The 71,928-nt window shown below is 43.2% G+C and overlaps 2 protein-coding genes and 1 pseudogene across 3 annotated transcripts; all 3 read right to left on the bottom strand.

The window, feature by feature from the left end:
• Positions 1-102, bottom strand: part of LOC125396314 (large ribosomal subunit protein eL36 pseudogene) — a 290-nt pseudogene extending 188 nt beyond the window's left edge.
• A 15,775-nt stretch (positions 103-15,877) lies between these two features.
• On the bottom strand, positions 15,878-27,326 carry LOC125395730 (17-beta-hydroxysteroid dehydrogenase 13). The gene is made up of 7 exons (XM_048427373.3): positions 26,999-27,326; positions 24,180-24,287; positions 22,016-22,147; positions 20,208-20,314; positions 19,686-19,823; positions 17,991-18,107; positions 15,878-16,294 (listed from the first exon to the last, which is right to left on the bottom strand). The coding sequence occupies exons 1-7, from the start codon at positions 27,206-27,208 to the stop codon at positions 16,204-16,206; spliced, it is 903 nt and encodes a 300-aa protein (XP_048283330.3). The 5' UTR covers positions 27,209-27,326; the 3' UTR covers positions 15,878-16,203.
• A 2,938-nt stretch (positions 27,327-30,264) lies between these two features.
• LOC125395740 (estradiol 17-beta-dehydrogenase 11) lies at positions 30,265-62,314 on the bottom strand. Of its 2 annotated transcripts, XM_087908820.1 has the most exons (8): positions 61,980-62,314; positions 58,964-59,071; positions 49,508-49,639; positions 48,242-48,348; positions 44,094-44,225; positions 43,646-43,656; positions 33,909-34,020; positions 30,265-31,038 (listed from the first exon to the last, which is right to left on the bottom strand). In XM_087908820.1, exons 1-8 carry the CDS (start codon positions 62,187-62,189, stop codon positions 30,954-30,956), a joined length of 897 nt encoding a protein of 298 aa, XP_087764946.1. In that variant the 5' UTR covers positions 62,190-62,314; the 3' UTR covers positions 30,265-30,953. The 2 variants fall into 2 exon arrangements, 1 of the variants encoding a protein (XP_087764946.1); XR_015738526.1 differs by lacking the exon at positions 43,646-43,656 and having other exon boundaries at positions 33,909-34,025; positions 44,087-44,225.
• Positions 62,315-71,928: the final 9,614 nt, after the last annotated feature.

Raw genomic sequence — 71,928 nt, 5'->3', positions numbered from 1 at the left:
GCACGAACTTGGTGTGCTTTGTGAGGCGCCCGAGCTGTGCCTTGGTTGGCTCACGTTCTTCATCACCTTCTGGCCCACGGCCATGGGGTAGTACAGGACCATGGCTGCTCCTCTCCAATGGCAGCCACGACAGGAAGCTTGTAGATCTATCTTTAGGCACAGACTTATGCTCATCCTCCATTTTTAATCAGCAAAAACATTACAGCGTGACATTGTTCACGGATGTTTGTTTACACTGCATGAAGATGTGTCTACGTGTTGCCTTGCCTGCCCAAGGCAAGTGATTGGTTTAATAAAGAGCTGAACAGTTAACAGCTAGGCAGGAGGGGATAGGTAGGACTTCTGGGAGAGAGAGGAACTCTGGGAAGAAGAGAGGTGGGATTTTCTAGTTTAACACGGAGGGAGTTGGGTGTACAGAATGGAGAAGAGGTAAAGAGCCACGTAGCAGACCATAGATTAGTAGAAATGGGTTAATTTAAGTAATAAGAGCTAGTTGCGAACAAGCCTAAGCTAAGGCCCAGCTTTCATGACTAATAATAAACCTCCATGCCATTATTTGGGGGTTGATGGTCCAAAGAAAGGCCAATGGGAAAGACCTGCTACATAATATTGTCTCATATTTGAGAAGATAAAAGGTCATGTCAGGCTATGGGTAGTCTTATGTTTGCAAAATTAATGATAAGTGCATATTTGATTTTCCTAGATAGTGTTGTTTGTCACTGAGACCTTTCACAGCTCCCTTTAAGAAACTACACCCCATTGACTCTTGAATCCCCTTTCCCAAATTTAAAAGCACTTAATGGTTTTTGAGGGAGAGAGAGGCATTTTCTTCAGTCTGTTGTAGTGACTGAAAGTTGTACATGCTCCTGAAAATAACACCTCACGGGGCTGGAGAGATGGCTCAGTGGTTAAAAGCACTGCCTGCTTTTCCAGAGGTCCTGAGTTCAATTCCCAGCAACCACATGGTGGCTCACAACCATCTGTAATGAGATCTGGCGCCCTCTTCTGGAGTGCAGGCATACAAGGAGGCAGAATGTTGTATACATAATAAATAAATCTTTAAAAAAGAATAAATAACACCTCACTTTTACTCCTCTAAGCAACCCTGATTAAATGCATCAGGTCTCTCTCTCATATGTGCATGCATGAGCATGCATGAACGCATGCACATGCACGCAGGCACATGCATGCACACACGCGCGCGCACACACACACACACACACACACACACACACACACGGCATGAGAGGAGAAAGGGTATCAGCTGGGAAGAGGAAGGGGATAGCTCAGTGTGGAAAGGGGTCAGAGGAGGATCATGAGCAGGATATATGATCAAAATACATTACACATGACAGTAAAATGTCACAGCAAAGCCTATTATTATATGTAATTAATACAGGCTAATAGAAAACAATTTCCCCACCCGTGCTGCCCACCTCTCACCCTATATTCTTTAGCACCTTCAAATACGACGCATGATCTTTGGTTATTATTGTCTTTCTCTTTGTAGAATGCAAAGTCTATAAGAACAAGGTCTTTGTTTTGTTCTCTGAGTTTTATGGAGTCTAGATAGGAGACTGTGTGTCATACAGTAGGCATTGGGTAAGTATTTGCTGCATGCTGAACGAATAGAATCCCCGAGGAACAGAATCAAAGTAAGGGCCTTCCCTTTATGTCACAGGCTTAGTTTTATTGCTGGGGTGTTTCTAATTAGGATTTTGGTTTCATTTAAAATGATGTATAACAATTATGGAATCTGTACCTGGTTTTGAGAGTGTGTTTTGATTCCAGAACAGAATTGCGGTCTCATGGGTTCTTAGAAACCTGTGTTCACTTTACAGGAAAAGCAAAGATGTGCTCCATCTCAGGGGCAGTCACGAAGAACCTTGCTAGAGCCTGGTGTGGCTGTGTGCCTACTGCAATCCTGGCTCATAGGAGGTCGAGGAACGGGGCCTGGGAACACGGGAGGATGGGGGGGGGTTGAGCTAAATAGACAGACAATGTGTCAAACACACACACACACACACACACACACACACAAACTTTGTGAGAAGCTAAACACACCTAGTTATATAATAGAGAAACTGTACTTTCACAATGTAAAATAAAACTCCATTAAATTCTAAATTTGTTTATCCTGTATGAAGTTCACTGACTTAGGTTTTCTTCCCTTAATTTTAAATTTCTCTAGTTAAAGTTTAAAGAAAAATTTCCAGAATATTCTAAAGTTATTTGTTATTCTTTACAGGTCTCATGAACAGATAGTGTAAGTTCCCTCAGAGAACCCGGACTTCATGTTCTTAAGCTACTTATCATCTTTCAAGATGTTCAAAATGTCCAAGCAATTGCAGAATTTCAGGATCCCCTAAACATCTCTGCCTTGGTTCTACTTTTGTTACTCTAATGCTTTATCCACTGCAAGTTGCTTTCTGGAGGAGACAGGTTTAGTTGGAAGTGAAGGTCCAAGATCCTCACCTGGCAATAGTTTTCTCCCAAGGCAAGCCCTAGGGCAGGGCAGGGCAGGGCAGGGGAGGGGAGGGCAGGGCAGGGGAGGGAAGGGCAGGGCAAGGCAGGGCAGGGCAGGGCAGGGCAAGGCAGGGCAGGGCAGGGTAGGTAGGGGAGGGCAGGGCAAGGCAGTAGAGGGGAGGGCAGGGCAGGGCAAGGCAGGGCAGGGCAGGGTAGGGGAGGGCAGGGCAAGGCAGGAGAGGGGAGGGCAGGGCAGGGCAGGGCAAGACAGGGCAGGGGAGGGCAGGGCAGGGGAGGGTAGGGGAGGGCAGGGGAGGGCAAGGTAGGGTAGGGTAGGGCAGGGTAGGGCACAGCAGGGTAGGGCAGGGCAGGGCAGGGCAGGGCAGGGCAAGGCAGGGCAGAGTAGGGAAGAGCAGGGCAAGGCAGGGCAGGGGAGGGCAGGGCAAGGCAGGGCAGGGGAGGGGAGGGCAGGGCAAGGCAGGGCAGGGGAGGGGAGGGCAGGGCAAGGCAGAGCAGGGCAGAGCAGGGCATCACAGAGTGAGCAACAAGGAAGGCACATATCTTTAGGAGACTTTTTCTCTCCTTCACCCAGTTGCTGTGGGATTGAATAATTGTTTATGAAAAAGATGTGATGTTTTTGTTTATGCTGCATTTGTTTAACTATATAAAGTTGTGTTGCTATTTCACTTTGGCTGCCTAAGGCACCTGATTGGTCTAATAAAGGTCTAATAAAGACCCGATTGGTCTAATAAACAGTCAATAGCTAGGCAAAAGAGGGATAGGCAGGGCTGGTGGGCAGAGAGGAAAGGGGAGCTGGCTAGCCTGCCAGTGGCCATCCAGCTGGGGGTCAGTCGGCCAGACATGGAGGAGGCAGGAGAGCAGGATGGACGGCACATGGGTGAGGTAAATGAGCCCCGGGGAAGCACGAAAATTAATAGAAATAGCTTAAGTTTTTAAAAAGCTAGTTAGAAACAAGCCTAAGATGAAGTTGATTCATAGTTAATACTAAATCTCCATGTCACGGTTTGGGAGCTGGCTGTCCAAGAAAGCCCGCTATTCCCAACCACAGGGCCTCCACCCTCACTAGTAGTCATTTCCTGAAGGTCAAGTCTCTCAACACCACAACTGTTTAAAACTGCTACCCTCTTCATATAATTGCCAGATGACTTTGGAGATCAACTTCAGACAAACAAACCATATACAAATCATAACCATTTATATTGCTGTGAGAAGGGGCAAAAGCATACATTAGGGATTTCCAAAGTTACAGATACTGTTTCTATCACTGCCACCACCACCACCACCACCACCACCACCATCACCACCATCACCATCATCGAGACAGGATTTCACTATGCAGTGCCGGCTATCCTTGGAACTCACTATGTAGACCAGGCTGGCCTCATCCTCATAGAGATCGACTTTTCTTCACTTCCCAGGTGCAGGAATGCTGCGGGAAGGTTTACAGCTAGTAACTACCTGCCTACTGGGGCGAGGCCTCATAGACTATTTACCTGGATGTGGAAGCACCTCTGGCTCCTTCTCTCCCGCTTGGTTCCTGCTTGGCTAGTTGGATTGTTTTTGGATATCATCTCCATCCGCTGTTCAAGCAGAGAACCCTGGTTTTGTAACTTTTCCCCCTAAATAAATAACGGTCTAATCTCTTAATTCTGAGCCTGTGTGAGATTTCTTTTAAGCGCCCGATTTCCCAGCCCATCACAGGAATCAAAGATGTACACCACACCTGGCCCTGTTTATCATACCTTAACTAGCATACACAGCCATTGAAGTCAGACTTCTAACTTTCTAACCTTGTAGGCCTGTATTTCTATATGGTATGGCAGCCAGGCTCTAAAGCCATAGGCCACACCTGAAGTGGTCACGTGCCCTTCTAGACAGGTAGCTTTTGCTACCTAACAAAAGGTCAGGACGTTGTTCTGCTCCTTCTCTGAAATTTGGAGGATGCCTGAATAGAGATGCTAATTCAAGCCTCTGTGATTGAGCCAGCATACAGACCAGGAAGACAGAGGAGATATAGGCAGATATGGATGTGACTAAAAGCCATTCACCTGGTTACCTAGGAAACAGAATGCTAATGTATTTCCCCCTCAGTTTATGTTTTGATATATAAGGCTGTTTGGAGAATAAAGCGAGAGGAATTCAGCACGTGAACCCAGGATTTCATGAGGGATCACGGAGAATCTACCTCTAGATAAAGCCATGTGAGTTGTGTGTTAATCCCTGTGCCTCCACGCAGGTCTAGAGATGGAAAAATAATTTATGTTGGGGCTAGCACCGGACCGCAATATGTCCTCTTCTTGAACAGATTCTCTGAGTTTTCTCTTCTGGAAAACTAGGAATTATAAAAGCTCATATTCAAAGGCGTCAGTAAGGGAAGCTTTGTTTATGAATGCCGTACACTATCAACCACACAGCATGCTTAATACATAGTGTCTTTCATTGTTTATCTAGAAACACGATAAAATGCATGCTATATATGTACAATGGGATATTACTGAACTCTAATAAGTAGGAAAGATCTGTCATCTGCAGAAATGTGAATGAAATTGGAGGATGTTATGTCAAATAATATAAGCCAGGCCCAGGAAGGTTAAAAAAACCATATTCCTGCTCATTGTGGAGCAAAAAATATTTAATTACACAGAAGTAATTAGTAAAGTAGGTCAGTAGAATTGTTCACTAGTGGAGGTACAGAGAAAAGATCAAGATAGTTAGAGAAGGGAAGTAGTTTTAATATTTAATATTTAAATGCACAGCAGGCTGACGATAGTCTAAGAACAATCAATTAGGCATTTCGAACAACTTGGGAAGTGATTGAAAGCTCTCAAAATACAGAAATGATGACTGATGAGCTAGAAATGCTACCTGTCCCAACCTGATAATTATACATGTGTGCACAGATCCCCTAATAACATTGAGCCTCAAAAGGAGCACAGACACAATGTGTCCATTAGAAAATTAAAAAGAAACCCACAAAGCTTTACCTGCAGAGAAATACGTTATGCATCTGGTGAATGACAGTAAAAACCAATGATTTCTGTCCCCAGTCTTCCAGCTTTCTTTCTTTCTTTCTTTCTTTCTTTCTTTCTTTCTTTCTTTCTTTCTTTCTTTCTTTCTTTCTTCTTATATCTCGGAATCTTTTCTGGTAGACCAAACTATAAAGCACATGGCAAACATTTTAAAAAATGTTGTTTACTAGGGCTTGAGAGATGGGTTAGTGGTCAGGAGTGCTTGCTGCTCTTGCAGAGACCCCGAGTCCAGTTCCCAGCACCCACGTCAGGCATCTAACAACTGCCTGCAACTCCAGTTCCGCAGGATCTGATGCCCCCTTCTGGCCTCTGCGTTCATTTGCTGCCTCCTCCCCATGAGAAAAATATATTTTTTAAAATGTTGCTCATTAAACCTAAACCAGCAAGATATCTGACCTCGGGGTTTAGTCATCAAAGTCTAATGCTGAAGGCTTGTGGATGGATTCATTTCATGGAGTGCTTGCCCAAAGTCCTGGGCTCAGTCTTCAGCACTGGATCAACTGGTCATGGCTGGTGCACACTTGTAATTCTAGCACTCAGGAGGTAGAGGCAGGAGGATCAGAAGTTCAAGGTCATCCTTAATTATGTAAAGAGTTGAGGGTGAGACCCTTTCCCCACACCTCAACCTAACGTTGAGCTAGGTATGGTGGTAAATATCAACTTGGGTGACTTAAAACCAACATAAATAATGAACATGGCTCTCTAACATTAACAACGCCAGTAATAGACCAGTGAGTCTGTGGGGTTTTCTTCTGTAGAGCTGGGGCTCCAATCCAGTGTCTCATTCTTGCAAGGCAAGTCCTGTGCCTCTGAATAGCATCCCAGCCCGTGGGTGGTAGCTTTTGACCAACATCATTAAACAACATTTATCAAGTACCTAGTATGCGACAAGCCCTGTCGTAGGCATTGAGAACAGTGATAGTTGGGACAGAGAACATGCTCCAAAGCCGGCTAACGCTACGGCATGGATGGCACTGGTACTCTCTGGTCCGTTTGTTGGTGTAAGCAAAGGCGTGCACCTTTATTTGCTCCGGTTCTGTCATGCTTTATGCTGAGACTCATATACTTGACATTGTATGTGCTTGGCATTAGAAACAGAACAAAGTTTCTGTTTTTCAAAGAGACATCATTAACTGTTGTTCTCTGTGCCAAAGCACTTTTGTTCCCTTCTTTTAGCCACCCAAGGAGACAATTGGTCACAGTCTCAACAGATGCTGGCTTCAGGGAGTGGGCAGCAAGCCGTGGGCAGCCCATGCCATTAATTTTCAGCAAGATCTCTCTCTGTGCTTTTTATTATATGAATTAGCGACTTGGCAAAGCGGCCCAGGACTTTTAAACAAGCAGGGGGTTCACTGTTTTCTCAATTTGCAGCTTGTGACTGCTCTTTTGTTTTTGTTTAATTTTGCCACTCATTAAACACTTGAACCTGGCATGAGCTGGAACCCTCAGTTACGCTGCGTGTTTAGAGAGTGACGCAGAAGGCAGACGGTGGCTGTGGAGTTGAGGGCAAAGCGTACTTTGGTTTTGTTTACGGCTGGCCTGTGGTGGGCTGCGATTGTTGTTTTATGGCACAGACAAACATCCTGCTCTAGGAATGAACTCTGAGAGGACAGGGCTGGCGATTCAAGCTGCCACGCAAGATGAAGTTGGAGGGCATGTGAGCAGCATGACAGAGGTGTCTGAGGTGTGGCATGAGACTGCAGGCGGAGCACTGAGGAACGTTCTACCCCAGCAATCAGAAAGATTTTCTCCTGCTCCCTGAATTAACTTCAAGCTTCTCAACTCTACCAAGGACAAAGATGGTCCCTTTGATCTCTCGTCTAATCAGTAGTATCTCGTTCATAAAATCCAGCCTGTTCTAACCTAATGCTTCATCCCCAAACTCATACTCGCTCTTTCTCCCGGTGTCTCTCTGGGCCTCTGTCTCTCTCTCTGTGTCTCTGTCTCCATCTCTCTCTGTCTCTCTTTCTCTCTCCTGTGCTAGAGACAGAACATGGGGCTTCCCAAATGCCAGCCCCCCACTCCACCACTGAGCTATACCCCAGTACCCAGTATAAACCTCACTGCTTTCTACTTCCAGGGCAACAAGACCATGGTCTTGAAGAAATTCATGTGAGCAGCTCTTTTATTTCTCAGCCCAGCGCCTACAAAAGTAAAGGCATGCTCCGGGACTTTAAAAAACCTATTTCTTAGTATTAAAAAAATAATCATAAGCACAGGGCCTGGAAGCGTGCTGAGGAAAAATTGAGAATTAAGAAGAATTGAGAAGAATGGATGAATAAAAGCTTTTAAGGTTAGCGTCACGGTACAGTCAAACCACCCTCTGGAAAGCAGGTTCCTATCATTTTCTTTAACAAAGGGACCCCAAGATAACTTAGTGGGAAAGGGCAGTACTGCTTTGGCAGAGGACTCAAGTTTGGTTCCCAGCACTCAGGGCATTGGCTTCACAACTGCCTGTGACTCCAGCTCTGGGAGAGCCAATACCACTCTTGTCAGCGCCAAGGGCACCTGTCTGTGCTCATTTGCCCATCCTACCACCCCCCGGCCCAAGCACATGGAGACATAGTTAAGAACAAAAAGTAAGTATTGTGCCCAGATTACGACCCCCAGAGAGAGACCACCAGAGAGGCCCAGACTGTAATAAATAAAGTTTAATCAGCATAATACAAACGTGTTTGGAACTCATCTCCATCCCCGCTACAACAAGGTAGAGAGGAGCTGTATCTCCCCTGTGGGGTAAGCTTTTAAAAGGCATAACTACAAAGAGAATCTTTGAAGATGCTTTGGCACGGGTACAAGGACTTTTGCTCCCTCCCACTCTGTTAAGTCAGCTTTTTCCTTGTTCTTAGAACAAGGCCAGTGTTCTTGAGTTAGGCCATCTTTATCAGCCTGTACCAGGTGGCTGGCTGGGCTGAGCTAAGCGATCTTGTGCTTGGAATCTCCTGGGTGGGAGAAGGGAAAGCCACTGTCTTCCTGGGAAAACATTCTGCTAGGAAATTTCTTCTTGCCCCTTTGAGAATAAGGGGTGAGGGCCCCACAGTAAGTTCTTAAAAACATGTTTCGTTATGGCTGGAGAGATGGCTCAGTGGTTAAGAGCACTCTACCCCTCCAATAAACCCACGTTCAGTTCTCAGCCTTGCATGGCAGCTTTCTGTCTGTAACTCTAGTCCCAGGGGATCTGGTGGCCTCTGCTGACCTCTGTGGGTACCAGACACGCTCATGGCTCACAGACACATATGCAGACCAAACACATATGCACATAAAATAAATAAAAAAATTTCAATGTGTTGTCCTCTTTTTTAATCATTGCTGACTTTTAAGCCATGGCTGGCTGAATCAGCAACTGCAGCTCTACCACAGTTATTAGGTAGCAAGAGCCTGAGGGAGTTCTGTTAAGACACTGACTCTTTTAAAGCTACAAGGGAACTTATTTAAATCTCTGCCTCTCTAAAGAACTCAAGATTCAAAGGTTGAGGTGGAATCCTGTTCCTCAGAGAGGCTGAAGAGCAAGTAGCTCACACCCTCTACACAAGTCTCTCAAAAAGCCCACCTGTTTTTCCTTTCCCCTTCTTATGAACCCTTCTCCACCTGGCTCCTCCCTACAACTTCCTGTCAGCTAATTGCTGACTCGTCCTCCTGACTGCTGGTGAATTTTATTTAGTCAAACACTTTGCATCATTAAACAAACGCTGCAGAGCATAAACAAAAGTAACACGCCTTAAAATAATAATCTTCAACAAAATGTTATATACATTCTCAATAAGAAGGTAAAATTCGTGTGAAAAGATCATTACCAAACAAGTTCTTCCAGAATAAGAATAGATCTAAAATTTTAAAAAACATACTTGCTCTTTTTGGTTCCATTTGAGGTGGCCAAGAAAAAACTTAACGGGCAATCATATTCCCTCATAAAGCCAGATCAGCTGGTTAGAACCACTGGGACCCAAAGGGTAAAACACTTGAATCCTCCTACGAGAAGACAGGAGAACCGCAGGGTTGAGGCTAGCCTGGACTACACAGAAAGATTTGTCTTCAAACAAAACCAAACCAAAAATTTCAAATAAACAAAACAACAAAGAAGCAAACCAAGCCACTAAAATCCCCTAATGAGAGAACACAAGGGGTCATCAGCTAAACCCGGAAACAGCTCAAGCCCTATGACCTGGGTTTGACCCCAGGAGCTCTCAGGAAAATGGGAGGAGACAATTAAAATATAAATATATAATTTCCTTACCTCCGACCCCTCCCATGACCTCCTTCAAATTCATGGCCTCTTTTTCTTTAATTGTTATTATTACATACCACACACAAACACACAAACACAGATACATACAGACACAGACACACACACACCACATACAGACACATACACACAGACATACACACACCATACACACACCACACACACACACACATGCCCACTTTTCCGCTTAGTTTTGCTTATATGTAACTGATTTCAGGACTGGCCTCTTGGCCTTGGGTAATTGTTCATGCAGCTAACTTGCATCCTGTGTAAACATCTGCTTACTCTATTCTGTTCTCTGCTGAAGTCTTCTAATTTTTCCCCAGGACATAATTTCTAAGCAGCTGTCATTTTTGAGGACTTGTGAGAGAACCGTGAGATGTGTACTTTTTAGTCTTTCAATTTAACAAGAATTTCTCACTGTACTTTAGGGAGCCATTTAAAGGACTTAGGACTGGATATCATCTTTGTAATGACTTACACACATCATGGAAAATACGCCTCAACTACTGCAAGTACACAGAGGTACAATTTCCATTCAATGATCAAATACACCTCAGAAAACTGTTGCCGTGTTATGCCCACATCATGGGACCCCCAAACAAGACCACCACAGAACCGGTATCCAATGCAAATGCACTGGGTTTATTGATTACAAGTTAGCTAACTTGGACCATAATGCAACACATCACCACAGCGGGTGAGGGAGAACGGCCCTGAACTCTCAGGGTATGGGTTTCCACAGGGAAAAACTGCAAGCAGGGTGGCACAAGCCTTGACATTTCAGGATTGGGCAAAAGTATACAACTTTTGAATTCATTGGTTGGGTATAGAGGAATTTCAACACAGTCAAAACAGCGCTTAATCAGGTACCTACAAGGACGTCTGAAGCAAGCAGATGTTTGGACGCCCTGGAGGGTCACTCTGACCAGGGCTGGCACAGTTTCTTGGGAATGTTTATGACTTTGCTGGGTTGCGTTCACACCCCCGCCCCCAGTTAGGTCCTGTCTAAAATGGAGTTCTTTCTCAAAATGGAGTTTGTTCTGCTCCTTCAGCAGCAGACAAAACATTTGCTGCAAATGCCCTGAGTTCTCTTAAACAACACCAGAGACACTACACAGGATTTAGATCATTTAAAAACATTTGCAAAAATCTTCCAACCAAGGTAATGATTATCTGTTAATCTGTATTTTAATTATATATTACACTTTAATTATACATATAATTATATAATATAGTAGCAGCCCTCAGAATCAAATGTCTCTCTAAAGTCAAAAAATTCAAAGAAAACACAATAATATACATAATCCATGCTCTCTGTGTATTTTCTATCTGTATGTGGCTTATTTTTAGTAGTCTATTACTTTTTTATCTTTAGTCCTATAATCTATAACTGTCTGTACTCTTTTATGTTACTTTTATTGTCTCTTTAAAGACTTCACTACTTTTTGTAACGGTTTCTACATTTTTCCTCTCTCTCCCCAGCTGACATACATTTTTAAACACACTGTGTCTCATTTAGAGGTCTTTTATGTCTGAATCTGTCCTATTGTGTACCTGAAATCCTTTTTTGACAGGACCGCTTCTTAAACGGCTGAGTGGTGAGGCTAGGACTAAGGCTGCTTTGCCTGTTGGCCTTGCCCAGTCCAGCATGGTGGAGGTAGTTCACCGCCAGCTCTACCAGCCATGCTCACCACCCAGCTCCAGGGACACAGCAGGTCTATGTCACCATTAAGCAGCTAGTAGTGTGCTGGGCACAAACCCCATTTAAGTGCTCTGTAACTGCTGTGCCAGCATGAGCCAGGAAGCCATCTCTTAAAGGAGCTGAATAGTTTTTGCTGCTAACACTGAGTCAGGAAGCCTTCTCTGAAAGGAATTGTGACTCTGTTTGCCTCTAGCAAACAAAGTTCACCAGGGAAAATGCTGCTACCAAGAAGTCATGCTTAACTTTGCTCTTTTGTGTCTAGAATTTCTTCCAAAGGTCTCTCAGGTTTTATGTGGATGTGGTCACACCACGTTGGTGTCTTCTGTAAACAGAGACTGTTCATTCATCTCCTGGTCACCCAGTCTCAAATAATCACACAGAGATTATTTTAATTACAACACTGTTTGGCCTATTATCTCAGGCTTCTTATTAACTTACTCTTACATCTTAAAGTAACCCATTTCTATTAATCTGTGTATTGTCACGAGACTGTGGCTTACCGGGTAAGGTTCTGTTCTGGTGTTTTCCTTCTTTGGCAGCTACGTGGCATCCCCTTGACTCTGCCTACTCTCTCTATCTCTGTTTGGATTTCCCACCTGGCTTTACTCTGCTAAGCCCTTGGCCAAAACAGCTTTATTCATTATCGAATAAAAGCAGCATGTATACAGAAGGACATCCGACATCATTATTTTTAATTAACGTGTGTGTGTGTGTGTGTGTGTGTAATGATGCTCACGTGCCAAGATGTGGGTTTGATGACCAGAGAACAGTTTGCTGAGTTCCATCTCTCCTTCCATTATGTGGCTTCTGGAGGTTGCACTTGGGTTGTCAGGCTCAGTAGCAGGTGTCTGCTCACTGAGCCAACTCACAAGCCAGAGAAAGTATTTTTTATCTGAAAGGATACAACTGTCTCATGTGCTTTATGCTTAAAAAATAAAAATATGCTTTTATTTTTTCCTTTTTTATTGCTTTTATTGAACTATATATTTTTCTCTACTCCTCTTCCTTCCTCCTCCCTCCCCTTCTACCCTCTCCCATGATCCCCACACACCCAATTTACTCAGGAGCTCTTGTCTTTGTCTACTTCCCATGTAGATTAGATCCGTGTATGTCTCTCTTAGGGTTCTCTTTGTTGTCTAGGTTCTCTGGGGTTGTAAATTGTGGGCTGGTTTTTCTTTGCTTTATATCTAAAAGTCACTTATGAGTGAGTACTTATATTTGTCTTTCTGCATCTGGGTTACCTCACTCAATATGATGTTTTCTAGAGCCATCAATTTGCTTGCAAATTTCAAGATGTCATTATTTTTTCTTAAGTATTGTATACTTTGGGAAGAAGGAGATGAAGTGAAATTCACTTGGTGTTTATTCAGAGTAAAGCATGCTATCATGATGACATTATATACAAATATTCTATTGCTGTTAAAAATACTTATCACATACTTGCTGGCTTAAAACCTCAGTACCATTAGCTCATTTAAAAATGTGGGCATTTGCCTGAGTAATATATGGGTACCCCATGAGTTCCAGGTGTCTGAGAAGGCCAAAAGAGCCTGTCAAATGCCCTGAAATTGGAGTTACAGACTTTTGTGAGCTGCTATGTGGGTGCTGAGAACTGAATTCAGGTTCTCTGGAAGATCAAGATGCGCTTTTAACTGGTGAGTCATCTCCCCTAGCTTATAGTTTTCTAGAGTAAGTGCAGACACCAGGACTCTTGCTCAGCATTGCAGGGAGGAAACCAAAGTGTCAGCAGGTTGGAGAGTGTTGTTATTGGGCGCCCGATTCTCTTTCGGCTCTGGATTACTGAAGATGCACGATTCAAGCCACATGTGTGCGTCCACACATCCACTCCCAGTATGGTTCAAGCCACATGTGTGTATGCACACATCACTTCCACTAATTGTGTTCTGAACACAGTGTTATTTTTGATCTATAGCATCCAAGAGTTACAAAAGTGGCATCAGACATTAACAGGCTCCCTACTACTGGTACCTTTAAGAATAATGTCACAGTTCCCTGGGTATGGCTCTACCCATCTTTTCTGAAAGTTTTCAAGGTAATTGTTTCTCTATAACAAAAGGTTATTTGATTGCTCTAGTGATGTTACATTCTCCCTAGACTATGTTAAGGTGAGAGAGGAGGTGACATTTGTCTCCTCCACAAACAGAACTGTCCATTTTGCTCTACCTATTAACCCCTTCTCTGGAGATGGCATATGGAAGGCAGGAAGCAGTTAACATGAAAGAGAGCAGATATATAAACCTAGTATAGCGGCACACATCTGTAACGGCAGCACTAAGGAAGTAGAGGCTGTATGATCAGAAGTTTGAGGTCATCACTGGGTACAAGAGAGTTCAGGGCCAGTCTGGGCTACTTGAGATCTCATCACAAAAGAAAGAAACATACACACACACACAATACATACACACACACTGTGACAGAGAGACAGACAGACAACAGAGACAGACAGACAGAGATCAGTTATTCTAGGAGCACGATTAAAGTCCAGAGAGTTCAAGAAAGGACAATGGGAAGATACCGATTCTATGTTGTGCTATAAAATTCTCAATAATAATTTAATATGACCCCAAATCAAATCCATCATTCATGATGCACTCTGGATAAGTGATTAATCTGTGCTTATCATCAAAGAAATAAAATTAGTAATAATCCTCGAGAGAGGGAGGGGAAACCCCCAAACACACAAAGAATAATGTATGATTTGATTTCCAAAGTACAGATGAAATCATTAAGTAAGGAATTGCAAACAGAAGATATTCAACACAAATCTCAAAAAACCACACTGCTGGAACAAATGGCTTCCATTTCATGTGGCAAAAGGTATGAGATTGGATCATGAAGGAACTAATGATGCAGGACCAAGCAGGAGGAGATGCTCCCTGATTACCAAAATGATGTTCATATGAACTGAATGGACAATAAACAGTCATACAAATCCTATATACTACTCAATGAACCATGACAGGACCTAAGAATCCTAAGACGTATCTCTAAGTAAATGGTTTTACTTGGGGAATCTGTGCACCCTGGTGGTAGCCCAGGGAGCTGCAATGTTGGCAGGAGTGAGAATTATGAATGCAAAGGTTGTCATAGAAAAACATTTAGACTCATGATAGACCCTTCATCTAATAACTGATGGAAGCAGATGCAGAGATCCACAGCTAAGCACTGGGCCAAGCCCCGGAGTCCAGTCGAAGAAAGGGTAGAGGGATTATATGAACAAAGAGGTTAAGACCATGATGGGGAAACCTGCAGAATCAGCTGACCTGAGCCAGTGGGAGCTCACTGGCTCCAGACTGACAGCTGGGAAACCTGCATAGAACTGAACTAGACCCTCTGAATGTGGGTGACAGCTGTGTGGCTTGGGCAGTTTGTGGGGCCAGTGGCAGTGGGACCAGTATGTGACCCTAGTGCATGAACTGACTTTTTGGAGACTATTCCCTATGGAGGGAGACCTTCCTCAGCCTAGATACAGTGGGGAGGGGTTTGGTCCTGCTTCAATGTGATGTGCTAGATGTGCTAGACTTTGTTGACTCCCCATGGGAGACCTCACTCTCTCTGAGGAGTAGATAGGGGATGGGGTAGGAGGAGCAGAAGAAGGGGAGGGAGAGGGAACTGGGATTGGTACGCAAAATAAAAAGTTGTTTTAAAAATAAAATAAAATTATATAGCATAAAAATATTCAGAACTGCACCTGGTACTTGTAATGAAGATGTCTACACTGAAAATGTGTGTAGGAAAGATCATTACCGTGGTCCCAGGCAACTGCTGAGCTTCAGTTAAAAAGGATTAAAACAAAATGTGGCAATAATGGTGGAAGTTCATGGCTAGGAAGTCATAGCAGAGTGCTTAACTGTGCAAGGCTATAGGTTCAGTCCCTTGCAGTAAAACACAAAAGACGAACCAACCAATCAACCAACCAACCAACCAACCAACCAACCAACCAACCAACCAATATATAAATATATATAAACAAACCAGGAAGGGTTTGCACTTCATAATGGGAGTTTTTTTGGAGGTGGGGGGGATTGTGCTGCTGTTGATACATAAACGGTTGAATATTTTTTTTTTAATAATTGCCTAATAGAGTTAAAAGAGAAACAAATGTGTTCAAGGTCTTTCTAAAGTAAAGAACGAGGTGTTGAGGCTTCACAGTTGCAAATCTGGATAAATATTTGCTTCACCAAGTTAGGCAAATAAAACTGCTTCACTGTTCATTCACGTGGTGTAAGGAAATCTGCACACTAAGAAGAGTTGTGAAACCAAGCAAAACAAGAACACTCCTTTCTAACTCATGCGGCAGGGAAACAAGGCAGCGTTCTTCCTGTCACCAAGAGCAGATTGCAGACACTGCCAACCACCCATCGAAACAGAGATCACTACGGCTTGCCAGCATTTGTTCAAGACTTTATTATCTTACCCCTTCGCCTACATTTTGATATGTAGTTATCCATGCTATAAAAACCCACACTGATTATCTTAATGTTCCTTTGTTGAACAGATATTATCTTACTATATTCCCATTGCCATAACCAAATACTGTAAGTTGAGATATCTACAAGCAGACCAGAAGGGCAGCTAATCAGTCTTGTTCATTAGATGGCCAGCGACAAGACTACATTTGAAACATCAACAGCACTTTCAACACATGAAAGGGAGCTTTAATGCGTCGGCTCTGGGCTTAGGTTCTTGTCATTGGTGTATATACGTCTCTGTATACATTACTTCCTTTTGATTTTGTGGCCTACAATGGCTTCAAATCGAATATCCTGAATACGATGTATAGCTTTTAAGGCACGTTCAGGAAGAAACCTACATTAAGAAAGAAAGATAAGAAATTTCAATTTTAAGTTTTGATATTAGTGGGGTTTTTTTGTTATTTTATTTTTTGCTGTGTATTACCTGAACCACATTTTTCTTCCTTAATCTCTTCTACCCTCCACCCCCATCTGCACTGATCTATAATACAGCAGTGCTCTTCCACAATAGTAAAATCGTATGTATATACAAGCAATGATCTAAAACTGAAGCCCATGGCTGAGTCGGTGAAGTCTGGTGCCAAGGACTCAGAATCCATCGGACACACCCTTCCCCCTCTTCTTATGTTCAGGGTACCTATCACTTTGTAAAAAGAAAAGCTAAGGAGCCTTTTTAAAAAGCTATTGCCTTTGAGCATAGTGCTGTGCCAAGAGGCTAACACAGCCAGCTGGAAACCATCATCTGTCTATAATAAAACATCCAGCATTCACACGGGCTGAATATTTAAGTTCGTTGGAAGGTTAGTTAGTCATCCTGAGCTGACAGCTGACGGAAGAGCATGCGCGAACTGGAGGAGGCAGAAAGAGCACCCTCTACAAAGAAAGTCGTATTTCAAATCACATTGGGATTGTTTGCCAAGATTTACTTTCCTGTCAGTCCCTGAGTAGAGGAGGGGAAGATAGGGAAGAAACTAGGGATCTGTGAGAGGGACAAGGGTAAGAAGAGAGCTTCTGCAGGCCTTCCTGGCTCAGCTAGCCCACCCAACGACTAGCAATTGCCTCTGGTCACAAAATCGGCTCGCTCCAAAAGGAGTTAAATGCAAAGAACAACAAAAAAACCCATTGCCAGAGCAACAAATCACACTGAAAGTTCCACAATGAGACAAAGGCTTTGAGATGCCTCCCTATGCAGGGTCCGCTCACACCCTAGGCAGAACAACCAATCATATTTATATCATGGTCATATACATGTCTGGTTCTATTTGCGGATTTCCCCACTCTAATGAGATCTATTTGGGGCTGTGTTGAGAAAATTTGCTTCATGGGATTTTGCGCTCATGAGCCTGGGAAGCAAAGAAGTGACTCCACGCCAAGGTCCTTGGATTGAAAATGAAATGGTATACAATCCCGAGGAAGTGGGTTGTGAGATATTTAGGATGCACACTGTCACAAAGAACTACAAAATCTGAACACCTGAGGGCCTGAGGAGATGATCGCACAAACGCAGGGGCCTGAGTTTGGTTCCAAGAAACCACATAAAAAGCTGGGCACGGTGGTGTGCATGTAAGCCCAGTGACATCGGCCCTAGCCTGATTGGATTGGTGAGTACAGGTCTCGGTGAAAGACCCTGGGGAGGTAGAGATGGAGGGAGAGGGAAAGGGAGAGGGAGAGGGAGAGAGAAATCCTGCTTCATCTGCACCCACATACGCATCACACACAAACACATGAATACGCACACAGAGCCTTTATAAAAGATAGATGTCCCCATAACCTGTTCTTCTTAAACTGCCTTTCCTCCAGTTTGAATAGTCATGAGCAACGTCTGGGCAGAGACGGTAGATGTATTAGACAAAGGGAATCAGGGAATCCAGGACTCATTTCCCTCCTCTGGAATAAGTAAGGCAGTAATACGGGAAACTACATTTTCACTCCAGGCATGGAGAGTTTCCATAGCGACCTTCCCATCTGAACATCTGTCTATAACATTTCTGTTTGTGATTTAATATTTCAGGGTTCTATGCTATACTTACTTTTCCAGGACTAGAGAAATGCCGATATAGGATGGGACGAAGATCATCTTCTTGTTGGTCAGTATTCCATCCATCAGACTTCTTGCGACTTCACTGGTCTCTAATACAGGCCACAACCTGGTGGCAAGTGGGGCGAAGTGTTGATGTCTATTTATACTGTATTTCTTCATTTGGGTGCTGGGGTTGGACCCAGAACTTCACACATACTAAGACTGCACTCTACCACTGAGAGAGAACCCCAGACCCTCCATTTTCTTTAATTGTTTTTAGTTAATGAATGGAGAAAATGAACCTATCTCCTCACCAAATTTAGAATTAGGATTTAAAATGTCTCAGGATTCCCTACACAAATGTCACCTCCCCCACATCCCACTCTGGTATCTTGTATCACATTCTTATACTTTCGGGTCCAGCGTGTATGTGTGTTAGCGCACCAGATCAAAATAAGTAAATCACAAGGTACAAGATGGGAAGCAACTGGGTGGGGGAGAGGGGACAGAAGGGTGTGCATAGGGTGAGTCACGTGGTGTTTCCAGGCCTGTTGAATGTAAAGAGAATATTCTACAGCTGAATCCACTCCCTGCTGTGTATGGCTATTCTGTAGAGCTGTATTGTTTTGAGGTGTTTAGTGCTTAAGATTTGCTTCTCCTGCAGTTTTATGGGAACTGAAGTTTGTATACGTCACAGCTTTTTTGTGAATATGGTGCCACATATATGTATATGTATGTGCCACATCTGGTGGCATGACCTTCCTTGATCCAAAGGTTGTACACATGTATCATTGAGAAATGCTCATAACCTGTGCCATTAATGAAGGTGATGAGAGAAAAATCAAGGCATGAAAATGGGTTTAATATGTTACATCAAGGTTAGCATGCATAGGTGTGGCTAAGTGAAAAAGCAAGATGAGAAGGCCTTACTGAGAAAAGGTACCAAGCCACATGGCTAAACACAGACAAGAATTATAGGTTAATTTAAGTTGTAAGTGCTACTTATTAATAAGCCTGAGCTAATTGGCCAAACAGTTTATAATTAATATAAGCCTCTGTGTGCTTCTTTGGGACTGAATGGTTGCAGAACTGGACAGGACAGAAATTTCCATCTACAATGAATGTTAGAACTTAATTCTTTGAGACAGTTCGTGATTTCTGAAAACTCGTGTGTGATTGGGATTCCAGTTGCAGACTTACAAACCATCATACGGGAACCGAAATCAATCAATACTTTTTAGATTATTTGGTGCTCTGTCTCTTCCCTAATTTTGCAATGGAGTCTTCAACCCAGTCTCAGAGCCATGTTTGACACAAGAACCTTAATGTCAGTTGCAGTCAGAAAAATTCAGGGGTTAACCTGAATGAGAACATTCCCGAGTCCTGGGCATTGCTGTGCCTGCAGTTATGGCTACTCCAGGACTACAACCAATCTAACAGATTTCTTACTTTTCTTCCCTATTGCATCTTCTTCTAGAGTGGCAGTGAACTCCTGGCAAAGTACATCAGACTCAAAGATCAGCACTTGCCAGGATTTTTAGGGGACCCACTCTACCACATTAGTTAGCCACTAGGGGTTGAGGTGCTGCCACAGGATTTACTTAAATAAAGATCACATACTTGTTAAGTACCTATGACCTACTCAAGACGCCATTGTCTGGGAAGGCTCCAGCTCAATGGTCAGCATGGCCGAGTACCACCTCACCTTGTACTTGGGTTTTTGGTGAAACCAGTATCCACGAACACAGGGCACAGGCATGAGGTTCTGATTCCAGTTTTCCCCAAGGTTTCCAGTTCTGCGGTCAGTGCTCTGTGGAAGCCGACAGCGGCAAACTTGCTTGAGCTATGAGGGAAAAGCAGCCTTTAGCAAAGTTGGGGGACATTCTCAGTCACCTGTGAGAAGACAGATTTGTTTGTTTAGGCCAAGAAGACCCGTGGCCTGCTACCTACAGCTCTTCTGAGAGGGTAAGTGACCATTCGTTTTTATTATCTTGTGTGATTAAGCAGAGTTCTGAACATGCCCAGTACCTTTTCTCTTTTGGGGTGCTGAAGATTGAACTTAATTCCTTGAGACAATTTCCTTATTTTATAAGTCATTTAAAAAGATATCCCAACCTTCCATGTAAATTCCCTACATCCAAACTCCCAAGCTGTGGGCCTGAAGACTAATAATCCCTCAGAAGTTCAAAAGTGCCTCGCACTGATGATGCCATTGCTTAATACTTACCAATACGGGATGAGATAAGGGATCACTCCGTGGCCACACACTGAAGCCACTGTGACAATGTGGCCAGAGTTTCTTCTTAGCATCGACGGTAGAAGTGCCTTGATGATCTTAAGGTCCATGTAGAAAGAAAAGAAACAATGACAAAGGCATTAGGCAGATCCCAAATCAGGACATTTCATTTCTGCTGAGGTGGAGGCATTAGAAATAAAATATGTGCAAGACTCTGTGGTCCCTTCTATACAAATGATAGAAAGGGAGTGGTGCCGGCCCTTTCATGTTACAAGGGAGGGTAAGCATGATGGTTTGGGACAGCAACAAGAGCTGTGTCCTTTGGCTCATATGCCGAGAACCTGTACTAATGTGTCCCCTTTTCCCTGCAGAAGGAATTAAGCAGCTCCTTCCAGGACATGCCATTGAAGCAACATTATTGTCACATTTTTTTTTTATAGGGATAGGGATTAGCCAGAGGACTCTGTGCATGCTAGACAGCCACGGTATTGCTGAGCTCTGAGCAATATTGTCAAGGGATAAATCCTCAGATGTCAGACCTGAAGAGTAATTTGGCTTTTTACAAGTTCTTGGTTTCAATTAGAAGGTTGGGAATCTACTTATATAAAGACAATAGAAGAACATACGCTGAGTTCTCTTCTGGTCCACAGCCACCGCGCATAGTGTGAGCAGATCCAAATCTCTTTCTAGTAACAGTATATATTATACACTGTGTTATGGGAAACAAAAATTGGGTTTTTTTTGTTTCCAAAAGAGTCCTCACTGTATAGTGAGAAATATCAGTAACATTTTATGAGATTTTTATAGACCCAGCCTACAATCAAATCCTATGTAAATTCCCAGAGCCCCAACTGCCAAACCAAACCCCAACCAGCTCCTGCCTAGAGATCTGTGAGGAGGTATTGAACACTCATGGTTTCTGGAAACCCCTGTCTTTAGTGAAGTAGCTATGAATTGCTATTAGTAAGTAATTAGTATGCAAGGTTTCTGTGTAGTGTGAGTGGCTGAAACATTGTAGCAAGCCTGAGCATGGGTGATCTTTGGAGCCACATTAGCTCCAAGGGCTACACCAATTTGGAGGCCCCATGCTTTCTCCAAAGGGTTGAGAGTCACACTTCAGCTTCTCGCAAACAACCGACAGTAAGAAACCTCCTGACCTGTCTTTCTACATGCCAACATTCCGTGGCTCTAACAGGCTGTTCAACCTGGAGCCATAGGCTGCATATGGTTTAGATCAGTTCTGAATGCAGACCAGCGCAAAGCTGTGAACTTGTTGAACAATTCTGAGATTTTTTTTTCTTCTTGGTAACTTGACTGTGAACTTCTTAGCCACGAACTTTATAGATGAAAATGTTATGTTCAAATGTCAACTTATCTCAGAACTTCACCCAAAGTGTCCCCAACTCCTGCACACATTTGTTTAGTGACTTCTATGTTTTTCAGCTCTAAACGTCTATGAAAGGAGGCACAAACAGATGTACGTGGTATGCATTTCCTCTAAAACGCTGGAAAGACGCACAGAGACGGCTGTCAGCTAACCTCCACAGACAGCTCTTGTGGACCCACGTACCAGGCTCTATTGACAAAGCAAACCAGACGGCCTTCATTTGAGGGAGCTGTGTCCGCTTGAGCTCTGAATCCTGCGGCCAGAGACAACGTGGCTTTTCTACTCAAACACAGCACACGATTCCCAAGTTAAATAAAACTTCACGTTTTCCCACCCCAAAATATTGTGAGCTCAACGAGTTTCCAGCACCAAGGAGATACACACCATCCAGAAGTATTTCCGACCCACTCACCCAAAAATGTCCTAGGATGTTGACTTCAAAGGTTTTGGTGATCTCCTCGTCCTTGGTGCTAAGAAGGTCAGCTGGATATATCGCCCCTGCATTGTTTATCACAATTTCCACGTCGCCCACTTCTTTCTTCACCTTAAAGATGAGAAAACGAATACAGGACGGATTACTCTTGGACGGGTTACTCTTGGACGGGTTACTCTTGGACGGGTTACTCTTGGACAGGTTACTCTCGCCAGGTCGCAGGGCTGATTTGATAGGGGCTGGACAGGCAGGAGTATTTTCATGTTCTATGTTATAAGGACATACACATCGCTTTGTGAAAAGGAACCAGAACACACATATTATCCAGAGCGTGGCAGTTACACACTGCTAATGGGCTCTGTGTTCTGCACTAACCGCTGCACTCCCTACCCTTAGCCTAGAAGCCTCCGAAGGAGTACCAGGTTGATACCAGCAGAAACTAAGTCGATTCAGCATTTTAAGAAATACCTGATGATCTTTCTCTCTCTTGTGTTTGTCTCGTGTCGTGTGTACATGTGTCTTTATTTTCTCTGTTTCTCTTATGTTTCTCTGTTTTCCTCTTCTTTAAGCAATAAATGTCTCCCTCTTCTTTAAATAAAAAAAAAAAAGAAATACCTGAGCCCAATAACACACTACAGGGATGATAATGAGAGACACACAGACATCCCCAGTCACAAAACCGTGGTTGAGTATCGAGAGGCAAGACTGAGTGTCAGAGACACTGCCATTGTCCACACCCACAGCCTGGATAATCCGCTGGCTGGGGATGACAGGGAAGACTGATAGGTAGGATAGCAATCTGCCATCTTCTCAGGTGGCCGGTTCTGTGAGTAAAGAACAGATTTAAGGTGCAATTTCCTTCTGTGCTGACTGGCTTCGGGATAGCTAGCTTGGTCACAATGCCATCTGGGGATTTTTTTTTAAATTCCACTGCTAAGGTCTCTCAGAGTTCAGACATGAAAGAACTGGCTGCACTGGTGACCCCAAAGGAACCTGTCACTAGGGAGGCCAAACTGTTGGTGAGAACCTTTAATTTTGTGCTTAGTGTGACATGGGTTGTGTGAAGGCTTATGAATTTAAGAATTTAAATAAACAAGAATTAATCTTTGTACTGGTAAACTAATACTCAAGTTCTGACGAAATATTTCTGGAGCGTTAAGTAATTAATCTTGGTTCCACCACCCACTGGCCTCATGGCCTTTGTCTGGGCCAAACCTTCCGAAAATTGACTTAGGAAGGTGGCAGCTCATCAGATGTCTTGGTTCATTGAAAGCACTCGATGTGTGCTTTTTCTAAAACCTGGCTAGAGAGGGATGGTGAGATGGCTTAGCAGGTAAAGACATTTTTTTTTCTAGACGGGACAAGCCCAGGACCCACACTGTGGAAGGAGAGAACCTGCTCCCAAAAGTTGTCCTCTGAATTCACATATACCCCCACATGCACATGCATGTGTGTGCATGCGTGTGCACACAACAACTCAGGCACACAATGCACACACACACACATTAAATAAATAAAATGCTTAACTGTCATTAACTGTGTGTTTTCCATAAAAGGCTAGCTTGTACATAAACCAATAAATCTCAGAGAAGAAATAAGAACTAGTAGAACAAATGTAACTCAAAAAAAAGTTAGGAAAATATCCTGCTTAGATAAATTTTCCATCATAGCTGGCGGTGGTGGCGCACACCTTCCAACCCAGCACTCTCAGTCGGGAGACAGAGGCAGATGGATCTCTGTGAGTTCGAGACCAGCCTGGTCTACTGAGAGAGCTCCAGGCCAGCCAGGACTGTTAAACAGAGAAAGTCTGTCTCGAAAAATCAACGAAACAAGCAAGAGAGAGAGAGAGAGAGAGAGAGAGAGAGAGAGAGAGAGAGAGAGAGAGATCTGTCATTCTGTCATTTATTTCCTCTGGGCCATTGCTCAAACTTCTGAACAGAGCAAATTTGATTGATAATCTGAAACATTCGCAGAGGCCAGAGCTGAGGATTTTAATATCAATAAAGTTCTGTTTATGCTTTCTTTTGGTCACACAGCATCTTCTCTGAGTGGCTGGTGTCTAGGCGGCCCCAGAGAACCTTTCCCCTTCCCAGCTTGCTGTCAGCTGATATATACGCTTCTCTGCGGACACCCTGGTTCTCACCTGATCCACAGAATTGTAAATCTCCATCCGGTTGCTGCAGTCCACCACAAACACGTGCACAGTGGCCCCCAGTTTCCGGCATTCGGCTGCAGTTTCTTCAACACCGCGCTGTGTTGGGGTGGGGGTGGGGGTGGGAGGCAAATTCAAGAAAAAATAAGCACCAGAGAAGGAGAAGAAAGACTCTAAAATCCTTGTCCGATAAATCTCTCTTTAAGTGTAAGGGAATTCCGTGAACTAATTACACTGACTTTACCCGCAAACCAGCACCAGCAAGGAAGAGAAACAGCCGTTGCATTTAGGGCTTTTGCATGTTTTCATCCTGACTTGGGGCTTGCAAGTAGAGAGATGCCGTCATAGCGCAAAGGGCATCCTTACGCTCCTCTTAATGCCAGGGAAGATGTCTGGGCACGGAGGGCAGAGGGTGGCTGCTCCATTTGCTCAGCTCACCTTTGGGGAGCATCAGCCGAAGTTGGCAGGAAAGTGCTGAGCTGCGTCTAACTAGCAGTGATTCTAGATTAGGTACGTTTCTATTGACTGGCCTCGACGACTCAGACTCATTCCCCTGGTGCGAGAGAAGATTCGTGTCTGAGAGAAGCTTCCAGGGGGAATGGTTACTACACCAGATGATCTACCAGGCATTTATTCCTCTGGTGCTTTGAGTGGAAAAAGGCCAAGAGCCAATGGTTGAAATGGCACATGAGTCCTGGATGTGGAGGCAGCTTATTTTTAGCCTAAATTCAGAGGCCTCTTACTTGAGACGAATTGTCCTAACACGCTGTGTGTGCGTGTGCTTGCATGTGTGTTTTCTCTCCTGTTGTTTTAGACCAGTTGTCACTCTCTACCCCTTGTTTACTGTGTGTACGCCAAGAGGGTCTCCAGCTCCGACCGGTGTTTCTGCCTCATCCCGCTGAGTATTGCTTTTACAGCTGTGAGTCAACACCCTGGGAGGCTTTTTTTAATTTTAATTTTTGACCTCCATTTCGAGGAAATATGAATTCTTTCCAAGTTTTGGCATCTGTTGATTTTATAGGGAATATTATGAGGTTTAAAATAATTGTTTGTTTTAATTTGTTTTTAAGACAAGGTCTCTCTGTGTAACAGCTCTGGCTGTCCTGGAACTCACTTTGTAGACCAGGCTGGTCTCGAACTCACAGAGATCCTCCTGTCTCTGCTTCCCGAGTGCTGGGATTAAAGACATGTGCCACCACTGCCCAGCTTAAAGTAATTTTTAGAAATTACACATTTCCCTCTCCTGGCTGTCCCCACTTCTTTGTGATGGAGAGTGGGGACGCCCAATGCACACCGGGACCGAAGTAGTGCCACCATCTCATGAGGCATCCTCGAGTGGATGGGTGGGTTTGGCATAGGCTGACTGCCTCTTTTGGGCCCCTTTTGTATTTCTCCATCTTGGGTTAAACCACAGAGCAGCAATTGAAGTCTCAAAAAACAAAACAAACAAACAAACAAACAAAAAACCCTCACACTTTAACAAGGATTAGAATGTCACTACAAAACCAACTGTCCCTTCAGATAGCCTTGTGGGGAGCGGCAGCATAGAGCAGCAATCTGGGTAGGAGGATTTTCCACTGACTGTGGCTTCTGCTGGAAGCCTGCTTACTTCCCGAAGTCCCAGCTGCCTCCAACCCCTCACACCTCCATTTCGTCTAGATCTGAGGTCTGGAGAGAGTAGCAGTGACCAGAGCTTCAAGCAGGTGCTTTGACTGAAGAAGAAGGATCACCACTGTCGCCTGCTTCAGCAGCACAGCCGCTGGCAAGCTATCCCTGCTCCTGCAATGAAGGCTCATCCGCGCAGCTCACGGAAGCAATCCTAACTAAACCCAAGAGCTCACACACATACAGAAGACATGGAAGCGGGGGGGGGAGTTAGAATGGGGGTCAGCAAGTGTGAGAGGAGGCAAGAGATAAAAATGGGGGTGAGGACTGAATATGATCAAAATAAACATTTTTATGATGAACCCCATGATTGTGTATGACCAGATTTGCTAAGAAGGGCTTACGAAAGCCCTCCAGTCTTAGCATTGATTTGGAACCTGGCAGAATGTAACCCTTTGTCACTTTTGCTCATGAAGACCTGCTGTAGGGTCAACTCCTCTGTGCCCTGCGCTTTGCTAACCTCAGTGTTCTTTCTTTAGTAGTGTACAAAATAGTATGTTTCAGGATGGCATTTCCACACACACACACACGAGATGCTTAGCAGCCCCCATGATTGCTGTTCTCCCCTAGTCCCCGACAGCTTCCCTCTTTGGCTTTGGTTATCATTCTATCTGTAGCCAAGACTGGCTTCCAGCTCGCAGCAATCCACTTGCTTGGCTCCTCCAGTGCTGGGGCCACAGAAGAGCGACCATGCCCGGCAGATCCTTTCCTCTGTTAGCCTGGCTTGTTTCACCTGATATTTATCACTTCCAGTTTTGCCCTCTGAAGTTTTATCCCAATTGTAGAGATTTTTTAAAAAAAAATGAAGTTGAGGTAAGTGATGTGACTTGCTTAGTTCCAGCAGCTTGGAAGCTTTCTGGCTCCTGCAGCTCTTGGTATCACGTGTACTGTGGCAGAAACAAACAAACAAACAAACAAAACAAAAAACCTCATGGCTTAGTCCTCCAGCTTCTTCTTTCTGTCCAGTCAACCCGTCACAGAGAACATGCAAGGCTCCGGAGGATTTATTAAAACTTTGTAAAAGGAAAACAAAAAGAAGCGCTAAATCAAATAACCAAAGAAATGCATTGTTATTGTGTATTTCTTCTAATTATATCTTGCCTTATCATTTTGTGACTTTGGAGGCTGACAAAAGCACATGTTACCTTATTGATGTCCCACAGGACCAATCTGCTCTTCCGCTTTGCAAACTCATGAGCCGTCAGCCTGCCTATTCCGTGTCCGGCGCCAGTGATGAGAACGATCTGCCCAGCCACAGATTTTCTTCTCTGGGGAATAAAAAACTTCACCAGTGACTCCAGGTAGGAGTAGAGGATGATGGCCACCAGCAGGAGAAGATCTAGGATGATGTGCATGGCTCTGCACCACCCTCTCCCTTCGGCTGTGTTCTGGAAACAGACGCCTCCGCACAGAACTCCTCAGAGAGCCCTGGTAGGTATGACAGGCTGCAGGAGGCGAGGCAGTCTTTGCCTCCTGCCCCTGACAAATCAGATACACCTTTGGTTTTTGAAACGAGTCCAGCTTCTAACAAAAGCTCAGCACAGGTCCGGGAACCCAGCAGTATGTGCCCTTTGGACCCGCTTATCGGAGAAACAGTCATGTTTCAACATGAAACTTCATCTCTCAAAGTTATTCTGGAAATATTGCATCACCTAATGTTCTGGTATCATGGGGAGAACTGACTGTTTCATATAACCTAAAGTTCTCCTCACCCTCGGGGTTCCCATGAAAGCTTCATCACCTGGCTCCAAGCCACAGAATCCACAGTGGAAGTGGAGAATCAACTCTACACCCCCATACCCTCAGCCCCCTTATCGTAAACTCAACTGTCTCTCAGCCACCCGTACACATCCACACCTGAGCTGTATGAAGCTGGGTGTGAAAAATTGGTTGTCCCAACGTTACAAGTGAGACTTTGGGTGATTACCCAGTTAGCCGGTTGTCTGTCATTTCTTATACCTTTTGGAAGTTGCTTGATTGAATTTCTTGTTTACTCAAGTAATATTAATTTCCCTTCTCATTTCTTTAATAGGGTTGAAGACTAGATTGTCATAGTTACTTTCCTCTCATGGCTTAGCCAAGCCATTTTTAATACAAAACTTAGACTTCTTAGGATAGGGTAACTATTGAAACATTTAGCATATATTTCTTGTTTGATGTTGTTCATGCTGGTTGTAATTCTAACTTTTATGTATGTTTTTGCCTCTTTTCCCCATGGGCAATAATTTATATTTGTTCTTATTGTATATAGTTTTGTATTAGACTCAGGACACACCTTTATCCTAGATGGAGGCAGGAGGAAGTCCAAGGTCACACCCAGCTATGTTGTGAGTTGCAGCCAGGATACCTGAGACCCTGTTTTATAAAAGACACTTGAAGGAGAAGCACGTTATACAGTTGCCCCTGCCTACTTTAGTAATAGCTTTATTCATTTGACTAACTTATACATGTGCTGTAGGCTTGCCAACCTTAGCTGCCATGTATGTATGCATGTATGGTGTGTCTCTAGTCCCAGCACTACAGATGTATGTATGTACATATGGTCTAGACCCAGAACTAGGGATGTATGTATGTATGTATGCATGCATGTATGGTACGGGTCTATAGTCCCAGCACTAGGACTGCAGAGAGAAACATGCAAGGGTCAGGACAATCTGGTCTACCTACTGAGTGTCAGGTCACCTAGAATGACACAGTGAGACTCCAGTTCAAAAAAAACAAGAGCAAACAAAACCTTCTGTAGTTAATATAAGCTTCTGGGTGTTATTTGGAACTGGCGCAGTTGGGACAAAAGAAAGGCGCTGCCTCCAATTACACAGGACGATGGGCAAGGCTGTTGTTGTCATGATAGTTAGGGCCTGGAGTACACATGGGGTCTTGGGTGCCCCTTACCTCCCCTATGTCCTACTGAGGTCCTAGGCTATAGGCCAGTGCTGCCATATCAGGGCAGACATTCCTTTGTTAGTTACTGTCTGGGGAAATGACCTCACTGGCACACCCAGCAGTGAGCATTGCTGATTCCCTAGGCATTCCTTAATCTGAAACTAACAATCAAGATTAGTCATCCCATTCAAAGTGGCCCCAGTGCAGAAGCGCAGTCCTGACAGCTGGCAAGAAATCTCTCAAGTCTTGAATTTGGGTGTGATCCTCAGAGGCTGCCCTACGGATGAGCAAGGTGGATTTTCTCATCATACTGGGGAGAGAGAGATTTCAAGTGAGGATTAGCTTCAAACATGTAATAAGCCTCCGACTCTGAGCCAAAGGAGTCACTGTCTGATGTTGGTGAATTAGAGCAAGCTTTTTAAAAAACACAGAGGAAAAAAAAAACCCCGCCAGAAGCCCTTCCCCATTCTGCATACATTTCCCATCCCCGCAGAGTGTGGCTCTGACTCAGGGTTGATCTTCCGAGTTCCTGGGGCTACTGCTCTGTCCACAGTCAGTCTGAATCCTGTGAGATCGCGTGTTGTTTGACTTTCTTTTGGGACCACCAGTTCACAAATAACAACATGGAGACTTATTATGAAAGCTCGGCTGTAGCTTAGGCTTGTCTTCAATTAGTTCTAAGAACTTAATTAACTCATATTTTTAATCTACGTTCTGTCACGTGACTCAGTTACCTCTCCTCTGTACAGCGTGCCTGACTTGCACCAAGTCTGCTGGCAAAATCCCTGCATCTGGATTCCCCCTCCCCCTTTCCTCTCTCTGCCTATCCTCTCTCTCCTGCCTAGCTACTGGCCATTCAATCGGAAGGCGCCTCGGCAAAGACATAGCTTCACAATGTACACAAATATTTTGCAACAATCACGTGGCAATCTGCCTGATGTGGTCTTAACATTCAAGAAACGAGTTTCCATTTTGCCAGTATCATATGCAAAGAAGCAGGGCTCATACTGGTCACTGTCAAAATCCGTATTTGCATTAATTGCTGATGAAAGCTTTGGATGCTAAAATGTATTTAGTGGGAAAAGGGAAATGCTATCAGTATGCTGATGTTCACAGTGAGTTCTCTTACTGAAGTTTCTGGAGGCTTCCACCATGCCTACCCCGCTGGCAGCTAAGGTTGGCTATGGCACATGTATAAGTTAGCCAAATGAATAACTAGCCATGAATAACTAGCCATGAATAACTAACATGAATAAGTTAGCCAAATGTAATAACTAAAGGAGGCAGGGGCTACCATATCAGGCGCTTCTCCTTCAAGTGTGCCAACAGGCCAGATGTGGTGCAGGGTGGTAGGGATGGAGCCCAGTCGTCTGTGCCTGTTAGGTTTGTACATTGTTACCAATGGAGTACATGCCCCACCCAACCTGAACCTGACCATACAGCCCCACCTCACTGAACTTCACCTTCAAGAAACTTCTGGAGACAAATCAAATCAAAACAAAACAAAACAACAACAACAACAGCAACAAAACAAAGAAAAAGACAGACTTTATTGCTTCACTGATTTTTCCTTTAATTTAAAGGCCAAGTCATGTTTTATGTGTAGCAGAGACACTGAGGACTGAAATGTGGTCCATTCATTATTACCATTTATAAATGTATTGTCCTGTACTTCAGCCTGAAAGCCTGCAGATGCCATTATCCTTGCAAGAGTATCTACCCCAGCTTCCTTGGACTGTATGTCAGGAAACAGTGCTGACATGTGTGTTGAAATGTTTCAGAGCACACGAAACCATGGGTGAAATGACACTAGACACGGTACTTCATTCCCTCTGGGGAGGCTAAAGTTCCTAGTTTATATGGAACAGAAGAGGAAATGTGAATTACACAAGCTAAAAGTGCAACGACAAATATCTTAAATAAAAAATGGACAGCACAAGTTCTGAACACTTGGGGATGAGCTGCAAAATCTGAAAAAACTACTATCGTGAAACTGACCATCTTCCCCTCCCCTCTCCATACGAGCCACTCTTCAGGCCACGTGGTTCTATGATGGGAAACTGGCTTTCGTGAGTATGATCACACTTCAAAAAGAGGCAGTGGAGAAACAAGACAACAAAACCCCCAGAAGATTGAAAACATTAAAATTTTGATTAGTATGGAAGGAATCAACCTGAGCCCAGTAAGCCAGCTTTTCCTGAAAACCAGGAAGTCTCATCATTTGTCTTTGTATCCAATAACTGCATCAAACTTGATGTTGAGCCTATGCTTTATAACCGCCAGGAACCGTTCCGGAAGGATCCTAGGAGAGACGTGCAAGCATATTAGGAAAATGATACCAAGTACTTTTGAAAAACATATTCACTTAAAATTAATTTTTGTATTTCAATTCATTTCTTTGTTATTGTTATTGTTTTTCGAGACAGGTTTTCTCTGTAGCTTTGGAACCTGTTCAGGAACTCACTCTATAGACCAGACTGGCCTCAAACTCACAGACATCTGCCTGCCTCTGCCCACCTCCCCCCACTCCCCCCCCCAGAGGGCGGGGGTTAAAGGCGTGCGCCACCACCGCCCAACCTTGCACTTCCTTCTTAAATAAGTAAGTCAACTTTCACTAGGGTAGAAGTGTCCCGAATATCTTTTGAAATGTACACATATATGTATTTATTTACTTTTAAAATAAATATGTTCTTTCCTTTTTTCAGAAGCCCTCAGAGAGGAGGCACACCAAGCCGAACAGCTGAGATGCTGAAGGGTTAAAAACCGCTGCAGCTGGAGAGGAAGCAGATGTGAGGGCTAAGATGATGCCCTGTAATTCAGACATCACGGAATTGCTGCCCCGAAGCCCAGTAAAGAGAGCTGGTAGTGATAATGCAGGCAGTGCCCTGGTTTTGAGCATAACGGTGAACAAATTAACTGATCTTTGAGTTTGAATTTCTCACGCGTGTATGCTAAAAAATTATGCCCAATTGTTCTTGTGAACAACCTCTATGTTAATATTAAAGGCTATGGGCAACGACAGACATGCAGCTCATCTCATTTTTTTCTCCCCAGAGTGTGTACTAAAGACTGTTTAGAAGTTTGTCATAGTCCAGAGTGTCTGAGAGAAAGTAAACAGGATACACAGGTCAGTGTAATGGCGTACAGTGACCTGCCAGACAGCATTCAAACAGTGCTTGGAATCTGCACACTGCATACCGTAATGGCGATTCCAACAGTAAGAGCGGTAATCGCGGTATACGGCCCCAAAGGAGTGCTCGTGGTGCACTTTAGATGGTTTTAATAAACAGATTTCTTTCTTATTTTACACGGATGAGTATTTTGTCTATATGTCTGTAAGTGCATGGTGTGTGTGCCTGGTGTTCTCTGGGGCTAGAAGAGGGCACTGGAGTCCTTGGAACTGGAGTTACGGATGGATGTGAGTCACCATGCTGGGAACTGAACCCTGGTCCCCCTGTAAGCACGGCAAGATCTCTTAACTGCTAAGCCATTTCTCTAGCTCTCCCTTTGGCTTTTTCCCTAACCCTGAGGTTCAACTGGGGTTTGAGCAGAAGGGGCTAGAAGTCTTGTCATACTTAGATCTCCTAAGGTTGGTTTTTATTATTATTTTAAATCTTTAGTTCAGAATGATTTTTTTTTTGAATCAGATGCTGGTAGCAGTTACCTGTTAAAACACAGATTTCTGAGTCCAGATTGAAATACTCTGTATTAAAATATCTAGAAGTGGGTGGAATCTACTTGTTAGGTAGATATCTCAAGCAACCCCATGAAGCTGTAGAAGCCCCTGTCTAGGCACAGAGGACAAGGGAATATGTTTCCCCCAGCGCTCCCGCGGATACTATTTGAACAGCCTCAAAGGCCACACAGATTCTCAGGCAGTTCCTTAGGAAGGTGTGTGTTTTATGGGCATCCTTAGCACCCCTGATTTCTAATTTCTGCCAAGTCTGAGAGTCACCCGAAGAACTAGAGAGCAGGTCTCAAACATCAGTACTTTCTGGGCCTCTCCAGGAACTCCTATCTGCACCAGAGAACACAGCAGCCAAATAACACACATCATCTGGGGCGTTGAAGGGAATGAAAATTCTCATTCAAGGGAGCAGGAGATTTTGCGCTCCTAATGAACTCTGAGTCACATGGATGTTCACAATGCAGGGACCCACTGCAAGCAAGGCCCAGATCTCTAAAATTATAGGTCATTTAGTGACTCCTATGCTTCAAGATGACTTTCTATACTGTGAAAACTCCCATGAGATCTGTGAATGTGTACCTAAAATATAACTTTGTTACCAACCAAACAAAGACTGTGAGGAATCTGTGAACTGCCTCACTCAAAGCTTCTCAAGGTAATTTGCTAGTATTTCTTCCTGCGTTACAGATGCTGGTTTTTATTTTACTTTAATTTGGTCTCGTCTAAACTAGCTTTTGTCTAGAGTTCCATATGTCACTAAAGGTCAGCAAACTGAAAAGGTAAGCACTGTGGAGAGAGGCCGGCCATCCATCTAGATGACAGAGTTACAGCAAACAATAGACATTTCCTGAGCAAGATTCTGCAGTGAGCCGTTCTGGACTCAAGAGATGGATCCCCATGGGAAGTTTCTCGGTTCTGTATGGTCTTCATTTAGAAGCTAGAAACCATGAGAGCTGTTGCTTCCGTGACAGCTGCCTTTTCCTACCACCATCTTAATGCTGTCAGTTGTAGAATTTAAGACCAAACCCAGTCTTCATTGGTAATGCGAGACCATGTCTTTCTTAGATTTCTTTGAAATTACCTACTGGGTTAGAACCCAATATTGATAATAAGCATTTTGCTTTACAAATGACAAAAAGATAAAAATAAAAAGTCTAATCTTGGTCTCCTTTGGTCCAACTGTCCAATGAGTCTACTGCTAGAAATGCTTTAAAACAATCATGCTCATCAATGAGACATAAATTTTTTTTTTAAAAAAAAACCAAACTAACAAGCCTTAAAAACACATGAAAGTGTTTTGGTGACTATTCCAGTCTTCCCTCGATCATTAGCACCCTCAGTTTTAAAAACTCAGAACCTCTTCACCGCTTATTATTTTGTCAGTTTGCTCCCATATAAATCAATATAAATGCATTAAATCAGCTGATTGAAATAGAGCAGGAACATGGTGACTTCTAACATCAACAATCACAAGTGTCACTTACTTTTCAAATGCCAACAATAACTTGATAGAACCCGGAACAAATATCATTTTCTTCTCGGTGAGGATCCCGTACATGAGATTTTCTACCACCTCTTCAGGCTCCAGGGTGGGTCCTAAACTAAAACAGAGGCAGGGTTCAGAAACAAGACAGCTCACTGAAGCCAAGTTTGGTGTTGAACAGTGGATTCTGCATTCGGAGGAAAGGTTGCTCTGGAACCATGAGTTCATAAACACCTGTGTGAATGGCATAGTACACAGTGGGGCTACACTGTGGCCTGGTACCCACCACCAGGAAGTCTACACTATGGCCTGGTACCCACCACCAAGAAGTCTACACTGTGGCCTGGTACCCACCATCCAGAAGTCTACACTGTGGCCTGGTACCCACCATCTGGAAGTCTACACTGTGGCCTGGTACCCACCATCTGGAAGTCTACACTGTGGCCTGGTACCCACCATCTGGAAGTGCTGTAGTGACTGAATGTTGCTTGATGTACCTGAACTGCCTAAGTCAGACAACTTCTGAAGGAAGTGCAATAACTCTAGAGTATTGTTGTTTAAAAGGCTAAAAGATAGAACTTTCAGAAAAATCTCAATTTCTTTCAACATCCCTATGTTGAGAGGAAATGCAATTATGTTAAATAAATGCTCACAATGGCTTTTGTAGAAACTATACATCCAGCTGGGTGGTGGTGCACAACTTTAATCCCAGCACTCAGGAGGCAAAATAGGTGGATCTCTGAGTTTGCAGCCAGCCTGGACTACAGAATGAGTTCCAAGATAGCTAGGGCTACATAGAGAAATCCTGTCTCAGAAAACCAAAACCAAACCAAACCAAAAACAAACAAAACAAAACAAAAAACAACACTACATCAATACTATGGGCCAATCTGTTGGGTCAGGAGGGTACGTTGGACAAGAAGGGACACTGAGGAGAATCTCCAGACCAAATAATTGGGTTTGATTGATTTCTCACTTAAGTAACTGAGTAATTGGGTAGGGAAAACAAATACAATCGCTTACAACAAAAACTCAGGTTTTACTGTGTGTTGTTTCTTAATCTAAAAATGGGCTCAACGCGGCAGCAGCACGGTGGCCAGTTTTAACAAGTGGCTCTCCAGAAGATAAGCCTCCCAGTTTTGTAGGATTTGTGATTTCCATGGTATTAATGCTCCTCCCATGGCAGGTTTCAGCTACCCATGGGGCATCACCGGGTGAGCACAAGCCAGCAGCTGTAGTGATATTTCACTTGTATTTTAATAAATAAAGTTTGCCTGAAGATCAGAGAGTAAAACAGCCACACTGATCAGCCTTATAGACCAGGCAGTGGTCACGCACACACCTTTAATCCCAGTAGCCACACTAGTTTGCCATAGAAACTGGATGATGCATGCCTTTAAACCCAGTGGTACATGCCTTTAATCTCAGCTCTGTAGAGGATTATAATACAGGAGGAAACAACTCTGAGACACAGTCTCATTCTGAGATTCCTGGAGGCAGGATTGCCATTTCGGACTGAGGTAGAGGTAAGAGCCAGTGACTGGCTGTTTTGCTTTTCTGACCTTCAGGTTGAACCCCCATTTCTGTCTCTGGGTTTTTATTAATTGTGCTACAAGCAGCAGCACTCTCTGGGGTGTGATGAGGAACTAGATGCATGCTGTTAGCATGCTATGGAGCTCTACTATACAGGTACCACCTTGCTATGTAACACCTTCTATTTATGAACAAGCTGAAATAAAGTAATTTTTCTGTCATATATACATATATACAACTTGAAAATATTTAGAGAAAAAATAGAGCCATATATAAGAAGAGCAAATGTTTTAAAAAGTTGGTTATGATAAAGGGATTATCAATTACCCTTGGTCTAATACTGTAGATTATCAATCACCCTTGGTCTAATATTGTAGATTATGCTGCATTGTTCATAACACTAATTGAACAGAAAGAGATAAATTATTTCAAGAAGATTTTTAATTAAGAACAGTTTGTTCTTGAAACAACAGGGTCTCTCTGGGGTTCCTGCGACCACCAGGCCAGCAAAGTGTAAGAAATCCAGTCCAACGGGACTCAGCAGCCGGTGTTGGTTCAGACTTCTAGAGTCTGAGCCGAGCAGTTTATTGTAAGCATATTTAAGCGCAGTACAATTCGAAGGGAAGTTTTCTCTAACCAATCCCCTATGCACAAGGACTCAAAGTACATGTCACTTGTTCCAAGAAGACGGGTTCTAGAGATCGGCTACCCCTGTTAGCTTATGGTGCCTACGGGAGGATCTGGCACCACCACAGTCACACAGAGAGGATGTAGGGTCACCTAGGCTGTTAGTCACCTCCGGTCCTGCTTGTAGGAGCTCGAGGGAGACCCTGGTCATACAGGCAGCGTTGCTCACCAGACCACTAACCACCTCCATCCCCAGCCTTCTGGGTTGAAACAGGTGATAAAGCCTTCCCTTTGGAAAGACAACCCTGTGTCTAGAACATTCCTGTTTTCCCTTGTGCTGTCTCTGAATACAAGGGCCTTCTTCTCCCAATAGGTCTCCAACCATAGGAAGCTAAAAGTGTCAGAATTGAGAGGAGAAAAGAGAGTCTGGCAGTCATAGCTGGAGACTTTATTCCTCACCTTCAACAGCGTGTGAAACAATGAGACACGAGGCCAGCAAGAAACAGAGGACTTCAAAACTACGAGGAGTCAGCGCTAGACTGACCCAACGTGGACAAAGCACTCCCTCCACAGTGGCAGACTACATAGGCTTTTCAAGAGCACATAGAAAATGTTTCTTTAGGGCAGGCCATGCATTAGACCTCAGGGCAAGTCTAGGTAAGTGTAAAAGGATGGAAACGGAACAAATTATGTTCTCATCATAATGGTTGAAACCTACAATGGTGTGAAATTAGAAACCAGCAACACAAAGGGAACTGGAAAGTTCGCAGTCACTGGGACGTGAGCATCACACACATGTACATCCAGCGGGCTAGAGAAGCTACAGAAAACCAGAGGCTTTGGATGAAAAGAAGGCATGCCATAGCGAAATGTCTAAGATATAGTGCTCAGAGGGGAACCCAAGGCTGGAAACCTACATTAAAAAAGAAGAAAAGTATCAAATTAGTTGATGGGACAGCCCATATTGAGAAGACATCCAAGCTTCCAAAGGAAGGAAGCAAGCCAGCTGCGATGCCCCTGAACCAGTACAATGACCAGCAGGAAGACAACCCTAAGGGAGCGGTAGTGGTAGAACCTTGGTAGTACCTCGGGAGTAACCAAGAGTGCTCTACCTGGACTTAGGTCTCATCAGCAAGAGGGAAATTATGCTGGTACTGGAAATCTGGCCAACTACCCGGGACTAGTGAGGTTGTGGACCTTTGAGGAGACTCTAACCATCACGCTACTAAACCACTGCAATCCCTAACTACACTCTAGATACTAACCTTTATAAAGTTCTTACCCTTCATGAGAGAAACTTCTCTTCATAACAGATGGAGACCATTACAGAAATCACAACCCATCAAAAGGCAGAGTTGTAGATCCCAGTTCAGCAGCTACATCTACAACACAACCCCTGAACCTAAGGGTTGCGACAGAAGGAGAGGGGGCAGAAAGATTGTCAGAGCCAGCGGAATAGACTGTGTCTCCTAGAAATGTCAGAAGCTGCACACATAAAATCTCACTAATGGAACTGCTTAAACGTGAACTGAACAAGGACAACACCAGACATACTAACACAGAAGGGAGAAGGCTCGTGGGGCCTCAATCGTCGGCAAAGAACTACAGGTGACGGAGGAAGGCCCGAGCAGAAGAAATGGTTTCCCTCAGGGAAGAGCACACCAGGTCAACCCTGAAGTCATATACATACAAGTAACATCATATGGGCTGAGCAGGTTGTGTTTATATTAAATAACACACACACACACACACACAACAACGACAATTAAAGAAAAAGAGGTCACAAATTTGACAGGATGGGGCATTCCATTGGAGCATTTGAAGGGAGAAAAAGTTATAATTATATTATATCAAAAAATAAGAAAAACATTAAAAAAGTCACAAGTCAAAATTAAACCAAATACAAAGCAAGTCAAATTGAGAAATAGTAAAGATCTAATTAATTATAGATCTGTGGACTAGAAGCCAGAAACACAGCAGAGAGAATCTGTGAAATCAAACTGATTCATTGGAAAGAACCACAAAATTATCAATGTCTTAAGTTAGAGTAACTAAGGAAAATAGAAGACACAGCATATAAATTCAAGAATGAAAGCAGGGCCATTTCCAGGAACTCGCGGAAATAAAGATCCTGAGAGCACCATGAACAGCCGGCCGTGTTCCAGTAAGGGCCCACGTGACACGCACAGACCCAAGGGTGCAACCATGGAGACTGACTCAAGAAGGTGAAAAATGGAACAGGACTTTGTGAAAGAAGTTCAGCCAGTACCCAAGACTGCTTACTTAAGACAGGGTCTGACTATTAGCTCAGGCTAGCCCAGAGTTCCCTACATTCCCTACATAGACTGAGCCATCATTGAACTGGAGATCCTAGCTACCTCGCCCAGGTTCTCTCTCTCTCTCTCTCTCTCTCTCTCTCTCTCTCTCTCTTTCTCTCTCAGACAGGGTTTCTTTATATAGACCTGGCTGTCCTGACACTCACTCTGTAGATCAGGCTGGCCTCTAACTCACCGAGATCCACCTGCCTCTGCCTCCTGAAGGCTGGCAACAACTTGCATTTTTTTTTAACATTTAAGGAAGAACTGACAGAAACCCTTTTCAAATTCTTCTTAGAACACATGACAAGGTAACTTCTTGTTTTGTGTGGGGTCTTGATATTTAAGCCCAAGATGACCGTTAGCCTGAGAGACTCAGTTAGAACAAGCTAAGACTAGAGGCTTCAGGGGCCACACCTGGTTTATAGGCTGCTGCCTTGCTCCTTGCCCCAAAGCCCAAGGCTAACCAACCCTAGGCAGGAATCTCCAAAACTGGCTACTGTGTTCCCTCCTCAGCTGATCATCTCAGGCATTTTGTCTGAGTGACAGCTGACCCATCTCACGGAGTTGTTACAAGACTCAGAGCAGGACAAACTGGGTGAAGCGGTGCCTGTAATCCCTGTGACTGGAAAGCAGAGGCAGGCGGATCAGACGCTCGTGGCAATCTCACTGCACACTGAGTTTGAGTCCAGCTTTGGCTGTAGGAAATGAGACAGGCAGAGAGAATGTGAATACATCAAACCTGACCATGCAGGCTCAGAGCAGTGTATAGAGCCAACTATACAGTGTATAATACAGTTTCCAGCATTTAGCAGTAAATGTTTTGAAATAAGGCTGTTGCAAGCTGTCTTCGGGTTTCTATTGCTGGGACAAAACACCACGACCAAAAGCAGATTGGGGAGCAAAGGGTTTGCTTGACTTAGGCTTCCACGTCACTGTTCATCATCAAAGGAAGCCAGGGCAGGAACTCAAACAGGGCTGGAACCTGGAGGCAGCAGCTGATGCAGAGGCCATGGAGGGGTGCTGCTTACTGACTTGCTTCCTCTGGCTTGTTCAGCCTGCTTTCTATAGAAACCAGGACCATCAGCCCAGGGCTGGCACCACCCTCCACAGACTGGGCCCTCCGCATTGATCATTAACTGAAAATGCCTTACATCTGGATCTCATGGAGGTATTTCCTCAGCTGAGGCTCCATCCTGCTAGCTCGTATCAAGCTGACACACAATCAGCCAGTATATTATCCTATCTTATTTAATAAAAATAACTCTTAGTTTTCAAGGACTTAATTTGAATGCATAATATTTAATTTCCATAAATTTAGACAACAGTGAATTTTAGACTTTATGGAAGGCCTGTTTCTTACACCGTGTTACAAGAAGCAACAGATGACACTTGAGTGCCCTTTAGAATGGATTTAAATTCCAATATTAACATGAGACATCATTTCAAATTCAGCCACTTGGAAGCTGTTCAGTCTCTTCAGTGAGTAACCTGACTTTGTATAATCATGTCTGCGGTTCTGTTCTGTTGCTCAGGGGTGAGTTGTTAGAGTATCTGTAAGCCTCGGCCAGCTCATCTACCAGATAACTGGAGAGCATCTGCCCCAGCGCTCAAGGTGTAAGGAAAGGACCCTGTGTGGGATTCCTGCCGCTGGTCACATTTTTAAAACGTTCTGGTTCTTGTATGGATATAGTTTTGCCAGAAGAGGGCGCTCTTGCATTGTCCAACCATGTTTTAGGGCGCGATTAAAAGACAAATAGCTTTAAAATGGGGCACCTGATTTTAATAACTGAAAGATGCCCGGGGTTTTAAGAACACAGGTGCCAATATGTTACTTTAACATCTAAATCCTGAGATAAGAGAAAAGCGGCAAGTGTTATTTTGACATGCCTGCTCTTGGATTTAATGAACAAGATTTCCCTTCTCCTTAACTCTGCTCCCCAGCCCAGCTGACCTGTTGGGGTCCTTTTCTTCCTTCAAGGCCAAATTAGGATTTTACAGCTAATTCAGATGGAATTAAGAATTGGATTTCTGAACGAGAAAGTCTTGCTTTGGGGCTTTTTGTTGGTTTCTGTTTTGTTGCTTTTCTTTTTTGTTTTTGTTTTGTTCCATTTAGTTTTGAGACAGAGCTTACCTTCTTGCCTAGGCTGACAGAAATTTAACCTCCAGAGTTTCGGAGCTACAGGTTCCTGCTAGAAGACTCCTTTTGTCTCCTGACAAAATCCTGTCTTAGCATAGATGTTTTTGGGGTGATACTGAAAGCTTCTGCACAGAAAAAGTAAGAACACAAAGTGAAGACAGACAGACTACAGACCGGGACAGAATCTTAGCTTGCTGTACATCTGATGGAAGATTAATGTCTAGATTATACAAAGAACTGAAAACCTGAATTTCAAGGCACCAAATCCGACAATAAGTTAAAGAAACAGATCGGTCTCTAAAGAACTACAAAGAGCCAATAAAGATTCAGCTTCAGCAGCCGCCAAAGAAACACAAACACTGAGGTTCCGCCTCCCCCAGTCAGAGTGGCGGTGTTTTCAACACCAGGTCGGAGCTCAGGTGAGCACACGCCAGTGCTAAGTACAAGCCCAAGCTTTGCTTCTCCTCGTCACATTGCTGGTGAGAAAGTAAACCAGGGGGAGAGCAGGACGGAGATCCACCCTAAGATCCTAGGAAGACATGCGCACCTGCAAACCAGCCTGCCGCAGAGACCTGGCACCAGTGTTTGCTCCAGCTCTAGTCATGGCAGCTAAGAGATGGCGGCAACTTAGGTGTCCAAGGGCAGGCGAATGGGTAAGAAAAGGCGGTAGACACACGACGAAATGCTCTTGGCCGTAAAGACGAAGATAGATTGTTCTCAGGAAAATGGAGGAAGCTGGCGACGATCGTACTAAGTGAAGTCTCAGACAGACAATCATGCTCTCTGTCATTTGTGATTCCTAGGATGTATACAGACATGTGAAATTGTGTGTGTCCGTGTGACGTGGGGGGGGGCTGGAGAGAAGGCTCAGTCATAGGGTGCTCGCTCTGCTAGCACAACCATGTGAGTTCCATGCCCAGTGGAAAAAAAAAGACACTCAATGTGGCAACATTTGTCTGGAGGAGAGAGAGAGAGAGAGAGGAAGAAGAAGAAGAAGGAGGAGGAGGAGGAGGAGAGAGGGAGAGAGAGAGGAAATGTAAAGTGTTTATTACAAATTCAAGTTGTAACAATAAATATATTTTCCTTACACATTTTTGAAGTGAGCAGCCTGTAAAAATGTGTCCATGTATTACCAACTTCATAAATTTACTAAATGTGAATCAGTCTACGGTTTTAGAAAACCTAGTTGATCTGACTAAATGGTATGTTTTTTAAATCAACCATTTCCCTGAAAAATCTATACTTCAAGATTCTTAGCATCACACATAGGTGTCTTAAGATAAGACAGAAGGACTCTGACTATCAATCAATACAAGATTTCATTCCTAACTTCCAACCATGGTGTAACTCACCAGGATGAATTTTACACTTCTAACCCTGCACCAACCCTAACAGCTGCTGAATCATCTGGCAATCCATTAGTGATATAGGTTATATCACTATATAAATCTTTAAAAATTGTTATTATCTTGCATATTGCTTTGTAAAATAAAATATCTACTTAGTAGTTTCAATATAATTAAATAAACAAAACAGAAGTTCCCGGGTTAAAAAGAAAAGAAAGAAAAATGTTCTTATTTTATATAATACCAAGTACAATGACTAGGTGCCCATGGAGAAACTAAAGAGAAAATACATTTTATACTACAGACGGACGTAGGGTGGCTCACGGCTCAATCACGGTCTTTTAGTTTTACAGGGCTGTGGGCTCTGAGCACATTGTATTTCAAATGTTAATTTTAGCATCTGTCTGGCTGGGCAGCAGGAAGCTGCAACTTCCAGTGAGGTCAGATGCTCCCTCACTGTGCTGCTGTGGCCTTAGGGAGGGTGGGTAAGTTACCTGCATTTCTGCTAACCAGGTGCTCACCGGGAGGCGAGCCTACTGTAGTCAGGAGCACCTGTGTTTGTCAGGCCCCAGGGATCCTGGTGCTTTTACAGGGCTCCCTATTTGGGTCCAATGTTGGCTTTGCCCTCAGCCCGTATTTAAACTAGAACGAGCCCTCTTCCTAAGTGAGTCACCCACATATTCTTCGTTAACTTCAAAGACGCTTCACAAAGAACGGCCAAATTAGAAAAGAACGGAACAAAATTCTGAGGGGCCAGAAGAAGCTAAAAAACCTTATGATATCAATATAACCAAATAGAGAATCCAAATGCATAGTTAAGTACGTACATGAATTTATGATATAAATTTAGGTCCATGAAAGAAATAATGAGACATTAAACAATAGAACGGAACAGCTCATTAGCTCTTTGGGAAAAGCAACGAGGCTGTGCTGTAACCTCAGTTCTTTCTTAAGCCAAAGTGACTAGAAAGTGATGTGGGTAGATTAGGTGTGTCAAGAGAGGGACCTTTCCAAACACCTCATGGAACCTGAAGCCACCAGGAGAGCCCTCGGGAGAACATTCGGAACCAATGTAACATGCGAAGGATCTCAGAAACAGGAAGGGCTGTCTGCTGAAACCCTGGAGCTCCAGAAGAGCGAGCTCATACACGAAACAGACGAGCCACGAAAGCGGTTGCGTGAGCTAGTTATTAATGTAAATATAAGATTCTTCATGAATGGAGTTGGCAATGATTTAAAAAGAGCAGAAAGAAAGTTGAAGAAGTAAGATACCTGCCTTCACTGTGGGTCAACTGTCAACTAGTGCCTTGCTTCTGGAGGGGCACTGTGTAGGAATAACGACAAATTCTAAACATTTGATTTGATATACTAATGGCCCTTCACGGATCTACCCAAAAGAAATCATTTAATCATAAGACCTGCGTTATGCAATGAGGACCCTAAGAGAGACATACATGGATCCAATCTACATGGGAAGCAAAAAAAGACGAGATCTCCTGAGTAAATTGGGCATGGGGACCATGGGAGAGAGGTGAAGGGGAGGGGAGAGGAGGGAGGGGAGTGGAGAAAAAAAAATACAGCTCAATAAAAACAAAAACAAAAGATCCAACAGAAAAAAAAGACTTGTGTTATGATTACTGAGACATTAAAGCTGATGCCACAGGGACGAAAGATGAAAAATTATCCTCAGGGCTGATTCTTTATTGATTTTTTTTTTTTAAACCAAAGAAATAGTTTTGTTTCGAACTCATTTTGGAAAGACAACCTCTAAATCCACCAAGGGAAGAACTTTCATGCTATAGCACCAGAACGACCTGTGTGGTTTTTGGCAGGGACCCAGGCGCCCTCTTCACTACTGTCCTGCCTGGGATCCAGGCGCCCTCCTTATCACTGCCCTACCTCAACTAAACAACATAAGTCCCCTCTGCGATGGGGGAGTCCAGCATGTGTCCCAAGCACTCCAGGACACATGAATGTTCCAGGGCTGAAGAAACAGGAAAGATTAACCAGTTCTCCTGTGTCATGCAGATTTGCATTTTGGCCATGCTCTGCGCACTTCCTCTCCTTGGTTCCCCACAACCGACAGAATCTGAAAGCAAGGTGAGCTGACAGTATCAGATATCAGATTTCTCAGGGATTAATCTGCTCAGGATTAATCCCCACGAATGAGCTCCATAGCAACCACCCGCCCTGGGGTCTCGCTCTGGTTCCTGCTTACTTGGTACTGGGGGTTCTTGATGAAACCCGTGTTTATGAAGTTAGGGCAGAGGCAGGACGTTTTGACTCCGCTCTTTCCATGGGCAGCCAGCTCATCTGTCAAGGCTCTGTGGAAGCCAACTGCAGCAAACTTGCTGGAACTGAAAGAAAGAGGTTACAAGTAAATTCAGGAACTCTGGTCCTGCAGTTGGGTGAGCTCTTCCGGTCAGCAGCGGGGCACCCCACTCACGGGGTGGCTCTGGGTCAGGAGCAGGGAAGAGTGAGCTAAGATCACAGCTATACACTGGCTTAGGCTGTACATGTTGTACTAGGTAAATCCAAGGCAAGTGAGGTGGACTGCTACAGTGTTCTTTCGTAGGCAGGTTAAACAGTTTCAGCACACAGGCACACAGTAGGGGAGCAGTCTTAACTGGCTTTAAGGCAGGGTGTTAACTCTGGCTGTGAGGTCCTGCAAGAGTTCCAGTCTCTGAGGATGTAAGAGAGGCTTCCAGAATGGTATGTCAACAGAGAGTAGGTATGAACGTTAGGGTGAACCTCAATTTGAATATAGGAAACCTAGAAGGGGGGTGGGCTGCTCCCCACCCTTTGCAACATCACCTCCATTCTTCACTACAGTCGGAATTATTACTTCTGACTTCCAATCATGTTTTAAGCAGCATTTCATCGTAAGCCAATGTTCACATGCAGTTTTGCTGAGTGTTCCTACCCTGGCTATTTGCGTTGACAAGATATACTTTCAAGCTCATTGCTTTCTTTTAAAAATCAACTTTGAAGTTGGGAGCAGGAAAGGAGCGTTGGGTATTAAACATGGGACAAACGGCTGAGGGGCCTATTTACTATATCAGGATGGGTGCTGGTCACCAGGTTCTCCCAGCATCCCTCAGTCCCTACCTGTTACAGGGTATGGCTGGCACATCCCACCCCCTACCCTAGACATTTCCAGCCTAGGCACTGGGCTGCCCTTCCCCCAACTGCCCTTCTCTATATATCCCACTATTTTGGCTACGCCAGGCTCTTGGCCCAGGCTGCCCCTCCTGGTCAGCAGCCCCTCTCCCTTTACCTTCCCTTCCCATGACTCAGGGCCATGTCCACTCTGGGCTCTCCCAGATGTCTCTACCATTGGCTATGCTCTCCCACGTGTCTATAATGAACATTCTCCTCCACCGTACCTAGGAACAGTCATGCCCTTTACTGTTTGACTTTATTTCTTTTTCATTCAAGAAGGGTGGTGGATCAAGGAGAAGTTAGAGGGAGAAATGGGAGGCCGTGAATATGATAAAAATACAAGGCATGAAATTCTCAAAGACTTAATAAAATATTGTATTAAAAGTCAAGATACCATTGAAAAACCCACTTGACAAACATCAAAAATTATAAGACCCAAGCCAGCTTTATCTTCCTATGACGTCAGTGCTGTCACCGTGTGCTTTCACGTTAATTGTTGAAACTGTTCCGATATCGCTCCTTCGGCATGATTCCCTCTCTCCTGAGAGAGACGGTCAGAGAGCTTTCGTGCTATGACAACCGCTACAGTGACAGGCGAGGGCGTGGCTATAGAGAAAAGAGTCAGCAATTCTGTTTTCCCTTTGTTTTATCCCACAAAGGGCAGCTGGAGAACAGAACCGGTTTCTGGGGCCTATTCTGGGAGCCGACAGGTGGGGCCCCATTGTTTTTGGTGAGTACAGGGAAGTGGGATTGAAATTCCAGCAGGTGCCCTCCAGTTACTAAGCAGTCCCCGGACCCTAGAATCAGTGCTAAGTTCTCTGCGTTCTAGGATTTGCATCAGATACGGTTATTAAACTGCTTCATGTTTAAGGAGAATCCAACACAGGAAAGATGAGCAACTTAGCCTACATCATTATCCCGTAAGAATCCTGTCTTAGCAACACCCCAGCTGTTCATGATGGTAGAACAGGCAGACAGGTTGCTGTAGAGTCACATGATATAAAACTACGTATGATCAAGCAATAGCCACAAATGACATTATGGGCACATCTCACAAACATGGTGAGACTCCACGCACATACAGATCAAAAGCGGGCAAACGTAACCTGTGTTGTTACGATGGTAACCGGGGAGCACTAAGAGGCTCCAGGTGTGACGATTTTTTATGACTGTAGATGATCTACTTTGAAGCAATCATTTTTCATTATTATAAATGTGTATTAGTGATGTGGGATTTCCCTCTGTACTGTTGATTAATAAATAAACTGCTTTGGACCTATAGCAAGGCAGAACTTAGGTAGGCAGGAATAGCTAGTCTGAATGCTGGGAGAACGAAGGGCAGAATTAGAGAGATGCCATGTAGCCCCGCCGGAGACAGACACCGGAACATTAACAGGTAAACCACAGCCACGTGGCTATAGACAGATTAATAGAAATGGGTTAAATTAATATGTAAGAGTTAGCCAATAGGACAAGCAATGTTTTAATTAATATAGTTCTGTGTGATTATTTTGGGTCTAAGCTAGCCAGGTGGCCAGGAACCAATAAGAGGCCTCCTTACTACAGACTGGTATGTAATGTGGGACTCGAACCCACAACCTTGAGATTAAGAGTCTCATGCTCTACCAACTGAGTATTGTAAAGCCTTTAAAATTTTAAAATTGTGGCTCAGTGTAGAGTGCTCACCTGGAGTGCACAGGCCCCTGGTGTGATCCAGCACTGCACAGACACAGTGCTGACCTGGAGTGCACAGGGCCCTGGAGTGATCCAGCACTGCACAGACACAGTGCTGACCTAGAGTGCACAGGCCCCTGGTGTGATCCAGCACTGCACAGACACAGTGCTGACCTGGAGTGCACAGGGCCCTGGAGTGATCCAGCACTGCACAGACACAGTGCTGACCTGGCACACACAGGGCCCTGGGTGTGATCCAGTATTGCACAGATAGAGTGTTCACCTGGCATGTACAGGGTCCTGGGTGTGACTCAGCACTGCACAGAGTATTCATCTGGCATGTACAAGGCCCTGGGTGTGATCCAGCACTGAAGAGACTAGGCACACTGGTACACACCTGTAAGCCCAGGACTCAAGAGGTAAAAACAAGGACTTCAAGATCATCCCTGGCTTGGCCGCATGAAACCCTGTCTCAAAACAAAACAAAACAAAAAAAAAAACTGCACACACACACACACACACACACACACACACACACACACACAGAGGGAGGAAGGGAAGAAGCGAAGGAGATAAAGAGAGGGAAAAGCACAAAGGGTAGAGGTCTTCAGTATCTGTGAAAACTTCAGCCCTGAGCACACGCTCGGCAGAACTGAACCAGCGCTGCAGATATTCCTTTACACTGTGTGAAGATCAGTCACTGTGATTGGTTTAATAGAGAGCTGAATGGCCAATAGCCAGGCAGGAAGAGGTTAGGTGGGACTTGTGAAGACAGAGTGGACTCAGAGAGGAAGAGAGATTAGGTCGCCAGTCGGAAGCAGGACATGCAGGAGGAGAAGTAAGCTCCGTGAGCCACGTGTGGTGGTACAGAAAAAGACTGACTACAACCAGTGAAGGGTGTGATTGGCTCACAGACGAAGATGGCAGCTGAGACCCCAGTGGGGGTTCTGGGAGGCTCAGGAATCGCAGAGCGTTAGCTCAGATAGAGGATACCCACTGTGCTGTGGTCACAGCTATCACAGACACTCTCGTCAATTTTATACGGTCATTCCTCTTTGTAAGTTATTTTACAGCCGTCTTCACAGTGCAAAATCATTATTCTTTTGTTTCCTTAGTGCTAGAAGTCATGGAAAATGTTTTCAGTGATTGTCTTATAATTGCATCAATTACTCCAGAGACCTGTAGAACAGTTGCTGAGGTGAACTGAAAAGGGGCTTAACAGTTGATGATACTCTTAATTTCAAGGCTTTGCGTAGCTCTTCCTCTTTGGGCAACCTCAAGTCTGTTATGATGAAGACAGACCTCATTAAATAGGGAAAGAAAAATTAAGTGCCTACACTCTAAAAGTACATTGCATGTGTCTATACATGTAACTACTGATGTGTGCAAATATACATACGTAAGTATACATAGGTAGGTGGGTAACTTATTTTTATAAAAGATATGTGTGCATCTTATATAAAAGTTTCCAAAATAATAAGACATAAAAGCATACAAGGTAAGCATAGGAGTCAGTAGAAGAAAAGTAGTCACCTACCAGTAAGCCAGCAAGAAGGGAACCACCGTGTGCCCGGCTGCTGACGCCACGGTGACAATATGGCCATGATTATTCTTCATCATGTCTGGGAGAAATGCCTTTGTGGTCTAGAAACAATTTTTATTAAAAAAAATGTATTATTCATGATTCACAGGCTCGTGCAGAATACTTTGAAACAATGATAAGCTCTCCAAACATCGTTCCTGATATAAATGAAAACACCCGACTGCCAAGCACAACATTGGCCTGGACAAATGGCCAGGGCGTCACAGCGGAATAATTACAATGGACGCTGAAAGCGTTGAGAACCCATCTCGTTTAAACTGTTCACTGCTTATATCCCTAGCCTTTTACCCCTCGGCACTGATGTCTTCTATCATCTCATACACCGAATAGGAATGATGCACTGGAGTACAAAAAGGGTTAACGTTTAATATTAATTTGCTAGACAATAATTTGATCATGATCTCAAAATACCACAAAGAGCGATCTTCCAGTGGTTACTAAACACTTATTGAGTACCCACTGTATGCATGCTGGGGATACAGAAGCAAATAAGATTACACACTGTATTTTATCAAATGTAAACACAGGAAGACAGACATCCATGGCTTGGGGAAAGCGGGGTAACCAGTACACTGCATTTTCTTGAACTCTTATCACCCCAAGCTCATATCCAAGAAAATACCAACGGTTCGTTTATGAACTAGCTGTCTGGGAGCTATTTGAAGTCTTCAGAAACACACACTAAAGTCCTTGAACAGCGAGTTCCACTATAAAGTCTGAAGCTTTCGAGGCCAGGAAACAATATGGGGCCGGAGTCTCATGAGAATTTGAAAGCACGCCACATTCACCCTTGATAGAGGATCATAGACGATGACTTGGGTGGACTCTGTGTCCTTTCCATATGCCTATACTATCACAGAGTTGTGTGAAAATGTAGTTTAGAATCAAAACCGATGAGCAAGGCATGATAATGTATGCCTGCAAACTCAACACTTTGAAGGTAGAGGCAGGAGGATCAGGAGTTCAAAGCTAACCTCGGCTCTATATTAAGCTTATGACAAGCCTGTGCTACCTGAGACCTCGATACCAAAAATCCAGAAGAATCAAAACATACACAATACCAGAAACTTACAAGGACCTACTTCATTACTAATTTTGGAAGGTGCAACTGTTGGTATAAATGCAGTCATGTCATTAAAAATGAACTCTTAATCTTTGGGTCTTCAAAAGGAAGTATTTTGTAAAAGAAATCGCACTCACCCAAAAGTGTGCAAGCACATTGACTTCGAAAGTCTTTTCAATTTGAGCGTCTTGCGTAGCAAACAGATCTGAAGTGTAGACAACGCCAGCATTATTTACCAGGATGCTAACACTCCCAACTTCTTCCTTTACCTTAAATATCAAAAGATAAACTATATTCATCAAAAAGAAAACTATATTCACTAAGTGATTTGACTGTCAGTTTGCATATATACTGAGTATTAAAAGAACATACATTTTTTTTATCTACTAGGCATGGGAAAAAAGTAGTTATTTTGTTACCTGTATGCCAATATGGGGTAAAAGGTCCTTTTTATTTTACCTACTTATGTAACTCTGCTAAGAAGTCTTTTACAATTTAGTTTATTGACTTTGCCCTTATTGATTATGGCTAAAGAGATATTTGGATAAAAAAAAACATTGCTTTTTAAACACTTCTTTTTAAGGTAAGCAGAAATTAGTTAAAATTTATTAGCAGATTCCAGGACAGGTTATAGGAAATTGTGTAAACCTGGCTATACTTTGGGGATAGTCACATCTATTTCCTTATTGTCGTGATGATTTTGCTCTGTTTCTCACCAACTATTCTCCACTGGCTGGCAAGAGGCTGAGGACTGTAAAGTAGGGGGTCTGTGGTCAGTCTTGAGTCAAGTTTTGTCTCTGCTACGCTCTGGACTTTAAAAAAGCGATTCAAATTTTCCATTGCTGCTCTTAGAATAGAGTTAAGAATATAGCGTGTTGTAATTTACTGTGGGAATAACGGAACATCATGTAAATGAGCTATCTGGTACAACTTAAACGTGCTATCACTATTATTATATCATCAATACACATCTATTTATACTTATACCCAAGGGATATGTTTATAGGCTCTTTTCTTAATGTTATGAGGTATCTGAGAAGGTCTTGATATGGAAATATATATGAGGTAAATAATATAAATATTACAAATAGTTGGGCATAGTAGTATACATCTTTAATTCCAGAACTCCAAAGGCAGAGACGGGCAGATCTCTGTGAGCTGGAGTATGATATGATATACATAGAGAGTTCTAACTCATCCAGGGCTGTAGACTGAGATCCTGTTAACAAAAGCACAAATTAAATATGGCAAGCATGGTTTCTAACATGTAAGTGTTTCCCCTGGATAATTAGCTCCTCTCTTTGGTATTATTTAAGAAGGAAGAACATTTGAGAAATGTAAAGTGATTATATGGAGGGGCTTCCATAGGCCACAAAAGTTGAATTTCAAAGGTTATTGTAGCTATGGGTAAAATGATTTCTGTTGAGGAAGCACAACGTGATCACAGGGCTGCTGCCCAGGACTGCACAAGGCATCGTTTGAGCGGTGAAAGCTGTTCTATTCAAGAACTTCTGGTGATTTTTCCAAGGGACCGCTGCATTTCCAGGGTTCTACTGTAATCAGTAACAACAGCCCTAAACAAAAGCGCACAAACATTGATGTTTAAGCTTCTTTTTAGAACTAGAGCTCCCAGGTCTAGCAGAGCAAGGACATTGTACCAGAACTTTTGTTTTGGTGTGCGTAGTTAGTTCACTGACTGCGTGGATCCCAGAGTCAGACCCTGTTACACAATGGGTTCCACATAACAGCTGGCTTCTCCTCATGAAGTTGTCATTATTTGGGTCAGTGCCTTGGTAAGTCTGGGGCACTGAAAAGCAGCAGACTGCCTATTGGAAGCCTTTGCTTTGATGTGCATTTAGGATGGGTTCATTCTTCTTGGTAGTTAGTGTTCACGATAATGTGCAAAGAAATGACTGTTGTTTGTCCATTTTTTAAAGATAAGAAGCAGGAACCAATAGAATGGTTTAGGTCATTAAAGGGTGGAAGCTGGACTCTTCCAGATCTCCACAAAGGACCTCACACAGAAAGGCTGCCAGGGAACAAAGGTCCACAAGTGCCCGGGGAAGCTTCTGTGGACAGGCTGAAGTCTCATGGTGATGACTGAATCATATCAGGGTGTGATTAAGGTAGCAAGGGTCAAGTGGCAGTATTTGATCTTTCATATGCAACATCAATACTCCCATCTCTAGAGCACAGCATGAAAATTACTAGCAACGCCCTCAGATTTCTGTTTCCCAGACACTATCAACCTTTCCTTCTTTAAAAATATTTATTGCTTAGTGTATTTATTTAGTAAAACATCACAGTTGTGTCTATACGAATAGTTTTTCCTTCTGTTTAGTAACCTTGATTATTTAGGGACATTGTGGGTTGGAATCCATAATTGTACATCTTAGGTTCAGCAACTTGAGTCATTGCTGCCTGCATGTACACCTGTAGACCAGAAGAGGGCACCAGATCTCATTATAGATGGTGGTGAACCACCTGTGGTTGCTGGGAATTGAACTCAGGACCTATGGAAGAGCAACCTTAACCTCTTAACCTCTGAGCCAGATTAGTTGCTTTTTTTCTTTTCTTTTTCTTTTTCCCTCCCTCCCTCCCTCCCTCCCTCCCTCCCTCCCTCCCTCCCTCCCTCCCTCCCTCCCTCCCTCCCTCCCTCCCTTCTTTCTTTCTTTCTTTCTTTCTTTCTTTCTTTGAGACAGGGTTTCTCTAACAGCCCCAGCTGTCCTGGAACTTTCTCTGTAGACCAGGCTGGGCTTGAAAGTTTATCTTATTATCTGACAAAACAGACTTTAAACTAAAACTGATCAGAAGAGAGAAAGAAGGACACATCATTTTAATCAAAGGGACAGTTAACCAAGTAGATGTTACTATCCTAAGCATGTATGTATCAAACTCTGGGGCACCTGGTTTCACAAAAAACAAAACAAATGAACAAGCAGGCAAACCACTACTACTGGATTTAAAGGCACAGATTAATATCAGCCCAATAATAGTAGGGATTTCAGTACCACATTTCCTCCAATAGACAGGTCATCTGTACAGAGACGAAAGATGACATCATACATCCAATGACCTAACAGATCCCTACAGAGTAGTCCAAACACCAAGGCTGTACCTTCTACTCTGCAGCACATGGAAACGTGTCTAAATTGGACCACATCCTGGGACACAAAATGAATCTTTAAAAATTCAAAAAGATTGAAATCACTCCTTGTATCCCATCTGACGACAAAAAAAAAAAAAACCTGAAAAATTAGAGCAAACAAATCTTTAGTAAATACACAACTTATGTGCTATGGGATTCCGCTCTGTACACTGTGACTATGTTTTACTACCATTGGTTAAAAAAGAAGCTGCTTTGGCCTAGGTAGGGCAGAATAGAGCTAAATGGGAAAACTAGACTGAATGCAGGAAAAAGAAGGCAGAGTCAGGCAGACACCATGTAGCCGCCCAAGAAACAAGGTGTGAAGTAACAAACCACGAGCCTCATGGTAAAATAGAAAATAATCGAAATGGGTTAATTTAAGATGTAAGAGCTAGATAGGAATATGTCAGAGCCATTGGGCAAACAGTGTTGTAATTAATATAGTTTTTGTGTGATTATTTGGATCTGGGCGGCTGGGAAGCAGCAGTGCAGTCTCCAGTTACCCTCAGGGAGATTAAACAGTACATTACAAGTGGTGAATGGACCTAAGGGGAAAAAAATCAGAAAGAAATAAAAAATTTCCTAGAACTAAATGAAATAAAAACACAACACAACAAAACCTCGGGTACAAGCTGAAAGGAGTCTTCCGAGGGGGAGTGGAGAGGTCTAAGTGACTAAACAAAAACTCAGAAAGAGCCTAAATAAATGATTTAATGATACAACTAAAAAATTTGGAAAAACAAGAACAAACCAAATCCAAACCCAATCAATGGGAAGAAAAAAAAATCACAGTGGGAATCAACAAAATAGAAACAACAAATAATACGTAGAATTAATAAATCTAAGAGCTGTTTTTTTTTTGAGACAATAAACAAGACTGATAGCTTGTTGGCCCAGCTAACCAAAAGAAAGAAAGAGAATACCCAAATTAAGAAAATCAGAGATATACATGAAAATTTTACAACAGATACCAAAGAATATAGGAATATTATAAGGAGATATTTTTAGAAACCTGTATACCATTAAGCTATTTTTGAAAACCTGAAAAAAGGGATGAATTTCTAAATTCAGCCAAATTCAATCAAGAAGTCAACAACCTAAACAGATCTATAACAAATGAGGAGATTGAAACAATAATACAAAGTCTTTCAGCTAAAAATCAAAGTACAAACACAAAACAAAACAACAAAAGCAAAACAAAACAAAACAAACAAACAAAAAAACCACGCCAGGGCCAGATGGATTCACAGCAGAATTCTACCAGACTTATAAAGAAGATCAACAGCCAACCCTTCTTAAACTATTCAAAGAATAAAGACATTAAGGAACACTCCCAAGCTCTTTCTATGAAATCAATATCACCTGAATACCCAAACCAGGAAAAGACACAGAAAAAAAAGAAAAAAAAAAGGAGAGAAAACTACAAGTCAACATCCCTGATGAACATAGACTCAAAAAAATGCTCAATAAAACAAATAGAATAGATCAAAAAATAGAATATAATTGAATACATCAAAAAGGATACCTACCATTAACTACCATCAAATAGAATACACCAAAAAGATGATCTACTATGATTAAGTTGACTATATCCCTGAAACATAAATCCTTCAATAAATATAGTAAAACACATAAATTGACAACAACAAAAACCATATGATCATCTCAATATGTGTAGAAACACGCCTTTGACAAGAGACAACATAACATCATGATGCAAGTCCTGGAGAATGTAGGGCTAAAGGGATCATACCTCAGCATAGAAAACTCTATCCATGAGAAACCCAAGCCAATGTCATCATAAATGGGGAAAAGCTTAACGCAATCCTAGTGAAGTCAGAATGAGAGAGGGATGTCTCCTATTCTGATTCCTTCTCAATATTGTGCTTGAAGTGCTAGCTGGAGCAATAAGGCAAGAGAAGAAAATTAAATGGATACAAATAGGGAAAGAAGCCAGACTATCCCTATCTGCAGATGACATGATACTATGCATTACAGATCCCAAAAATTCTACCATAAAACTTCTACAAATAATAAATTTAGCAATGGGCCAGGCCACTGAATCAACTTGAACAAATCAATAGCCTTTGTACACCCTAACAACAAACATGAAAGAAGAGCTCATGAACACATTCCCATTCATAATGCCCGCAAAGAAAATAAATATCTACGATCAAACTTAACCAAGGAAGTGAAGAATCTCTCCAGTGAAAACTTTACACCACCGACAAAAGAGACAGAAAGACACTAGATCATGGAAAGACATCCCATGATCATGGATTGGTAGAATTAATAATATAAAAACGACCCTTCGGGCTGGAGAGATGGCTCAGAGGTTAAGAGCACTGGCTGCTCTTCCAAAGGACCCAGGTTCAACTCCCAGCACCCACATGGCAGCTCATAACTGCCTGTAACTACAGTTTCAGGGGATCTGACATCTTCACACAGACATACATACAGGCAAAACCCAATGTACACTAAATGAGTAAGTAAAAAAAGAAAGAAAGTGACCCTTCTAGCAAAAGCTGTTTATAGATTCAATACAATCCCAATCAAAATCCCCATCCCAATCCCAGAGGGATAAACAACCTATCCTAAAATTCATATGGAATCATAAAAGGCCCCCGATAGCCAAAATCATCCAGAACAAAAAGAACAACGCTGGAAGGATTACCAGTCCAAATCTCAAGATCTATTACAGGGCTATGGTAATAAGAACAACCCAGTACTGACAGAGAAGCAGACATCAGCCTAATCAAATAAAACCTAAGGCCCAAGCATGAGCACACACCTTCAGCCATGAAATAGTCGGCAAAGATGCCAAAAACAAAAGCTGGAAAAAAGAAATCATCTTCAACAGACGGTGCCGGGAAACCTGGATTCCACATGCAGAAGAGTGAAATTAGACCCGCGTCTATCACCCTGCACAAAAACTAACTCCACATGGACCAAAGGCCGAAACCTGGAACACTGAAACTTCCAGAAAACAAACAAACAAACATGATTTTCTAAATAGAATTCCATTTTCCCAAGAACAAGCTATACTTCATAAACTAAAAAGCTTTTGCATAGCTAAAGAAACAATCAACTAAGTAAGACGAAGTCCACAGGTTGGGAGAGAACCTTTGCCGGTTACATATCTGGCAGAGGATTAATACGCAAATTATATAAAGAACTAAAAAAATCAAAAACAAAGCAAAGAATCAAGAAGAAAAATTGCCTTAGCCACAGTTCTATTGTTGTGAAGAGACACCATGACCAAGGCAACTCTTATGAAAGAAAGCATTTAATTGGGGTCTTTCTTACAATTTTATAGGTTTGGTCCATTATCATAATGGTGGGAGCATGGCAGCATGTTGGTGGTGGGCCAGTAGCTGAGAAATACACCCTAATCCACAGGCAGAGAGAGAGAGAGAGAGAGAGAGAGATCACAAAAGGTAAAAAATAAATCTGCCAAATAGCCCAGGGTTGTGTGATATTTTGATCACATTCTGACAACAAAGTTTGCTTTGAGTTAGAGGACAGAGCTAGCCACTAACTGACCAAAATTAACCATAGAGGTCTTGGAGGACTGAGGACAGATAGGAGACAGGAAGTAGTAAAGTGGGGCTGAGAGAGGATCTCAGTCCTTTTAGAGTGAGGTATGGAAGAGAAAGGAGGTGGCTGGTGGCTTCTTTGCTTCTCTCATCATTCAGGTTTGATTTTTTTATTGATAAAAAATAATTAGATAAATGCTTCAACCCAGCTATACCACTTCTTGGCACATGCCCGAAGGACTTGACATCTTCCTCCACAGGTGCTTGTTCAGCCATGTTTATTAGTGTTCTATTCACAGTAGCTAGGAAATAGAACTAACCAGCCACTGTATATGAAAATGTCATAAATATACACCCTGGACTACTATTATGCTGTGAAAAAAATGAAATCACGAGATTTGCAGGCAAATGAATGGAACTAGAAAAGATCATATTGAGTGAGGTAACTCAGACCCAGAGAGACAAATGTTGATTGTTCTCTCTCATTTGGCTCCCAGCTCCAAATCTGCAGATCGAGTACATATCCTGTAGTAACTGCAGAAACCAAAAAAGTAAAACGGGCAGTTGCCAGGGTAGGGGTGTTGGAAATCAATCAAGAAGGGAGAAGCAGGGTATAATTGATCTGATCAGAGAAACAGGAAGGGGAGGCTCAAATTAGGAAGGGTGGATAAATGCCTAAGAAAGAGGGTCAAGTAACAGTAAGGATGTCTGAAAACATCACAAGGAATCACATTATCAACTATTTACTTCAAATAAAAAAGTCAGAAGCTGTGGCTCACACCTTTAATTCCAGCACTCAGGAGGCAGAGGCAGGTGGATCCTTGTGAGTTCAAGGCCAGACTGTCTACAAAGTGAGTTCCAGGGCAGCCAGGGCTACACAGAGAAACCGGTCTTCAAAAACTAAACCAAATGAAAACAAAACAACCAAAAAACAAAACAAAACAAAACAAAAAAAAAAACAGACTGAGCAAGCCATAATGAGCAAGGCCCTCCATGGCCTCTGAATCAGTTTTGCCTCCAGGTTCCTGCTCTGAGTGAGTTCCTGTCCAGACTGCTGCTGCTGCTGATCTGTTTCATGGAGCTGTGAGTGAAATAGACCCTTTCCTCCCCAAGTTGTTTTTGGTCATGGCGTCTCATCACAGCAATAGTGACCCTAACTAAGATGATAACCAACACCTCTCTAATTGAACTAAAGTCCTGCTCAGCAAGAGGGAAGTCATGCCTTATACTGGAAACAGTCAACGACCCAGGGGTAGTGAAATCATGGATCTTAGAGTAGTGGATCTTAGAGAAGCTACAACCACCACTTTACTAAACCAGCACAGTCCCTTTACTAACTTCGAAATATTTGTCCTTACAGCCACAGGTAAGTGCAGTTCTCACCCCTCATCAAGGGAACTTCTGCTACAGACACCCACAACTGGTCAAAATGCAGAACGGGAGAGCCTAGTCCTAAGAGACACATCTACAAAACCATCCTACAGCTAAGACTCAGGGAACCCTGCGGGAGAGGAGGCAGAAGGATTGCAAGGGCCAGAGGATCTGTGAGTTGCTGTGGGGTTGTGTCTCCCCAGAAGCTACACACATAAAATCTCACCAATGTGACTGCCCAAGCACGAGCTGAACAGGGCACTAGCCATACACATGCCAAGGTGGGTGGGGAAACGACCGCAGGACCTCAGTTCTGCAGAAAGGACACTATAGACCGCTTAGGAATGCTGAGAATGAGAGACGTGGTCTTCCCCAGGGAAAAAATCCAAACAAACTATTTGAAAATAGAAAGAAAAATTTAACCATATCTAAATCTAAACAAAGAGGCCCTCAGTCTGTTTGAGTCAGGATCTTGGTGTCTGCCAAATCAGAAATAGCTTAAGGAGAGGTCTAGAAATGCAGATTTTAAAGAATTTGCCTGTTATTCTCATGACCTGCCTTCGCTGGTACAAATGAGAACACATTTCACACAACGAACATGTCAGTTATAGGCAGAGAGGAGTGCAGCAACACCTTGTAGGGCTAGATAAACCTATGATTCAAACCCAACACAGAGTAAGTTTCACACCCATGTCTTTGGCTGGACTTCAGAAGATGCTGTCAGTGTTGGCAAGCATCAGTCAAGGACATTCAACCACATTAGACCGTGGGGGAGATAAAGGTGTACTTAGTGTTAGGTTCTTGGAGTCTGCTCTATACCATTTGAAAAAAAAAAAAACCCCGCTGGAAGCAAGGCTAACAATGCTTATGTATGCATGTTTATCTCTACACACACACATACACACCTATACACACACACACACACACACACCTACACACACCTTGATTTTTCTTTTCTGTAGATTGAAGCCAAGGTCGTATACTTGCTAGGTAAGTACTTTGCCACACAGTAGCCCCCCAGCTCCCTCAAATATATATATACATACACACACACACACACACACACACACACACACACACAAATTTCTCTCTGTGTGTGTACAGTGTGTGTGATGAGTGTATATATGTAGGTACATGTGCCTATGTACACACAAGAGGCCAGAGGAGGACAGTATCGTTTTCTGCTTTAATGTCTGAACCCTGAGCTAGGCTGGCAGCCAGGAAGCCTTAGACATGTGTGGCTGTATGTAAGGCTTATGCAGTAAGCATGCCTAAGCCATTTACCTTATCTCCTGAGCCATCTCTCCTTCCCCAAGTGCATGTATTTCCAGTAAGTTCCCTAGAAGGCTGTCGGGCACACGGATGTCACGCGGTACAGTTGCAGGTCTGTCGCTAGCCAGACATACAGTCTTGGGAAATTGAAACCACAGAGTTTCTCAACTCCTTTATGTAGGAAGCCAATGTGACCATCTCCACCGCACTTCCAAGTCCCCCGCCCCCACCCCCTGACGTCTGTCCAACTCCAGGTAGAATTTTACCTTTTTTGCTGCACTGTAGATCTCGTCCCGTTTGCTGCAGTCCACCACAAAGGGATGGGCCTGGGCACCCAGCTTCCTGCACTTTAAGGCTGTTTCCTCAATGCCGCTCTAGAAAAAGCCCCAAAGAGAGCGAGAGAGCTGCATAAATGATGGGAAGGCATCGCACAAAAGCTCAGGATCAGGTAGGCAGACGGAATGTTAAAATACAAGGTGGTTATTTGAATAACTAACCTATCAAGCGCACTAGTCTTCGATGGTTTGCACAAACAGCTGTTAGCACACTTGGTGATTGAAACATCCACACTCACCTGAGTGTTCACAGACGGCGGGGTCCTAGCTGCTGGTCTCCTTCCAGGCACCTTCTCCAGTCTCCATTACCCAGATCAGGGATCAGAGGATCCCTGAGTAAAGTTACCTCCTAACTCTCCACTGCCTCCAAGGGTCAAAACCAAAGTACGCACAAAGTATCTCCCAAGATACCACCAACAGGGGCTTCAGGCCTTAGGTCTCAAAAAATGTAATGAGTCATAGTTTTCTTTTTGATTTTTTAGTAGCATATTACAAAAATAAAATTTAAACTAGCAGAATTATTTTTGGTTAGTGAAACTATTTGTTTTTCCAATGCATCCAATTAGACTTTTCCCCTAAAAGTCTAAAATATTTCACAGTCAAATTTCAAAACAGGACAGCATTCTGACAAGTTCAGTAAAAGCATTGGATCAACTAAATCGTAGGGATACAGATAGTAAAGGAAATAAAAACATCATTTCTGAGTCAATTGCACCTCACACTTCGGCCAACTTAACAAAGACAAGCTCCTCTGTGTGTGCGTATATGCACACATGTATTGCACAAATGTGTATGCATTCAGGTGTGTGGTATATGTATGTGTACATATTCACATGTACACACTTGTGTGAGCACTCATCAATCATTTCTTTTAATCATTTTCTGTCTTAGTTTTTAGACACAGGGTTTCTCGCTGAGCCTGGAGTTCAAATCTGCTGGAGATCCTTCAGGCTCCCCACAGTGACAGTCCTTATAGGCCTGGCCTTTGCACTTGGATTTTTAAGTGGGCAGCGGGGTCCTCATGCACTGTATCAGCCACGCTGTCTGCCCAGGGTTCCTCTGTGCTTGTACTTGTCTGTGTATGTGTTTCCACAGGATTCCATGCTTTGGTTGTATATGTCATAGAAGTGTGTATTGTTACAATTAACCTAAGCGTGTTGGAAAGCATGGAGAGGCTGAATTAAACATCACGTGCAGCCCACAGGTCAGAGCGAATAGCAGAGCAGATAAAGCAGACAGTGAAGCATGGGCACAGCCTTGCTCACATTGCTCAACAACCAAAAGCGGTCCGAAGTTTCTCCAACTCTGTGCATGACTCACAGAGAGACGTTGTTGACCCCACCCTTTTATTTAACCCAGGTTACCCACCAAACAATTACCATCGAAACAGCACCGATGAAATAGTCTAGATTCCTCTTTGCACACAAGATATTTGGAATCAAGTGGGTTTATCTGCCCAGCACTTCCTGATCAGACCAGGAATAGTTTAAAAGCAGAACAGCTATGATGGACGCGTGCCTTCTCCCTACATCGTCAGCTCAGACTTTGACCCAGATCTTAGACTTTTCTTCCCTTCACTGTTCCAGGCTTCGCATTTGCTGAGCCCTGTCAACGCAACGGTCTCCGTGTGTTGGTGTGTCTTGGGGCTGGGGACAGAAGCAGGGCCTTGGGCATGTTAGGAAAGTGCCGTATCACCAGGCTACCACTCCTGTCTCTTGTCTCCATCTACTGAGGCCTTGCTTCCGTGGCCACCTAGACGGGACTGGCAATCTGTCCTTCCCACCCCACAGTCCCAAGCAGCGTTCTCCTCACTGCTGTACCAGCCGCTCTACATCAGACTGCTGCCCAGCAGTGTGTCCGTAGACATTCACTGAACAAACACACTTCTGAGGAAATGTCGTGCTCACCAGAGCTAGAGACTGAAAGTCATCAGCCCGAGTTACTCTTTGTTCAAGCATAAAATTTCGCGAGTTTGCCTGCTATCTGCTAGACACTCAGCCGAATTATCTCATGCATTGGCTTATCATCTCCTTCTAACGTCGATTTTATAGATTTGTGCAGAAAACTAAAGGTTTAGGAAGCCAAGTTTCTCAACCAAGAAGCAAAGAGCCCATTATGTGTCTGACCATATGACCATGTGGGCCTTGGCCAGCTGACCTACGCTGGCCCGGTTCGTCTATCTTACCTTGTGTAAATACCTACTACGTGTTTAATCCGCCACACTGAGGCACTCCATCTCCTGTTTGCCACCTAATCTTAACATCTAGGCAGTAGACAGCCATGGAGAATTAGCTACCTGCTGTCCCAACCACTCTTGAGTTAGTTATTATTTGACCTCATGAACCTTGGCTTCTTGTTTTCAGAACTGGATGTACACACATATACAGTGTAATGAATGGTACGTTAGGCCAACAGGCGCTAACCCTGTGTTCGTTGACCAAAAGCCAAATTACAGCTTTCCTGCCCTGTCTTCCTGAGTTCCCTCGCACACCTCTTCCGCAGGTCCAGGGGACTCATACTGAAATTCTTTCTCTTGTAGTTATTTTTTCCTACAAGGTGACTTAAATCAGTAACTATGGCAGCGTAATGGTGATTTCTGTAGGGTGTCATTTTTAAATTCATCTCAGTAATTGCAGAAGAGACTTAACAGCTACCCAGTTCTGACTCTTTCAGAATCCAGTCTAAAACCTCTGCCTTTTCTAAAAGCTTAGGAGGGTCAGCAGGGGGGAGATTACAGGCGATTCCAAGATTATTATCACCCATAGGTCCATTCATCGGTGGTCTTAAAATTATCAACTCATGCCTCTCCCAAAATCTGAAAAATAGCAATAGTAACTAAAAGCTCTACCTTCTTTACAGAGAGCCTTAAAGGGTGGTTGTTTGCAAAGTGTGGACCCGTCCCCAGAGTGAAGGTCCACAAAGCAAGGCAGCCAGAAAACGCTGTTACCTTATTGATATCCCAGAGAACTAATTTGGTTTTAAGTTTGGCAAATTCGTAGGCAGTCAGTCTTCCAATTCCATGACCGGCTCCAGTGATCAGGACAATCTCGCCGGCGACTGATTTTTTCCTCTTGGGAATAAAAAGCTTGACGAGAGATTCTATACAGAAGACGATGAGCAAGGGCAGCATCAGGAGAAAGTCGAGGACGTAGTTCATCCTTTCGGTGGCCGGCGTTCTCGTCGCTGGCCCTAAACTGCTTCTGGAGATTGTCTAGGCACGCTCAGAGTACAACCAGAGTCTCGCAGTGTTCTTCTATCAAACAGAAAGAAACAACTCTGAAACCGTTCCTTCCTTCCGCGGGGCCGGGCTTCAGGAGGGTTTTTGCCATTGGCTCGGACTGCGGTCAGAGCAAAAGCTCGCTGGCTGGGATATCTGGGAGGGACGAAGTCCAGACGCAAGCCCTAGGGCGGTGCGACCCTGACAGATTTCACCTACTTCCTCTTGGGAGGGGTAGTACTGAACGCTTTCCTCAATTGGAAAAGTCCTCTCCCTGTCTGCAGTAGACCTTGGAGAGGTAGTTACTAGGTGCTGTAAAGGATGCCCGGCAGAGCCAGCTGTTTGCAGGCTACTGCGGACAAACTGAATCTGCATAAGGGTTGCAAAAAAAAAAAGAAAGAAAGAAAAAGAAAAAAAGAAAAAAAGAAAAGTGGAACCACTTCTCAAAGGACCAGGAAGCAAGGAAGGGGACTCTTGGGAGAAGGAAAAAGGAGTGGGGAATGGGTGGGAGGAGGGCTATGGGGGAGGGGCGAATAAGAACAAATAATGAGATGTATGTGTATAAAAATGTCACAAAATCCATTTCTTTGCACACTAACCAAAAATTAATAGCAAAACAAACAAAAAGCCCTCCAAACAAACCAAAGCACAGAGGGAGCAGCCAGTGGCCCTGCTCCTGATTTAGAAAGACCCTACATCGCATTTTAATTTGAATTAAGCACAGTTTCTGGAGGCTGTACCCTCTCAAGGCATCATCAAGCTTTAGGAAAGGCTTGGAGTAAACTCATTTCCTCAGGGAAGAGCAGTGTAACTGGGCAACCATCTCCCACTTGGACTCAGAGAATCTGCAAACCAAAAAAGTAGATATTCAAGGATGGTGATCCTTTCTTTAAATTTATTGTTACTTTTTGTATGTGTCCAGGTGGTTTGCCTACAGGCACACACACCACTTTTGTGGAGGCCAGATGAGGGTGCTGGGTCCCCTAGAACTGGAGTCACTGAAAGCTGTGAGCCTGCATGTAGGCACTGGGGAATTTAACCCTGGTCCTCTGGGAGAGCCAACGCTGTTAATCCCAGAGACGGATATCATCTTTCCAGCACCCCCCCCACACACACACACACACTTTTCCAGGCCGGGTATCTCTATGTAGCTCTGGTTGGCTTGAACTCTTTCTTCCCCAAGTTGTTTTGGGTCAATGTTTCCGCAGCAGCAGAAGCAAGCTGAGAGCCTGTCTTGTCGAGCTGCTGACTCCCTCACTCTTAATGAAGGTTCCCAACAGTGAGCTCTTGACTTATGAATCGTAAACCTCAGCAGCTGACTTTTCTCCTGTGGCAGCTGAGAATGTGGCTTGCTTGGTTTTCATCTCACTCTCTCCTATCATCCCAAGAAAATTATCTCTCCCTTTGCTACTTCTGTTAGGTTTTATTTGCAACTGTAGAGAACAAACTTCTTTGTCTTGCTCCAGACACAGCTGTTGTGGAGAAACAGGCTACCGCCACTGGGGAGAAAAGAATTGCCGGGTTCTTCCCCTGGAGTCCATGTCTAATGCCCGGTCTCTGTCTTCTGTAGGTTTACTTTCCCATTATCAGGACCGATCATATTGACTTTTTTGTCTTGTAGCCATTACATTTGTTTCCTTTATCTGTTGATTCTGAAATCTGAAAGTCGACAAGTGATGTTTACATCCTTGTAAATCAGAAGAGGTTTCCTCACTGAGGGTCTGCTGAGTGGGAGGACTGCCTGGACAGAGCACAGCATCACCTGGAAAGGATGAGCCCACCGAGTCAACCCTACAGGCTGCGTGTAGATCTGAAGCAGTCCGATGTTGGAGCCAATCTTCTGAGGGGAAGATGGAATTTTGGTTTTCACAAGACATAGTGGCACTTGCATAGAATCCCAGCATCTGAAGGCAGAGACAGGGGGATCCAAAGTTTCATGCCAGCCAGAGCTATGCATAAAAGATATGTTTAGCTGGGCATGGTGTTGCATGTCTTTAAGTCCAGCACTTGAGAGGCAGAGGCAGAGGCCGGGGGATTTCTGTGAGTTTAGGGCCAGTCTGGTCTACAGAGTGAGTTCTAGAGCAGCCAGGCCTATCCAGAAAGACCCTGTCTCAAAATAAACAAACAAAAAACAAAAACAAAACACCCAAATACGTAAATAAAAATAAAGAACATTGTTTTTGTCAATTTCTAGTTGGATGAATTTGAATTTACAAAAGCATTTGTGTCTCTTTACCCTTAAAATAGGGATATTAATGGCTACCTCCTGGGGTTGTCAGAAAGATTAAAGGGTGTTTATAAAATGTTTAGAATAATGACATACATTTAAAATGCTTTATAAATTTTGAAAAAAAAAGGAATCTTGGGGGGAAATGAGGAAAAATTAGGAATATTCTTATTTAGAATACTCTTCTGTGGGCTGTCTTCATCACAGGGACAGTCATTGTTGTGGTAAGAGGTTCGATTATCTTAGGACACAAAGAGTTGTCTCCTCAGCCTCACTCCTAGCCATGTGGAGCTCACCTGTAGCCCTAAGTCAGTGGGGAAGCCCAGGATCAAACCAAGGGGCTTGTGCCTGCTTGGCAAGGGCTGTTACTGAGTCACGCCCAGAGCCCAGATGTCATTCTCAGGGTCTCTTAAAGAGTTGGATACAAGGTAAAAACCAGGGAAGATTGTCTCGACTTCCTGTTCCTCCTAAGCCAGGGCAGTTTCACTGACCACTGACAGCTTTTGATGGAAACCAGGCAGCTGGAAGCCGTTCAGCCCTCGTGGTTTCCGCACACTCACTGGGTTTTAGGTCAAAAGGCTTTCTTATGGTTGCTTCAGCTTTGGAGAGCTGCCCTGCCTAAAGCAAAGAGAAAAGTGACCTCCGGATATAGGGCAAAGGACAGATAGGAGAGGGCAAGCGCAGGGGAGGGACTCCTTCTCACACCCTAGGCCTAGGAATGGCTTTAGAAGCTGCACTTAGGGAAACCCAAGACAGCAGTGTCCACTGAGGGTTCTCAGGGATGCATCACCGACATCTGCTTTTCTTGGGACTTCTCTAGCTGTTAGCTGTAGATTTTAGGCACTCAAATGCAAATATTCCCATTCCCTCTGGAATTGAACAAAAGACTCAAATTCTCTAAAATGTGATTTTTTTTTCCCCAGTCATCTGTTTCTCATTAGGGTCTGAATTTCCAGACTCTTAATAGGTGGTGCTCAGCTCTGTGTTACATAGCTCACTGCACATCAAGATACAAACACTTCTATAGGAAAGATCATTCTAGAAAGTCACACATGACTTCGTTGACTTATTCAAGTTTAGAATTCACTTACTGAAAAGTATACCTTTATGGAATTTTCTTGTTTAATTTTAATTTTTTACTGAAACCCAAAAATTAAAAATTTGGCCATTGAAAATGAAAGGAACCTCCTCAGAAGCAAAAGAATCAAAGAAAATATCTTTATTGTAGTGCTGACACCTGGGAGGAGGCTTCCCCTTCCTTATTCTGAAAACACACAGTTATGTTTAGTGTTTTATCCTTCTTACACACCCCCAAAGAGTTCAATAAGGGCTCGTATAAATTCTTCATGTAAGGCAGCTCGAGAAGGACAAAGTAGAGAAGAAGAGAGAGAGAGAGAGAGAGAGAGAGAGAGAGAGAGAGAGAAAGAGAGAGAGAGCTCTTTAGAAGCCATTGGTCTAAGAAGCAAGAAGCTCTCCTCCCAGAGAAAAGGAAGCTAGAGTATTTGCATAGAAATTAAAGCCATTCAGAAGAGGGAGGGAGATGGTGGAAAGTGGAGGCAGGGAGAAAGGGAAGGGGAGAAAGGAAAAGAGAGAGGGAGAGAGAACTGTGCTAGTCCAGGCGAGGACAGCGTCTGTTTCTAAAATAGTCTTATTTTGTTCAAGATCCTTACACACTTTAATGTACTCAGTATCTTTAAGATTGCTTGTTTCAGAGAGAACTCTCAACAGAGGAATCTAAAATAGCTGAAAGACACTTAAGGAAATGCTCAACATCCTTAGTCATCAGAGAAATGCAAATCAAGAACAACTCTGAGATTCCATCTTATACCTGTAAGAATGGCCAAGATTAAAAACACTGATGACCACTTATGCTAGAGAGATTGTGGGGTGAAGGGAACACTCCTGCATTGCTGGTGGGAGCTGGTACAGCCCCTTTGGATATCAGTGTGGTGATTTCTCAGAAAATTAGAAAACAACCTTCTTCAAGACCTAGCAATACCACTTTGGGGTATATATCTAAAGGATGCTCAACCATACCACATGGACATGTGCTCAACTATGTTCATAGCAGCATTGTTTGTCATAGTCAGAACCTGGAAACAACCTAAATGCCCATTGACTGAAGAATGGATAAGGAAAATGTGGTACATTTACACAATGCAGTACTACACAACAGGAAAAAAAAATAACATCTTGAATTTTGCAGGCAAATGGATGGAGCTAGAAAACACCATATTGAAAGAGGTAACCCAGAACCAGAAAGACAATTATCATATGTACTCACTCAGAAGTGGTTTTTAAACATAAAGCAAAGAAAACCAGCCTACAAATCACAATCCCAGAGAACTTAGACAACAATGAGAACTCTAAGAGAGACTTACATAGATCTAATCTGCATGGGATGGGGGAAAAGACAAGAGTAAATTGGGAGCATGGGGACCTTAGGGAAGGGTTGAAGAGGGGAGGAGAGAGGAAGGGAGGGGGCAGAGTCATTCTTCTAGCTGGGTCTGAGTAAACCCCATATTTCAGAATTTGAGAAGAGCCACTTGGTTGTGCAATAAACATTTAGGTTGAAGACATAGTTTACGATATAGCCCTGATTGTTCAGTTTCCCCTTTAAGGAGGGTACAAGGAGCAGATATTGAACAAATGGGGAAAAATGATTCTGAGAGATATAGCACAAATTCTAAGTGGTCTTAATAATAAAAATACAGAGTCAGAAATTAGGGTGTGAAAGCTGAAAAGGCAGAGAAGCAGACCAGTCAGCCACTAGTTCTTACCTCTATGAAATTCTCAGACAGAATGGGGTATCTGTCTCTATAAGTCCTCAGACGAGTCCTGAGCTCCTGTCCCCTCCCACCTTATATTCCTCTATCTGCCCAGCCATATCACTTCCTACCTCTACCTCCCTCATGCTGGGATTAAGGGTGTGAGTCATCACTGCTTGACTCTGTTTCTCTTTTAGACTGATTCAATCTTGTGTAGTACAGGGTAGCCTTAAACTCGCAGAGATCCATTTGCCTGTCTCCCTGGTGCTGTCATTAAAGGTGCCTGTCACCACTGCCTGGCCGCTATGGTTAACTAGTGTGGCTAACTCTGTACTCTGATCTTCAGACAAGTTTTATTTGTCAAAGCACAAACAGAATATTACATTTCCCATTTATGTCTAAAATAAAAAAGGTTATAACTAATATAAGAAAAACTATATACAGTAAGTACAATAGCAATATATATATATATTCTACACAGGCAATAAATACATCAACAGTGTCTAGTCCATTTACATTAGGCAAATTCAGAGAAAATACCCATTATTTATCCTATATTGGGAGTCCAAAGAAATGTATCTAATTTACTTTTATTCTAACTTGCATTACCAATGCAAAATTATCCTTTTATGTCTTTCAACCTTATACATTTTATATTTCAACAGTGAGTTTCTTTTCTGAATCTGGTAAACAAGAAAAACTATAGCTATAACTATCTAGTCTTCAACTCCCTCAGAAACCTGGGACTGAAATGAAATTAACTAAATAAAGCAGGAAATGCAAGCAAGTGACTTCCAAAAAATGTGAGAACTGGCAGAAACAGATGGCTGCCTAGACAGTCACCCAAGGTTCCTCTGCAACACTGGGGCATCCATCTTTGGACTACAGGCCTAGCATATTTTACGGATTTTTCTATGAAGCAAGATATTCTGAAGGGCTGTCCTACCTTGTTTTGGCAATGGCAAAGTTTGAAGTCTCTTTCTTTTGTGTCCTGTTTGTTCAATTTGAACAGCTAACTAGTATGGTTAGCTCCACACTCTGATCTTCAGGCAAGCTTTACTTGATAAAGCACAAACAAAATATCACCACAGAGAGAAGTTAAATAAAACTCAATTCCCAAAGAAACAGTTCTGGGAGAGTAAATGACTTGCCTAAAAAGATGTTATTTCTCAGGAGCAGGGCTAGGGTTTAACGGACGCACAGCATTTTGAAAAGCAGCTTCGTTAAGTAGGAGTATACATGGTGCACATACCATACCATTCAGCTGTAAAGTATATAGCTCAGTGGATTTTAGAATGGAGTTGCATGGTCACCATGACAAATCAGATTAAATTCCAGCCCTCTCACAAAGAAACCGTGGGTTTCTTCACAGTCGGGCCCCATTCTCTCATGTCACCCTCCCCAGTGTAACATGACCCCTGGTCTGTCTCTCTCTCACAGTATACTTCATACAACACAATCACACTGTCAATATAAAAATTATTCATAATGAAAAAAATTATTTTGACCTGGGAGCATAGAATCAAGTTATGCTGATAACATACTCCAACTAAATAAATTTTGTTAATAGAACAGAACAAGGCCATAATTCAATATATTTATCAATTGCATTGATGGAGCCATCAGGTCAGGTGAGCTATGGGAGGGCCAATAAGTCTCCTCTATATTTTCCTGATGCTATTGCATTCTTGACTTTAGTGCTGATGCATATTAAAAATATTTAAAGCTTAGTGATATGATTCAGAAGTTTTATCTTGAAGTCAGTAGGCTTAGGCCAGACACAGAGGTTGGTTGTGTAACATGGCAAATGTTCTGAAATATTCCTTTTCTCCATAACTGTTCTTGTCAGCCAAGGGTTGGTAGACTGCTCTCAATCAAATGTGGCTTCTGTAGATAACTTTGGTTCACAACAAAACAAGTTGTCTTTTGTGAATGGTTTCTTTCACTTACTAGCTATGGAGTTCAAGGTTCTTTTAGATTCTCTCCTTCTCTCCCTCTCTCCTCCACTCTTTTCCCTTCCCTGAATGTATTCCATGGAATAACCACAGCACATTTTGTTTGTCTGCTCATTGAGGAATATTTAGTACACTTATCATGTTTGACTATCATTAAGAATTGTTTCTGTGGAGCAGCAAGATGGCTCAGGAGATAAGGTGTGAGCACACAAGCCCGGGTGTCTGAGTTCTGTCCCCAAAACTCACACAAGTAAAAGGAGGAACTGACTCTGCAAAGTTGTCTTTTGTCCTCTAAACACGGTAATAATTCTAAAACAATTTTAAGGGATTGTTTGAAAATGCTGCTATGAACAAGTTTTTGTGAGTCTTCAATTTCCTAAGAGACACATGCCCCCACATACACACAAACAGCAGGAATAGGGATGTAGGCAATATGATAATATGATATCTCTTTGTTTAACTTTTTGACTATTTTATATCTTCACCAGCAATGTATGAAGGCTTCAATTTCTCCACATCCTGACTTACATTTGTTTTTTTTCTGTTTTAAAAATTACTTTCATATTTATTCTGTGACTATGATGTGATATCCCACTATGGTTATGATTTTTGTTTCTTTAAAAAAAATGATGTTGAATGTAGCAAGCTTTTCTCTTTAGGCCAACAATCAGCTCCCAAGTCATGACACAGACACGTAGTATTAGTTTTGGATGTTCAATATTAGTTTAGATCTTATTTTAATCTGTTTCTCTTTATCTATGTTTTGCCTTGGGTCTTTTTATCTCGCTTTCTTTATATCTTACTTTCTTGCTGGCTCTATGGCTGGCTGGTGGCTGCCTGGCTTCTGACCCTGGTGTGTCCCTCTCTTTCTCCCTCACTCTTTCCTTCTTCCCTCCTTCTTCCCTCTTGAGCATAGATTTCTCCTCCTACCTATTTTCTCTGCCTGCCAGGCCCACCTATTCCTCTCCTGCCTAGGTACTGGCTGTTCAGTTTTTTATTAGACCAGGTGTCTTGGGCAGGCAAGATGAAAGAAATGCAGCACATCTTTACATAGTTAAACAAATGCAGCACAAACAAATGTAACACAGCTTTACATCATTAATAAAGGCAGTAGAAACAAATGTAACACACCCTCACAGAGTTAAATTCTGCAACATAAACAAGTGTAACACAACTTTGCTTAGTTAAAATTGTGGTGGTGTTTTGTTTATGCTATAACAAATAAAGCTGGCCTGAAGATCAGAGTGCAGAATTAAGCCACTAGTTAGTCATAGAGGCCAGGCAGTGGTGGCACACACTTTTAATCCCAGCACTGGAGAGACAGAGGCAAACAGATCTCTGTGAGTTCAAGGCTACCCTGGGCTACATGAGAATGAATCTGTCTAAAAAAAAGAAACCGAGCTCACACAAAGGTGAGCACAGCACTTGGGATCACAAGCCTTTGATCCTAGCACTAGGGAGAAGGAGACCGGAGTGATATGACTGGGTGGAGAGAGGAATATAAGGTGGGAGGAAACAGGAGCTAAAGACAATCGTCTGAGGAGCACGCAGTCCGAGGAGCACGCAGTCTGATGACAGGATTGCCCCTTTGGTCTAAGCACTGGTGGAAGTAAGAGTGGCTGGCTGCTCTGCTTCCCTGATCCTTCAGCTTTCATCCACTAATAGCTGACAAAGTCTATTATTAAGACTAATTAGAATTTGTGCATCATCGGATGCCCAACATGATATTTTGCTCATATTCACCCGTACTCCTACCCACAAATCCTCAGATCCAAGCCTCCGTCCCAACTGCTCTCTGCTTTGGGTCCTCTTCCAAACACGTTTTTAGTGGCCATTTGTATTTCTTCTCTGGCAAGTGTTGACTCAAGTCCTTTGTTTATTTTAAAAACCTTGGTAGTCTTTCAGTTGCTGAGTTTCCAACACTGTTTATATATTCTGGACTCCCACATCTGATACTTGCTTTGTGAATATTTTCTTTCATTCCACGGGTTGATTTTTTTTCCTTTGTCAATAGAGTTCTTGGAAGCACTAAAAGTTTTTAATTTTGGTAAAGTCTAATTTATCAAGTTTGTTTTGTTCAATCCTGTACTTTGGGTACCATGGGGGCATAGTAAGGAAGTCCTCTCGGCTTTAGTCTTTACTAGGAGAGTGAATTGGAAATGATGAATCTTTTTGCTATGTTTTCGCTTTGCTCAGCCATTCTACTCACCTTCTTTTCATCCTGGGGAAGGAAGACAGGAAATCATTATGCTGCTTATCCACGTCTCTGTGATACAACCACGGATCAGCCAGTATTTTCGTCTATAAAATTAACCACTTTTGCTTAACTTACCAGAACACATTCATAAAATAAGATGTCTCCCAAGTCTAGAATTGCATATAAAAGTCAATCTTTGAATTTGCTGCTATTTTGCCTTTGACACTGTCTTCACTTTGCAGATGAGGAAGTCAACTCTAGAGAAGTGAAGTGGTTCGTCTGTACCCCTGGCTCAGTGTGGGGTCCAGGACTCAGACACTCTTAGATGTTTTGGTCTTCTCTTTGATCACGAAGATGTTATCAGGTTTTGAGAAACTCTTGTAGAGTCTCTTTTCTTGGGGAGACAGCTACCTCCTTTGGGTGCCAATGGCAAACTTCAGTAAGAATCCACCAAAGTCCTCCTTGGGCAACCAGTGTGAGTGTCCTGGGATTACTGAGAGAGCAGGGTGAGGGGTCATTTCTAGCAGCAAAA

The sequence above is a fragment of the Myodes glareolus genome, chromosome 8 (genome assembly GCF_982192425.1).
Source record: "Myodes glareolus chromosome 8, mMyoGla1.1, whole genome shotgun sequence".
NCBI lineage: Eukaryota > Metazoa > Chordata > Mammalia > Rodentia > Cricetidae > Myodes > Myodes glareolus.
This window is presented reverse-complemented; position numbering and strand designations above follow the sequence as displayed.

Coding starts and splice junctions, on each gene's coding strand:
- LOC125395740 (XM_087908820.1), bottom strand. CDS start 62,189: ATGAACTACGTCCTCGACTTTCTCCTGATGCTGCCCTTGCTCATCGTC. Junction 59,072..61,979: donor TTCTCTGGGATATCAATAAG/GTAACAGCGTTT, acceptor GGCTTTTTCTAG/AGCGGCATTGAGGAAACAGC. Junction 44,226..48,241: donor CCCTTCTTGCTGGCTTACTG/GTAGGTGACTAC, acceptor TCTTTCTTTCAG/TTCCAGCAAGTTTGCTGCAG.
- LOC125395730 (XM_048427373.3), bottom strand. CDS start 27,208: ATGCACATCATCCTAGATCTTCTCCTGCTGGTGGCCATCATCCTCTAC. Junction 24,288..26,998: donor TCCTGTGGGACATCAATAAG/GTAACATGTGCT, acceptor ACCCCAACACAG/CGCGGTGTTGAAGAAACTGC. Junction 19,824..20,207: donor CCTTATCTCATCCCGTATTG/GTAAGTATTAAG, acceptor TTTCCCTCATAG/CTCAAGCAAGTTTGCCGCTG.